The following is a 60,948-nucleotide window of genomic DNA, read 5'->3' as shown; positions in this document are numbered from 1 at the left end:
TGCAGGTGCCATCCTTGGTCAGGGCACATACAGGAAGCAACTAACGGATGCATAAATAAGTGTAACAGTAAATCGATGTTTCTCTCTCAAAAAAAAAGTTAATAAAAAATAAATAAAATTGCTGGTTTTAGTAGTGGGGCAGGGAAAATATAAGATGAGCCTACAGCATCTTCTAGAGCCAGAAAGTAAGGGAGTATACATTAAAACAAATAAACAAAAACCCCATAATGATGGGGATAAACGTGACAGAGGAACAAACTGAAAGTGCTATCAATGGCAACAAAATAAACTAGTATTAGTTTATAACCTAAAAGTCATGATATAAATGATTGAATAAATGAATAATGGGGCAAATGGGAAGAGACAAATCTCTCATGAAAAATAATTCCAAATAGTTTATGTTTGTCTTCAATTAGATGAAATACAACTTACCACTCCTTAAGTGTGGGCTGCTCTTAGTTTTTCCCAAAGAGAACAGTATGAAAAGGGGAGGAAATAGTAATTTTACAGTGGAGAAACCTGACAAACACTACCTCAAATACGTGGTCAAGGTTAACAATTAACCTTCCCCATGTGGTAAGGCCACCCTTCCCTCCACACCCCAACTCTTATTAGGAATTTCTGGACCTAAGGGTAGGTAGGACGATGACCATGTCCAGCTTGAAGCAGCTAGAGGAGCATGAGACCTTCACCCATTGTCCTTTATAAGATTATAAAGGGTCTTAAGTCTGAGAGGAGGGAATTTTTATTTTTATTGTTATTAATTAATTATTTTTTTCAAAAAGAATAATGTTGAAAAGGGTGAAGCCAAAAAACTTATATGCATGACCCACGGACATGAACTAAGTGGGGTGGGATTGCTGGGGGAAGGGGGTTGTTGCAGGAACACAGATTTCTGGTTAGGGGCATTCCCATGCCCCTCTGCCCAGGTGTCCTGTGACTCAGGATATGATGAGCTAATCTTGTCTCTGCCTGCAGCTTTAGGCTGTTCAGGCCACTGGGTCATGGAATCCTGAGGACAAAGAGGTCTGTTGAGTACTCCATCTGCCTCCTTGAAGATAAAGTCTTAAATTGGGGCTGGCCTTGATGATTAGTGGATCTGCTTTGCATCCCTGATAGGTGTTATCTAAACCAGAAGTTACCCTGGCTCTATTTTACATATTAATGATACTTTATAAGAATTCTTTCACTTGTAAAAATTCTTTTATTGTTGGCTGGAAAGTCACACCCCCTGTTCTAGTAACTTTTGAAATCCTGATAAAAGGATGGAGTGACCTCTCGTTCTTTGGCTGATGGTCTGAGCGAGCCACAGTCCTCCATACGTACTGGCCATTCATCCTGCTTGCTGGCATTATCTCAGCGTCCCCGACCGTATTCAACACTTCAGGGGTTGTTACTGGGCAGAGGGGAGCAAAGGGGGAAAAAATGGGAATTATTGTAACAATATAATCAATAAAATATATTTAAAAAAACAATTAACAGTGATAAGTAATATTGATGTCATGTACTTTTGATGTGATATGATGAGAATGGCACTTCACCTCTATGATCTTCCTCCCCAAAACCCATAACCTCAGTCTAATCATGGGAAAAAATCAGACAAATCCCAGTTGAGGGACAGGCTATCAAATACTTGACCATTACTCCTCAAAACTGTCAAGGTTACCAAAAACAAGGAAAGAGGTCTGAGAAACTGTCACAGAGTAATGTGCTATCCTGGAACAGAAAAACATCCGTGGGTAAAAGCTAAGGAAATCTCAATAAAGTATGGACTTTAGTTAATAATAATGTATCAGTATAATTTCATTAATTGTAACAAATGTACCATAAATAATATAAAAGGGGAAAATGTATATGAAGTATATAAAAACTCAATCTATCTTTGCAATTTTTCCATAAACCTAAAACTATTCTAAAATTAAAAGCTTATTATTTAAAAAAAAAGAGAGAGAAAGAGAGAGAGAGAGAGAAAACTCACAGACTGAGAGAATATATTCAAGAATACATATATCTGGCAAAGGATTTGTGCCCAGAATAGATAAAACTCCTACAAATGAGTGCTAAAAACACAACCAAAATTAAAAACAAAATTTTCAAAACAGAGACAAAAGACTTGAGCAGACATTTCATAAAACAAGATACAAAAATATTGATAAGCATGTGAAAAGTTGCTCACTATCATTGGTCATTGGGGAACTACAATATTAATATTAGGGATCATTTCAAATCTACTAGAGGAGTTAAAATTAAAGAGTGATAACTCGAAATGTTGGCAAGCATGTGGAACCCTGGAACTCTTGCACATGGCTAATGGGAGTGTTAAATGTTACAACCACTTTGGAAAACTGCTTGGGAATTTCTCATAAAGTTAAGCATATACAGAACGACCCAGAAAATTCCACACCTCCCAAAAGAAATAAAACATGCCCACAAAAAGACTTGTACAGAATATTTATAGTGCCCTAGCCAGATAGTTCATGTGGGTATCTCCATTGGTTAGAGCATGTCCCGTACACCAAGGTTGCAGGTTTGATACCCAGTCAGGGGCACATACAAGCGTCAACCAATGAATGCATAAGTGGAACAACAAATCAGTGTTTTTCTCTCTGAAAATCAGTAAAATAAAAAAACTTTAAAAAAACAGCCTCCATCACCAAATATGAGTGGGCCACATAATATATTCTCCATAGCTCTATATTCTATTATTTTAAACAAAACAATATTCATAGCAACTTATTCATAACAGCTAAAAACTGGAACAATACAAATGTCCATGAACAGGTGAATTGATCAAGTATTCAATGGAATACTTTTCATCAGGAAGAACAAGTAATAGCTGTTTCACACAGAGAACAAAGGCAGACACTAATGAGTATGTACCACCTTTATTTTTGAAATGATAGGAATCAGAGGAATGGTTACCTAAGGAAGTCTGGTAAGGGGCTTAAGGGAACTCTTGGGTAATAGAAATATTCTGGTAGTTACACAGCTGTTGACATTTAGGAAAACTAATCAAATCGTCCATTAAAAAACTATGCTTTTCACTGTATTAAAATTTTACCTCGGTAAAAAAAAAAAAGAATGGACAGGAAAAAAAAAAAAAAAAAAAGACTGTCGGCAGAAAAAAAAAAAAAGTAAAGACTGCCGGCATTGAAAAGTAACACCGATGTAAGGAGAAATTTGGTGTGGGAATCCCTTTTTTAAAAACCGTTAAATTAATTAACATTCCAATAAGCTCGGCCGGATTTATGTAAGCAAATAAGGACATTAAGAAGCCCTGCAAACTTGGGAGTCCCTCCTCCGACTGAGTTTCTTCGTTCTTCCTCGGATATGCGAAGGACCCTGGGAGGTCCCGGACGGACTCAGGCTCAACGAGACCACACCTTCCCCCGCTTCCTTCCGAAGGTCAATCACCACCCCCACCTCGCTCCGTCCGCGTCGCGGGCAGGTGGAAAATATCACTCCGCGAACTAGCCTATTGATTTCACTCACACCCATCTGAATCGTCAGTTGCCCTTTCAATCAATTCAAATATTGCAAGGAGCAAACCAATTGCGAACCTCGTCGAAGTGAAGAGGCGGGCACGTTTCCCGGAAGTGTTAGTTAAAATTTCTCCAATGAGAGGTTCGGTGTGGGAAATTTGAATTTAGCCTAGGTTCGGGTTGTAGGCGGTCCCGTTTTAGAGGCAGCGTTGGTCGTCCAGACCGAGAGAGTTCATTTGCTTTTCGTGTGGTTGAGGTTTCACGCCAGAAGCTGCCTCAGGTAGGTGGGTGCTGGGGAGCTGGAGGGAGGGTGCTGGCCCGCTCACTTCTTGAAGGCCTAGGAGGATCTGAGGACCAGCAGCTGCAAGCTGGCTGCTTCCCAGGGAGGCTCCGCTAGGACCGTGTTACCCGTCCTTCGAGAAGCCGATAACACAGTTTTCCGGAAGATCAAATATTTGTTGGCTTGACGTTTGTTAACAGTCAGCGTTTCACCACCGGGGCGTAATTGGCCTTTGGAGTTTGTTGATACTTAGCATCCTTGGCCCTGACATTAATTTCAGTAGCTCCTCCCAGATCCTGTGCCACTTGTAAACGTCCGGGTTGAGAACCTGTAGGCAAGCAAGAACAAAACATGCTCGACTTTCAAGCTGGAAGGAACGCCGGGCAGCCAAAAAAGAGAACCTAGATATATGTGAAGAGCCAGGATGCCTGGCTTGGAATCCCAGCTGCAGCACTTTTTCCCTGTGCTCACATGGGCATTTAATTTACCTCATTTGTTTAATGGCGATAATATTACTTAACTACCCTTTAGGGTTTAGGTGATAATTAAATATACCTTTAATATTAGTTCTCTTTCTCCCTCTCTCTGTTTCTGCTGTGTATAGTGGTATGCCGTATTTCAAAATAATACATAAATTTTATTTTTTTCTTTTAATAACAAATTAATACTTGTGGGAGGTGGCAAATCAAATAGAGGAGAGGTCTTGATGAAAAGCACGGTTCTTTGTCACTTCCCCATGGCCCTTAAAGGAGAATGTTATTAGCATCCATGTCAAATGAATTCTCATTTTTTATTACATGTTGATGCTTTAAAATAATGTAACATTTAATTTGCAGCGTTTCTTGTGCAGATTTTTCTATTTGAAGTGTTTTTTTCATGATTTTTTAAATTGTTTTTCTATTACAGTTGTCCAATTTTTCCCCCCCTTGCACCCCCCACCCAGCCCACCCCTTCTCCCACAGTCATTCCCTACCCCGTTGTCCATGTCCATGGGTTATTTATACTAGTCCCTTTACTAAACCCTTCTCCTACTTACCCCTGTTCTCTCCCTCCCCCCGATAACTGTTATTCTGCCCCTTGTTCAATTTTGTTTATTTGTTTGTGTTGTTCATTAGTCTCCTGTATCGGGTGATATCATGTGGTATTTTTCTTTCATTGCCTGGCTTATTTTGCTGAGCATAGTTCTCTCTAGTTCCATCTATGTTGTCACAAATGGCAGGAGTTCCTTCTTTCTGCTACATAGTACTCCGTTGTGTAAATGTACCACCGTTTTTTAATCCACTCATCTACAGATGGGCACGTAAGCTGTTTCCAGCACTTAGCTATTGTAAACAGCGCTGCTATGAACATAGAGGTGCATAGGTTCTTTTGAATTGGTGTTTCAGGATTTTTCGGGTATAATCCTAGCAGTGGAATCGCTGGTTCAAAAGGCAGTTCCAGTTTTAGTTTTTTGAGGTAGTTCCATACTGTTTTCCATAGTGGCTGCACCAGTCTGCATTGCCACCAACAGGGCTCTAGGGTTCCCGTTTCTCCACATCCTCGCCAGCACTTGTTGTTAGTTTATTTGTTGATGATGGCCATTCTGACTGGTGTAAAGTGGTATCTCATTTTGGTTTTTATTTGCATCTCTCTGATGGTGAGTGATGTTGAGCATTCTTTCATATGCCTATGGGCCTCTGTATGTCCTTTTGGGAGAAGTGTTTATTCAGGTCCTTCGGCCATTTTTTAATTGGACTGTTTGTCTTCTTGGTGTTGAGATGTGTAAGTTCTTTATATATTTTGGAGATCAGTCCCCCGTCTGAGGTATCATTGGCAAATATGTTTTCCCATATGGTTGGTTCCCTTTATATCATGCTGATGTTTTCCTTTGCTGAACAGAAACTCTTTAGTTTGATGTAGTCCCATTTGTTTATTCTTTCCTTCATTTCCCTTGCCTTAGGAAATGTATCAGTGAAAATATTGCTACGCGGGATATCTGAAATTTTCTTGCCTATGTTTTCCTCTAGGACTTTTATGGTGTCACGGCTTACATTTAAGTCTTTGATCCATCTTGAGTTTATTCTCGTGTGTGGTGTAAGTTGGTGGTCTAGTTTCACTTTTTTGCACGTCCCTGTCCAGTTCTCCCAGCACCATTTGAAGAGGCTCTTATCACTCCATTTTATGTTCCTTCCCCTTTTGCCAAATATTAGTTGACCATATAGATCTATTTGAAGTTTTTAAATGGACTTTCTTAGTTATTCCTGTTGAGGAATATTATGTGCTTATAACTTTTTAAACTTCCTAATGCAGACACTCCTCCCCCTCTCCTCCGCTCCTTTTTCCTTTTAAGCTTGCAAGAATTTTCTCTGGAAAACCAGTCCTTTTTCTTCAATTTGGCTGGGTGGTTCTCTATACCTGATACATAGGTAACCAACCACCTTAGACTTCCCATTTTCCTTTACTCTTTCCATTATTTCGAGCCCTGGTTTCTTGGAACCCATGACATCCTCTTGTCCTCCCTTGTGTTGCTTGAAGACATTCTCAGGGGTCTTTCCATGAAAAGGCTATGTGCTGAGTAAATTATATAATTTATCACATGGCTGAAAATAGTTTTATTCTGCCTTCCCAAGGACATCATGGTTTGTTTATCCTTCTATATCACCTTAGTAATTATTCTGAGAACCCTCTTTTTCTTAATCTGGTATATTTGATGCCTATTTATCATCCTTCCTTGTCTAATAGGCATCTCATGTGGTTTTTGTTTGTTTTGTTCTTTGGCTTGAGAAAAATATGTCAGGCTGCCTGCATTCATCACCAGGGGAAGGTTAGAAACTATTCTCTTTATTATGGAAAGTGGCTTCTTGAGCTTCATTTTATCTGTCAAGCAAAGTCCTATTTAGGATCCCAGAACAGGTTGTAGTATCATCTTTTGATGACCTCCTCACTCTTCAGTGTCGCATATTTATTCCATTTTTATTTCAATATTTTTATTTCAGAAAGTTCTGAGGTTGCGACAGGAGGTGAACTGGAATCTTAATTTTTTAAGTAGTAAAGTGAAAATCCATGTAAGCTGGTCTCTCTCTTCCCTGACAGGATGTCTTCATCACGTTTTGCCAGTCGACACAGAAAGGATATGAGTACTGATATGATTAGAACTAAAATTGCTCATAGGAAATCACTGTCTCAGAAAGAACACAGGCATAAGGAATATGAACGAAATAGACATTTTGGTTTGAAAGATGTCAACATTCCAACCTTAGAAGGTAGGCGACTTCTTGAATTAGACGAGACGTCTCAAGAACTTGTTCCAGAAAAGGCCAGTGTCAAGCCAAGTAAGTAAAGGTTTATTGTCATTTTAAGTGTTTTAAAGAGTGAAGAAAAGTTGGTTTAATAACTGACATTAAAAAAACAATAACTGGGCCCTAGCTGGTGTGACTCAGTGAATTGAGTGCTGGCCTGTGAGCCAAAGTGTTGCTGGTTTGATTCCCAGTCGGCGCACATGCCTGGGTTGCTGGCCAGGTCCCCAGTTGGGGGTATGGGAGAGGCAACCACACATTGGTGTTTCTTCCCTCTCTTTCTCACTTCCTTTCCGTATCTCTAAAAATAAAGAAATAAAATCTTTTTAAAAAATAAATAAATAGCTGGGTAGCTCAGTTGGTTGGAGCATCATCCCAGTATGCCAGGATTGCGGGTTTAGTCCTTATGGCACATACAAGGATCAACCAATGAATGCATAAATAAGTGGAACAATAAATAGATGCCTGTCTCTCTCTAAAAATCAATTTTAAAAAAATGAGCAGCAGAGTTTTGTAATACCGTTTTGAATAACTTGATGTTTTCTACTGTCTCTTTAAGGTAAAGGCTAGGCTAAAGCTATTTTAGCCAGGCTAGAGCCACTCACCTGTGGAATATTACAACACTTTATTTTCTGTGTTGCCGTATAGGAATCTAAAGTTCTTACTTCTGGATCTAGGGTAAGATAAGTGTTGACAAGATAAATTGATAAGGGACACAAAAATTGATTGAAGAATATATTAAATAAGAATACTTTGCCAATGAAAACATTTCTTAGGCGGGCAAGTAATTCTTCCTTGTAGTTTGTCCAAAAGGGTCATTAGGAAGGAAAAAGAAACAAATGATAAAGAAAGATATGATCTCAGCAAGAGATAAAGATAATAAAAATAGAGTGTCTTAGAAGGCAAGTGATGCTATAGAGAAGAACTGGGAAGTGACTTCTACATTTAACCAGAAGGAGTCACTGGAGCCCTATTTAGTAGTGTTAATGTATCATTAGGGACTAGATTGCAATGAAATAAAGCGAGGATAAATGATGAAGAGATGACAGAGATAAAGTCTTAGACATTTTATAGAGAAATAAATGAGATGTGAAGTTGTTTAAATGTTCACTGGCTTTAATTTTATCATTTTCCACAACCAGTGTAATATGTGGCACATGCAAGACATTCAATATAATTGAGCTTAATTGATTCTGTAAAAGAGGGAGTTGGGCTAAAATATTTCAGATTTCTTATTTTGTGATTCTAAAGAAAAGTGAGAAAAAGAATTTGATAAATGTTTTGTAGGGTTCTTTTTGTTTTTTGTTTGGTTGGGTTTTTTTAAAAGACTTTATTTTTAGAGAGGGGAAGGGAGGGAGAAAGACAGGAAGAAAAACGTCAATGTGCGAGAGATACGTACATCAATAGGTTGCCGCTCACACGCCCCCTACTGGGGACCTGGCCCACAACCCAGGCATGACCCTGACTGGGTATCGAACGTGTGACCCTTTGGTTTGCAGGCTGGCGCTCAATCCACTGAGCCACACCAGCCTGAGAGATAAGGTGATCTGTGCATATTTGAAGGTCGAAGGAAATGGTTGGTTGTTGAGGGGGGGAGAATAAAGAATAACATTTCTTTTTTCTTTTCTTTTTTTTTAAGAATAACATTTCTTAAGAGTTGGGAGGAAATAAAAATTGGGCCATAGAATGATATAGGGTGACCTTTAAAGGAAGAACTGGACATTTTTTGTCTGAGATGCGATGTTATTGCTTCACAAGTTGCCTCCTTGCTTCTACTCTTGCCCTTTCAATATCCCATTCCTTGACTAAAAACTGTCAAATGAAAGTCTAACCCTGTCAGTATGCTATTAAAATATCTTTTGTTTATTTGTCATTTGCAAATGCTAGGGGTGGGAGTGAGCCTGGTATGTTCCAGAGAAAGCAAATATGTGAGCATGGCCACAGGAGAAGGAACAGGGTGGGCTGGCTCCTGTAGAGCCCTATGGTCTACATCATTATGAGGACATAGGCTTTTACTCTGAGGGAAATGAGAAACCATTAAAAGATTAATGTGAATTTATGTACCTTGATTTATATTTTCAAAGTGTCACTTTGGCTGTTAAGACTAGTTTGTGAGTGACAAGCATGGCCTTGGAGAGACCAGTTAGGAGACTGTGGCAGTAATTTAGTTGATAGCTGATGGTTGATGGGAGTGGTAGCAGCAAAGGTAGGCAGCTGTATTCTGGGTATATTTTGAAGTTTGAACCAATAGAATTTCCTAATGGAGTGGATATAGGGTTAATAAAGAGGGGTCAGGATGATTCCAAGAATTTGGGCCTGAATGACTAAAAATATGGATTGGCCATTCATTAAATTGTAAAAGATTGAGGGAGGAACAATTTGTTTTGAGGGGGAGGGGAATGGTAAGATTAAGAGTTCAGTTTTGGATATATTGAATTTGAGATGCCAATGGAAGAAGACTTACTGAAAGGGTAGTTGGATATATGAGATGAATTCAGGGGAGAATTCTGAGTTGGAGATACAAATTCAGGAGTTATCAACTTATACAGGGTGTTTGAAGCTATAAGAATGGATGTGAACTAGTATAAATGGCCCGTGGACATGGACAACTAAATAGGGATTGACTGTGGGAGAGGGGGGGAAGGTGGGTGGATCAGGAGACAGCAATTGGGGGAAAAATGGGACAATTGTAATAAAAAAACAATAAAAAAAATATATATATATATAAATACACACACAAAAAATGGATGTGATTATCTAGAGTTTTGGTGTGGAAAAAGGGAAAAGAGGAGTTAGCATTCTAACATTTAGAGAGTGAGGACGTGAGGGGGAACTAGTGAAGAACTGAGGAGCAATGCAAGTCATGTAAGAGTTCAGCCAGAAGAGTGTAGTATCTTAGAAACCAAGGGAAACAAACATGTCAGAGGAAAGCCTGATTGATTATGTCAGTGCTTCTTGTTAGGCCAGGTAATATTAGAAATGAGAATTTGAGCTTCACTGTGGAGGTCACTGGTGATCTTGATAAATAGTTTTGGTAAGTGAAGTTCAGGAAGTGAAAGCCAGATTGGCAAGGGTTCACGTGATAATGGCAGCACCACCGAGGACATACTCTTCTTTTTCTTTTTCTTTTTTTTTTAAATTCTCACCTGAGGGTGTGTTTATTGATTTTAGAGAGAAAGAAAGGGAGAGAGAGAAAAACATCAATGTGAGAGAAATACTGATTGGTCGCCTCCTGCATGCGCCCCCTCTTGGGATCGAACCTGCAACCCTTTAGTGTCCCAGATGATGCTCCAACCAACCGAGCCGCCTGGCCAGGGTTACCTACGACAAATTCTTGCTTCAAAAATTGAACTTGGCTCTAATCAAACCCTTAGATATAATTTCCTGTTTATGGAAAACATATGAGAACTAAAGGAATGAGCAAAAAATAGGAGAAAGCGAACGACAAATGTAGAGTGTCTTTAATTTTAGAGGTGCATACTGACATGGATAAAACTTTGTGAGAAGAATTTGTTTTCAGCTACTTCAGAAATAAAGCAAGTGCAGCAAAATGTTCATAATTACTGAGAGGCTGGGTGGCAGGTATATTATTACAGTCTACTTGTGTGTATATTTGAAATTTTTTATAATTTTGAAAAAAGTGAGAGGAAGGGGAAGGAGAAGAATTGGAAATATGGATATAAGTAATTATCTTGAAGAAGTTTGCCTTAAACTGAAATAGAGAAATGAGGCAAGTAGCTAGGTGAGAATGTGGGTTGGGAGGAATTACTACATGTTTGTAACTTGATCAGGGCAGCAACCCAGTATAGAGAGAAAAATAGATGAGTGAGAGGGTAAGTTACTGGAAGCATGTCCTTGACTAGGTGATAGGGAACAGAGTCTAGAACTAGGTGGAGGGGTTGGCTTCCGAGGGGGGCATATTTAGCTCATCTAGAAAGGAAGATGGAGTGTGTCCGCTCAGATACCGGGGTGGGAGCTTTGAAGGCAGACGGGAGAGGAGCAGTTTCGGGTTTGAGAGAGGATAATGTGTGAAACAGTAATTCAGGAGAATGAGAGACTAATGAAATGGTCGTTGTAGGGTCCAGCTGAGGTTTAAAGTCTCAAATAGAAAGAGATGAGGTAGCATGCTTTTGTGTATTTTTCCAACCACATCCTGTTATGCATTGCCAGGTGGGAGGTAAGCAGAGAGTGACATTTAACTGGAGTTGGAATTTTGTCAGGGTGCAGCACAATGAGAGAGGGGCCAAAAACTTGAATAGTGATTATGATGATGAATCATGAAATCTAAATTGGATAAGAAGAAACTTGAGGACACAAGGGAGGCAAGAGATAGTAAAAAGATGATTGTGGAACAGTAGAGTGTAGGTCTTGGTGGGACCAAAAGATTGTTGGAAAGGTAAGATGGTAATCAGAGAGTGGATGCTTGAAATTGGGCTTATGAAGGAAGTACAGTTCGTCGTCGTCGGCGGCAGCCGTCCATCTCGAGAGACGATGGTGTAGCTTCTTAAGAGTCTATCTGCACCGCAGAGAATGGCTGTGCAGTCCGACTGGGGAGTGACACGGTATCTGTCTCCTCCCGTGTTGAATCGACATCTTGCGATGACGCTGGAGTGTCCTCTCCAGTGAAGCTGAAGCTACAGAGCCTGGGCAGGGTGATATGGAGGGTCTGCTGTTGCCCATGCAGCAGACCCCCCCTCTCTTCGCAGCTGAAGGGTCCAAGGGAAAGACGAGTCAATACAGCTTGGTTTCAGGTGCGCCGCAGGAGTTGCCGGTGTTGACTACAACGTCAAACCGCCTTAGGGACTCCGGCTCCGGATTTTCTGTTGGGGTTTACTCCCTTAGCCTTTCCCCTGAAGAGGTATGCCGCAAGGCAGCGGAGGTTTTTTGGAGTCAGAGTTTTCCTTCTCTGGGAAGTACAGTTATACATTGGTAATAATGAGGTCTCACGTGCCTGGTTGTCTCACAGATGCATACAGGTATGGCAAGATACTGGTCTTCTCAGCCCTCGAAGTTTCTGGCAGGGCCTGGTTTGGTCAGAGCTCGCTCTCTTTGGCTGGTTGCATTTGACCACAAGCAGCCTCTCTGTTTGCTCCAGTGTGCTGCGTAAATGTTATTTTTTATGTATGCTATCACTTGAAAAGTGTTGAAATACTGGTATGGATGTGACCATGGGAATGGGTAGCTAAGGTAGAAGCAAGATCCTAGGAGGAAAGGAAGCCTAAGAATGGAGAGGTCAGGGTGTTGGAGGGGTCATCAAGATTCGTACAAGAATAGTGGTAGAGACTGTGACAGTGAGCTAGGAGCTAAAGCCTTCGGGGAACAAGGGGAAACCTGGAGGCTCTATTGATGACTAATTGTGGTACTTGAGAGTATGATCTGATGACATCAAACGTGAAGCTGGGATCTTTTAGTGAAGAGGAAGAAATAGAGGGGAGCAGCAATGAGGCAACTACCCTCTAGGCCCAGTGATATTACCAGCGTGGGAGAAAAAAATAGTGAAACACTTGAGAGGACAGCGAGGGAAGCAGGGTCTTAGGGAGAGAGCCAGTCTTCAGTTAGATCAAGAGTTGAAGGGAACGATCTGAGAAGTTGAGGATATGGGGGTTTTATGGATGATTGGCCACTTCATCATTAAGCTTTTGCATGGTCTGTTCTCTTTTAAATATATGCTTTTTTTTTTTTTTTTAAAGTAAATTTACTGAGTTGTACAGCTTTTGGCTAGATTGTTTTGGTTTTTTTTTTTTTTGACCCTTACCCAGAGGGCAAACATACACTCATTCTTCAGAACCTTTCTCAAGTAGTGTCTCTTCTGAGAAACCTTTCCTGATCCCCCCAGACAGGTTTGTACTGATTCTCTATTGCGTGTGTATTCTCCTGCTATTTATTCCATGCCAAACCAAATTGAAACTGTGTTCATCTCCCCACAATACTGCCAGCCCTTCAAGGGCAGGAATGCTCTTATTCTTACTGCCTAAAAAGATCTCATACAAAATAGCTACTCATATTTTTCTAACGAGTTTAGAGAATAATAGGTGGGAACTAGAGAATCTGACAAGTTGCTTTAATATCAAAGAAAAAATTGTATTAGTTACCCCAGAATTTAGTGGCTTAAAACAACACCACACACACACACAAAAAGCCATTTATTATTTCACACAATTTTTGTAGGTCAGGAATTTAGGTGCAGCTCAGCCAGGTGCTTCTGGAGGTTGCAGTCAAGACGTCATTTGGTAATGCATCTGAAAGCTTGGCTAAGACTGGAGGATCTGCTTCTAAGATAACTCACTCACAGGACTGGCAAGTTGATGCTAGCTTCTGGCAGGTGGCCTTAGTTCTTTCTCTTTCAGGCTCTCCATGGTCACTGCTTTTTCCTAGAGCAAGTGATCCAAGAGAGAGCAGGGCAAAAGTTGGAATGTCTTTAATGACCTAGTCTTGGAAGTCACACTCCATATCCACAGTACATTTGATTACACAGGTCAGCCCTTTTCAGTGAGGGAGGGGCCAGCACAAGGGCATGACTACCAGGAGATGAGAATCACCTATCATAGAATTTAATTAATTGAAAAGGGTAGTAATACATATCTAGTACATAGCAAGCAGTTAAATATTTGAACAAATGAAGGCAAAGGAATAGAAATTTTAAAAGAATAGAGGTTGAAATAGCTTGTGGTTTGAGTGCTAAGGTATTAACAAGAAGTTTCTCAAAGCATTTCTTAGGAGCTGTTAGAGTTAGGCAAAATGATTTTTTAGACATTTGCATAACTTAATCTAAACTGCTTTATATACTGTGTGTGTGTGTGTTTGATTTTCCTACTTAGATTCGGTGAGAACTCTTCTGTGTCATCAACGGAAACAAATGCTTCAGAAATACAAGGAAGACAAGCAACTTCAAAAATTGAAAGAGCAGAGAGAGAAAGCTAAACGAGGAGTTTTTAAAGTGGGTCTTTATAGACCTGATAAGCCTTCATTTCTTTTTTCACACCAGAATACTATGAAAGCTGAGCCAATAAAGGTAAATTTAGTATCCTAACTAGATATAGAAGAACAGATTTTTTTAACACTTCCTTTTTCTTTAAGAGAGTACATTTGATTTTAGCCAAAAGGCTGAGAAACAATTCTTTTAAGAGTTTAAATGACTAAAATTACCCATTCACATTAGTTCCTTTATTCCCTTAGCTAATTTTTGGAAGTGGGAATGCATGTTCTCGTTTTCTCTAGCCACACCCCAAGATGAAATTCAGGTCTCTCAATGTAACTATAGGTGGACTGAAATAGGATAAAACAAGGAAAGCAAGTCGGGCCAGGCTGAGCAATGAGGCTATGCCAGAGGAGTTGGCATTTATCCTGTGGGATATGGAGAGTCAAGGGAGGCTTTTAAATGAAGTTGTACCATTATTAAGTTAATAATGCAGGAAGATTACCCTGCTTTGAAGATTATAGTCTGGAAAGGGAAGCATTTATAGATGGGAAGACCAGGTATAAGACTATTGTGAAAGAGTGAGACTGAGGAAGTGGACTGGGCAATGTGTTTAAAAGGAAGAAGTAGGTGTAAGACGCAAAGGCGTTTGACAAGTGACCAAGTAAATAGTGATGGATAAAGAAAATTTAAGTCAAAATAAGATGATTCTGTTTATATTGGTTTGAACAACCATATAAATTATGCTGCTGCTTTAAAATGAGGAAGAAAAGGACCTTGATTAAGTGGGTGCATTTCAGTACCTCATGCCCCCTTGTTTAAACCAGTTTGGGCCATCTAGATAACAGGCAGTGGTATAAAACTTGGAAATCAGGATGGACATCCATGCTAAGGTGTGGATTTAGGATGTAATATTGGCCGTATGGATGGGTGTTTAAGCTGTAGGACTGAAGGAGATCAATGTAATAAGGATATATAAAATTATGAAAGAGTGATGTGGAGAGAGCACTGTTGGGTGGACAGAAGTCAGGTGCCAGTCGTAGGTTGAGAAGGACTGGTCGGAGCGGGAGGAGCACTAAAGTGGAAGGTAGGAGGGGTCATCTAAGAGAAGAGAGTGGTCAGTGAGTCCGGAAGGATGAAGTTTGGACAGAGGAAGTTTGATTTGTAAACTAGGTAGTCACTGGTGATTTCCTATTTTAAAGGTATGTGTAAAAGATCTCATTTTAAATAATATATTTAAAAGATCTTATTGACTGTATACTCATTCCTGATTTAAATAAGAATTAAATAACATAAAGGCCCAAGATATTGCCTAGTTTTCTTTGCTTCATGAATCTGATTCATTTGAGAGACCTTTATTTACTGTGTGTATTACCTTAGGATAATGTGGAAGAGACCAAAGTTAATAGAATATAACTCAAGGTGAAAAGATAATAAATAATTATTCCATATATGCTAGAGGAGGGAGAGATTGTTTATGTTTGATGGAACATCTAAGAAGACCTCTTAGAAGGGGTTAGATTTAATCAGGTTTTGCAAGAATATATAGGATACCAATCATTGGTCTAAACCAGCAGTTCTCAACCTGTGGGTCGCGACCCCTTTGGGGGTCAAACGGCCCTTTTACAAGGGTCACCTAAAACCATCGGAAAACACATATATAATTGCATATTGTTTTTGTGATTAATCACTATGCTTTAGTTATGGTTGGGGGTCACCACAACATGAGGAACTGTATTAAAGTATGGCGGCATTAGGAAAGTTGAGAACCACTGGTCTAAACTGTAAACTGCTATTTACAAAGTATTACACGAGTATGTAGGGGGGAGAAAGAGATACATCATTGTGTTAAATAAGATTCACCAATGATTGTTTTTTATTTTATTTAGACAATAGCCATTGCTCTATTTCACTCACTTTACGTACTTTAGATAAAAGTCTAACTTTTTTTAGCATTAGGTTTTCACTGAGATTTGGTAAAGAAAATGGCTTCTCATCTGAAATGAAGTCTGATTATGCTTAAGGAATTTTACAGAGTTGATTAACCAGTTTTTAATCAGTCCTTCTCTTGCTAGATTTTTTTCCACATTTTGCTATCAGGTCTTCATTTGCTTATTGACAGTGGACAAGTGTATAGTCATGAGATTTGAAGGCAGATTGTCAAAGCTAGGAAAATAAGCTGTACAGTATCTTTTCATAAATAAAAAAACCAAAAAAATTCTCATACTCTAGCCTGTTCATCTACCCCCTGAATGTTAACAAGGATTCCTAATAATACCTGGGAATATGATTTGAAATTTATTCTCTTTCCTCACTGAGAAATATGAATAAGTTTGGAAGCTATTAACCTAAAGATAATTTAAATTAAACCAGAACCAGAAAAAAAATAGTAATTTAACAAGTATTTCTTTTTGCCATGAATGACTATAGATAAAGTTTAACTTTAAAATGGGAACTTTATTTCATCATGAGAAATGGAAGTAAATTTTGCAAGTTCATTTTTTAAAAAATTTTACCTTCTTTTGATTGTTTTAAAGGCTGTTCCATCTTTTGTACGGATGACAAGGTCAAAAGCCAAAGAACAAATGGAGCTGACTAAGGTATAGTTGCTAATAGATAATGTTACTAAAATGACAAATTATACTTCTTTTCTCAGAATAAGTAAATTTATTTTTAATCTGTCAGCTTCAAGTATAGCGATTATTTTACTAAGGTTGATAGTACCTAAATCACTGTGGCATAGAACAATTTTGGATAAATGCTAAGGCACTATTCACTTAAAATAATCTTTGCCAAGACATCCCTTATGAGATCTAGACCAGACTTTGTCTGTGTTTCATATGTTTTTTTGTTTGTTAGTTTACTGGTTTTCTATTATGTATCCCATAATAGAAAATGCAGATAGAAATATAAAGCACGTAAGGTGGGTGTTGTAAATTATGGGTTTTCAAAACACTGCTCCGGTAAAGTTATTAGGAGGATCACTAAAATAGAGTCAGGTGGGCAAGGGGGAAGTAGTATGCCTCTTTCTCAGGTGAGGAAGCTAAGTTTCATGTATCCAATAAATTTTGAATCACTTCCATGTTTCTCTAGGCTCTAGGATACAATAGGGAACAAAATAATTCCTTGTTTTTATGTGAGATAGGCAATAAAAAAATAAGTATATATTATGTCAGATGATCATAAGTATTATGGAGGGAGATTTAAAAAAGGGGGGGGGGAGATGGGGAATACTGAAGTAGGTGGACTTTTGATTGGGCCTCCCTGAGATGGTGGAATTTTGAATGAAGTCTTTAAGGAAATAAAAGCGTGAACTATGGCAAAGAGTTTTCTAACCAGGAGAAGAATATTCTAGATAACATTCAAAAGTTTGAAGTGAAAACATGCCTGGTGTCCTAACCCATGTGGCTTACTTAGTTGGTTGGGCACTGATCAGCAAAGTGAAAGGTCACCGGTTCCATCCCAAGTCAGGGCACATGCCTGGGTTGCAGATTCGGTCCCCCGTTGGGGCATGTATGAGAAGCAACCAATCGATGTTTCCCACATTGATGTTTCTCTCACTCTCTTTCTCCCTACATTCCCCTCTCTCTAAAATTAAATAAATAAAAATCTTAAAGAAAAGAAGAAAGAAAACATGCCTGTATGTTTAAGGATTCTTACATAATTATAGTCAGCTCCTTTGTTGTTTTTTAATTTTATTTTAAGATTTTGTTTATTTTAGAGAGAGTGGAAGGGAGGGAGAAAGAGATCGATAGAAACATCGACTGGTTGCCACTCACACGCCCCCAGCTGGGAACCTGGCCCATAACACAGGCATGTGCCCTGACTGGGAATTGAACCAGTGACCTTTCAGTTCACAGGCTGACACTCAATCCACAGGGCTGATCAGCTCTTTTTAATAGCTTTGGTTATTAACATTTTGTAAATTCTAGGATTCTAAAAAAGCTTGTAAGAAAATTTATATAATGGAAAACTATTTTCTTGATCCCATTTTGTTTGGGGTAGTGGATGTTTTTTTTGCTGGGTTATTTCCAATAGTCAGATTTCAGATGAGGGATCAATTTACAGATTAGAGATGTGGTGGTTTGATTCATTATGCAATTAAATCCCATAGCACCTAATCTTTTAAATAGGTTGCTAATGGAAATGATATTCGAGCAACTCGACCTGGTCAAAAACAAACTTCTGAAAAGAAAGTGTTGGACAAAGAGAAAAAAGGTAGGAATATTACCAGTTCTAATATTGTTACCACAACAATACTTTAATAATTTTAACAAAGCATTTGATTTGATTATTTTCCCCACAGCTGAGCAGCCCGAAATGCCCCCACCAGTGAGAGTGACTCGATCGGCTGCTCTAGCAGCGAAGCATATTGCCGGAACAGCCTCGTCTGCTACAGCAAGAGTGCCAGGGACAAGAGCCGCTGATGGTAAGGACAATTTCTTGATCAATGACTGAACTAGAATGTTTCGGTCCTTGACATTTTCGTCAAGTACTCCCTTGAGTAGGAGAGGAGGAAATGGAAGATTCCAGTTCCCTGAAGGTAGGTTCTATGGCCCTTCATCCACTTAGCACTGGGTGCTCAAACACTGGTGTAACTGCATTGGTGAACAGTACTTCAAAGTGGAAAATTGGTAGCCCCAATAAGTTGCAATCCATCCATTTGGAAAACAGTGTAACATTTTAAGAATAATTTGAAAAAAAAAACACATAATAACATGGTTTGTGATATATTAAGTAGGGAAAGAAGAACAGGTCAAAACCTGAATAGTATGAGCACAATTCTAAAATATGTATGTAAATATGTGAACATAGGAAAAATGTACCTTGAAGTGTCAACAGTGATTATTACTGAATAATGTAATCTTGAGTGATATTTTTATTATTATTTTTGTGCTTTTCTTTATTTTCCAAATTTCCATAATATATATTGGATAATCACAGGCAAAAGGTAATGTACCTTAGCACCTTTGTTTTGTTTTTGAAAACAGATAGCCTATATTTGGCAGGAAATTTAATCTGTTTTTATCTTATTTTATAATGAGACTTTTAATCATAAAATGTTTTAAGACACACATTTCTGCCCCAGCCAGTGTGGCTCGGTTGGTTGGGCGTGTCCCACAGACTGAAAGGTTGCCAGTTCGATGGGCCACTGCCTATTTCTCACATTGATGTTTCTCTCCCTCTCTTTCTCCCTCCCTTCCCCTCCCTCTCTAAAAAAAAAAAGACATACATTCACATTGTTGCCTTTATTTTTTCCTTTCCCAAATTACTTAGTGCTCTTAATGCAACATTTTCTCTCTAGTCAAAATGGATGACATATTTTATTTTATTTTTAGATAATGAAACAGAAGGAAAGAAAACAAATCAAGGAAGAAGACCTGCCCAAAACATAGAAACTAAACCTGACAAGGTAGTATATAAACATCTGTTTATTTCTAGAAATTTTGGAAATCTTATTGCTACTTTCAAAAAGTTGAAATTAAGCATATAGAACCATTCAAGAGCTTAACCTACATATGTGTGAAAAACTCTTGAATCATAAGTAAAAGGTGATTTACTGTTGTTTTTCAGGTGTGTTATCCTCAGAACATTATGGGTAGAGAAAACATAATTTGGTTAACAGGAGATAGAAAAAAATAATAAAACACAGCTGACGGAAACCCTCATATGAGAATTAGCTTTGATGGGGTAGGGTAAATGCCCTGACTTCGAATTTAATTAGGCCTGAGTTTGAATATTGTCTCTGTTTCCAATTAGTTATATAACCTTGGACAGTTATGAGTTTGTTTACCCATCTGTAACATATAATACCTACATAGACTAATATTAAGAATTAAATAACCTAATGTTTCTGGTAGCATCTAGCATAGAGCCTAGTAGAGTCTTCAAAAAAGAGCCACCATTTTGAAGACCCAATCCCTTGGTTTATAATCCATGCTCCAATTCCATAATCTTTAAAAAAAAAAAAAAAAAAAAAAAAAAGGTATGCCAAAGTGTAAGAAACCTGAGGAGATTCTTAATAAAAATCAAATAGATCCTTCAGGAAGGCAATATAGGGTGAATTCTCACAGACAAGCAGCTGTACCTCAGAGCTCCTGCCTTGAGATTGATTTTCCTCTTAAGGATTATCACTTGTGGTTTTTTTGTTTGTTTGTTTTAAATTAAATTTATTGGTTAATAAGATTATACAAGGTGGGGCAATAGTAAGTTTACAGTTCATATGGAAAATAATACAATAATGAATAAATAATAATACGAGAATAAATTCTTTTTTGCATACTCACAACTGTAAACCTACTTTTTCCATATTCTGTGTGGTAGGCAAAAGTAGGTTTACAATTGTGAGTAATATTCTTTGAGTTAATAAAGCTGTTGTAATGATTATAACCTGCATGTCTTTCTTTATATGAACAACTGTATACCTACTTTTGCCTACCCCTATATAGGTTTCAAGTGTACATTTCTATTATACATGGTCTGTATATCACTCATTTTACTTTCATTCCCATGCTGGCCTCAGGGACATTGTTACCCTTAAACTCTTGTCCAGGTTGAGATACTCTGGTTTCAGTTCAGATCTCATTAAAAATCAGAAACCTAGAAACCTCTAAAAATTATGTTTAAATGGTGACTGTTAATAGGTAAATGTGGTCAGAGGTACAAATTTCCAGTCATAAATGGGTCCTGGGGATATAATGTACAGCATGGTGACTATAGTTAATTATATTGCATTGTATATTTGAAAGTTATAAAGAGAGTAAATCTTAAAAATTCTTATCACAAGAAAAAAAATTGTAACTATGTGTGATTATTTTGCTATATATACAAACATCAAAACATTATGCTGTACACCTGAAACTAGTATAATATTATATGTCAATTATATCTCAGTTAAAAAAAAAGTAACAAATTGAATTGAAAAAGAAAATATATTTCACACTTTATATAGTTAATCTTACTGTGCCACATGAAAAATATTTTTGTTCATGTGATAAAGGATTTGGTTCTTGACGATAGTAGTCATCCAATAAAGTTTGGATTATGATTCTCAAACATTGTAATTATCAACATAATTTAAGTAAAAAGATAAGTGTTTGTTAGTTGAGTAAATTTTTCTACCTTAAACAACCCAATTAAAAAATGGGCAAGGGACCTGAACAAACACTTCTCCGAAGAGGACATATAGAAGGTCCATAGACACATGAAAAAATGCTCAACATCATTAGCCATCAGGGAGATGCAAATAAAAACCACAATGAGATACCATTTTACACCTGTCAGAATGGCCATCATCAACAAATCAACAAGCAACAAGTGCTGGCGAGGATGTGGAGAAACGGGAACCCTACTGCACTGTTGGTGGGAATGCAGACTGGTGCAGCCACTATGGAGAACAGTATGGAATTACCTCAAAAGATTAAAAATGGAACTGCCTTTTGAACCAGCGACTCCACTACTAGGATTATACCCAAAGAATCTTGAAACACCAATTCAAAAGAACTTATGCACCCCTATGTTCATTGCAGCACTGTTTACAATAGCTAAGTGCTGGAAACAACCTAAGTGCGCATCTGTAGATGAGTGGATCAAAAAACTGTGGTACATTTACACAACGGAGTACTATGCAGCAGAAAGAAAGAAGGAACTCCTGCCATTTGCAACAACATGGATGGAACTAGAGAGAATTATGCTTAGTGAAATAAGCCAGGCAAAGAAAGAAAAATACCATATGATATCACCTAATACAGGAAACTGAAGAACAACACAAAAAAGGGAACTAAATAGAACAAAGAGCAGAATAGCGGTCGATGGGGGGGAGGGGAGAGGGAGAGAGGGGGGATAAGTGAGGGAAGGGTTTAGTCAAAGAACCCGTATGAAGGACTCATGGACATGGACAACGGGGAGGGGTATGATTGCAGGAGGGGGGGTGGGTTGGGTGGGGGAGAGAAATTAGGGGAAAAGGGGACAACTGTAATTGAAAAACCAAAATAAAAAAAAAATTAAAAAAAAAAATTTTCCACCTTAGTTTTCATATATATTAATTTGTTGTAATATCTAAAACCTATCATGTATTTAGTTCTTTTAATAAGGATTGGTTCTCTCTTTCTGGAACATAGCAGTGGTTCAGTATAGCTGATCTGATTACATGTATACATTTATTTATTTATAAGCTATTTTATTTATTTATTTTTAGAGATAGGGGAAGAGGGAGAAAGAGAGGAGAGAAACACCAATGTGTGGTTGCCTCTTGCACACCCCCAACTGGGGACCTAGCCCGCAACCCAGTCATGTGCCTGATTGAAATTGAACCTGCGACCCTTTGGTTCACAGGCCAGCCCTCAATCCACTGAGCCACACCAGCCCATGTATACATTTAGATGTATTTGTTTTTGTCTCTTAAATTATGTACATGGCACATATATCTCAACTTTCATATTTTCAGGCTTGTAAAAATTGGTCAAGTATATTCCCAGAAGAGAAATTTTCACTCTATTTTGTTTACTCCTATTTAGGTCATTTCTTTTCAAGTTGGTAGTGAAGAAAATAATTTGGATCCACAAACCAGTGCAACAGATGATGGAGTTTTATCAAAAATGGAAAACTTACCTAAGACAAATACTGTAAAAACGAAAGGAAAGAATTCCTTCGCACCTAAAGATTTTATGTTTCAGCCGTTAGATGGTCTGAAGACCTATCAAGTTACACCTTTGACTCCTCGAAGTGCCGATGCTTTCTTGACACCCAGTTACACCTGGACTCCTATACAAACAGAAGTGTAAGAATGTAATATTAATAATGAATTCCTTGCTAAGGTGGATAACAAATGCCTTTCTTTGATTTGTCCTGTGCTTTTTAAAATTATTATTTAGTTAGTAAATGATGTTAATTATAAAACATGAAAATTTGGTCTTCTAAAATATTCTTTTTAGAAGGCTACAATAATATATTTGACAGCTTTGATATTTCCTATGTGGTGTTATTATCATTATTTTTATGGTAAAATATGTGGGGTGTTTTTTTGCTTTTAATAAGTGACTTTATTATAATACTTAGAAATAAATTTTTAGAAAGGAGAAATTGCTATAATACTATAGTTCAGACATGGTTTGATTTTTGTCATTCTTGTTGTTATTACTTTAGAAAAATAGTCTCCAAAGACAAAAATAATTAACATGCAAAGTAACATGCAAAGTAGAGGAGGGGAGAAAATCAGTTGGGATCTTTTAAAAGAAAGGACAAGGTTGTTTCGCAAAGACTGGCTGACAGCAATTTACTGGAAACTGCTCCAAGACTAGGTGCTTATGTTTTATTAAAAGATCTTCAGAATCTTTGGCTCTCATTATAGTTAGTAAAGATGGACATTCCCACAGTGGTGTTCAAAAATTTTCCCCTATAGAATAGACAGATTTTTTAAAAATAGAAATTAATTTGTTTTGTCCCAGGTTGTTAAAAAGCAACATAATTTTGAAATTCTTTAATCAGAGATATGGGGTTCATGTTTCATGAAGTCTATTTTTGCTGTTGTTTTTAGTGATAAGACCCAAGACACAACACAAGAAATTTTGGCACAAAAATGTAAAACTTACTCTGCCAAGACAGTACATCAAGACTCAAAATTACAATATCCTCTGGATTCCCTAACAGTTTGTAATAAAGGTACGGTATTTCCATAAAATTTCTACTTGCTTTTCTGGATTATGATTCATTAGAGAATTGTTCTAGAGCCCCCTTCACCATATAGTTCAAGGACGTGATCTCTCAGGGTCAGAAGAGATCGAAAAGCATGTGGAAAGGTGGGGGCGGGGGCAGTTAGCATGAGCAAAAGAGCAGGAGGCATGAACATAAATTCGAAGAGATGAAAATATTGAGAGACTCTTTAGAGGTGTGTTGAGTGAAATCATTGAAGCAGAAATAAAATTTTGAAATTCAACACCGAAAAAAATGGAAGGATTTAAAAAATTTTGTTTTGTTGTAGGAGATGTCATTTTAGGAATTGCTACTTTGAAATGTATATGTATGCATCTCCTATGTCACCATCACACACAGTGTTAGCTCTGGACTCCTGATGCAAATGTATGTGTCTGTATGTTACCAAGAGTGAATGTGTGTATATTTGGCCAAGTTAGTACCATGGTCATAGGCTGTGGAAATTCTTTGTCGCCTAATAAATGCTCTATTTAGTAAATGTCCCATGGGTGTTTGAAAATAATTTTTATGTTCTGTTGGGAAATTTATTTTTTATATATCTAATAAATTAAGCTTGTCAGTTGTGTATTCAAATCCTCCTTTTTTGTATGTTTTATTATATGTCAGTTTCTAAAGTTGTGTTAATGCTTCCCCTAATTATTTTGGGTCTGTCAATTTCTTATATTCATAACTACTTTTGCAGTATATCTCTTAAAGCTCTGTTTGTAAAGGAATTAAAAATATGGCTCACAAAAAATTTATATGTAATATTTTTTTTAATAGAAAATGTCTTATATAAAAGTGAAACTACTAAAAATTCAAGTGGCTTTCCAATAAAAGAAGTCTCATCACTTGAAATAAATGAAGATCAGATATCTCAGCCACAACATGACGTGCCATATTTCAGGTTTGTCCTTTTTTCCTAGTGTGAGAATTTTATGCCTAGACCTTTAAAATTAAAATTAAACTATTTTAACCTTAATATAGTAGATGAATTTGGGGAAAACTGACTTTGGGTAATTTCAAAAGGTAGGAAAAGGTACAAGTGACAAGTCTTCTTCCCAACTCTGCCTCCCAACTGCATAGTTCGAAGCTTCCATGGAAGCAAGTGTTACACATTTCTGAATATTTCCAGAGATAGATAATGGATATGTAGACCAACATAAACATATTTTTTCTTTTCCTATATATGCAATAGCATACTGTTCTGTTTTCATTTATTTTTCATGTAGGAGACATTCTAGTTTAGTACTTGAAGAACTTTCTCATGTTGCTGTTTTGTGCCTGTTTTTGTAATACAGGCCACACAGTATCCAATTATATGGATGCACCACAATTTAATAGATTGGTCCCTGTAAATGGTTATTTACATTTGATTCACTGTATTACTATTACAATGAAGGCTTCAAAGAACAAGCTGTATGCTTTTCAGTTTTTTCATGTGCAAATATGTAAAGATCCTAATTGACATTTTCTCCAGCAAGGTATGGCAGTTCCTATTTTCTCACCTTTTTCCCTCCTACAAAGAAACCAAGTTAATGTTTACTTTATAAAAGATGGATAGTGGGAGTGGGTAGGAGGCTCTTCAGTCCACCAAATCATGAGATAGGATTATGTTTCTCTAACTGTGAAGTGTGGAAATTAACATTCTGTTTGGGGAGCTTCAATCATGTCATCTAAATGTCTTGGGAACAAATCAGAGGGCTGCAATTGGAGAAAAACCCTGACAGTCCTCAGTGCATAGGAAGTGTTTGCATATTACTATTCTTGAGTGAATGTAGCAGGAAAATTTTAATACGCTTTCCAATGCAATATTAACAGCCTTTTTGAGCTTTGCCAATCAAGTAGATAGGAAAGATTATCTTGCTGTAGTTTTAATATTCATTTGCTGTATGATGAGTGCCTTTATATATTTAAGAACCATTTCAGTTGTTTTTAGAATGTAAGGTTTTAGATTTGTAAGGGATTTTAGAGATTATCTAGTCCATTGTGTTGATGAGCTGACACCATAAGCAGTACCTCTAGACATTGCCAACTAAATAGTGTCAGATCTAAGGCAGGCCTCCTTTCTCATTAAGGTGTTCTCTTTTATGCCACTAAATATCAACAGCTAAATTTTTCTTCTCAGTTTCTCCTGTTAGGATGCTTGTTATTAAAAAAACAACAACATTAATTTACCTTGGGGTACGGTTTCTCCACCTTGACACTACTGACATTTTAGGCTGGATAACTCTCGTTGGAGTGCAGGGCAGGCACCCCTCTGCACTGTAAGATGCTTTGTGGCATCCCTGGCCAGTAATACTCCTCTAGTTCAGGACAATAAAAAATGCCTCCAGATGTTGCCAAAGGTGGGGGGACCGGCGGACTGACTCCAGTTGAGAACCACTGCCTTTGGGCAGGTAAGGCCTAACAATTAGGTGTGGAAGGATGGACATATATAGGCTATCCACTTGTATTTCGGGGGTTTTAATATACCATGGTTGACAAAATAACTAAGTATCAACTCTGGGAAATTAATATTGTATAACTGTCATAATGCTAATACTTAGATATTAGTGTGAGACCCATTTGTAAAACTGAAATGTGTGTCATAATTTTAGAAATATTCTCCAGTCAGAAACTGAGAAATTAATTTCTCACTGCCTCAAGTGGGACAGGAAGCTTGAATTGGACATTCCAGATGATGGTAAGGGAACATTTATATATATGTATGTGTTTTTTTACGTTTTAGCTTTATCTTTTTTTTTTTTTTAATTTTAATATGGTTACACTGACCTGAAACTTAAAAATCTTGCCCAGCTTTATACTTTGTTATTCAAAATAGCAAGAATTCTTTCATATCTCAATATTTGTTCACTAACAACATCTCTGTGCTAAACTGATACATGACTTAATAGATGTAAATAATTAGAATATTGACTATCATTCCTGAGAGTTAGACATTTGCCTATTTTATTATTTGATTTTCTTCATGTGACTGTGAGTGATATCCATATCTGGTATTGTTTAATTATACAAAAATATTTTCTGAATGAAAATTACTTAAATCATTGTGCAACAGATTTTCTAAAAATTCCTCAATCTTACTTATTTGGGGAAGCTGTTTAGAAAAAATCATTTGTGTGCTGTCACTGTGAAGCCTTTCTTAACTACCAATGTGCAATGAGTTTTCTGAGGCTGAATTCTTATAAAATACAAGGAAAGGTACAGTGCTGTTTGCTATGTAACAATACTTAGGAGAATGAATATTGCTAATTTTTAGCAGTAATTGAAGCAGAGTAATACTCATTATTTGTATGACAACATTTTGTAGTGGAAATTTTTGTTCTGATAAGGTAAGGACTGATTCTGTAAGCCCTAGGTTATTTGAGGTGAGGTCTTCTTATCAGCTGGTTGGCTTGCAATAAAGGTTCTGTTTTGTCCTTTAACTTTTAAAAACTTCCTATTTCCTTTAGCTAAAGATCTTATTCGCACAGCAGTTGGTCAAACAAGACTCCTTATGAAAGAAAGGTTCAAACAGTTTGAAGGACTAGTGGATGATTGTGAATATAAACGAGGTAAAAAGGAGACTACCTGCACAGATCTGGATGGCTTTTGGGATATGATTAGTTTTCAGGTATGTGGTCAAGTATATTGAATGCTTTTAACTTTTGAGCCTGGTCTTTTTTTTTTTTCCTTCTTTAAAAGAGTTAACAGTGTTAAAATGGAGGTAATAGTAGCTGCTTAAGTACCTATAATAGTAAATGAGATTATTACATAGTACCTTTATAAACTGTAAAGCACTGTCCCCTCCTGCCCAATATAGGATAATTTCTATATGGGTTGGAAATTGAGGTTATAGTCAATGTTGAATAGCCTATGATTATACATGTGAGAAAATGAGTAAATCTAGTCTTTAGCAGTTCAGTTCATCTAGCCGTTACTGAGTTCCTATTGTGTACCAGGCATTGTACTAGGAGTTGAAGGCACATTCTTTGTCCCAGAGGAGTTTTATAGTTTTATTAGTGAGATAGACACAATTTATAATTACAGTCTAATGTAAAAAATGCTATGATAGAGGGAATTATTAGGAAGATCAGTTAAAGAGGTGGAGGAAATGATACTTTCTAGCTTTTTGAGCTAATTTCAGAAATAAGTGTATAACATTTTCATTTAAAAAAATTCTCTTTCAATAACTAGTAGCTAACAATCATTAGTCATAAAAATGTAACCATTACTTTATGACCAGTTTTAATATATTTACCAGTTTTCATAATGAGTTGGTTCAATAGCATCCTTTAATGATGACCATTTGATTTTTTTACTATCGTTATTTATGGATTTAAAGGTATTTGATGTGTTTGCATTGTTTATACTTACTATCTTTATTGATGCTCACTTCCCAGTGGGAACGTTTTCAATTTAGTTCCTGGGGCCTTTATGTATTTACTTATTTGCTTATTTATTCATTTATAAAGAGCTGCATTGAGGTATAATCTACATATCATAAAATTTGCCTATGCTAAGTGTACAATTCACTGATTTTTAGTAAAATTTACAATTGTGCAATCATCACCACAATCCAACTGTAGAACATTTCATCACCACAAAAAGATCCCTCCTGCCTGTTTGCACTGCCATTCCCAAGCAACCACTGATCTACTTACTATCTCTGTACATTTGCTTTTTCTGGACAGTTCATATTAAATAGAATGATACAATATGTGGTCTTTTGGGTCTGGCTTTCACTTCACATGATGTTTCTGTGGTTCCTCCATGTTGTAGCTTTATCTGTATGTTGCTGCTTTTTATTGCTGAGTAGTAGTAGTCACATGGGTATATCACTCTTCACTCACCAGCTGATGGACACTTAGGTTGTTTCCAGTATTTGGTAATTATGAATAATCTATGAATATTCACATACTAATCTTAGTGCATACTTATGTTTTCATTTATCTTGGGTAGATACCTAGAGTTTTTCTGGATCATATGGTAAATTTATATTTAACTTTTTATGAAATTGCCAAACTGTTTTCCAAAGTAATTAAACCATCTTACATTCCCACCAACAATGTATGAGTGTTCCTATCCCTCCACATCCTTACCAGTACTTGCTATTGTCTGTCTTTTTTAGTATAATCATCCTGTTAGGTGTGAAGTGTCTCATTGAGTTTTGATTTTCATTTCCCTAATGAGTAATGATGCTAAGCATCTTTTCATGTACTTATTAGCTATTCATATGTCTTCTTCAGTGAAATATTTATTCAAACCTTTTGTTCATTTTTAAAATTGGGTTTGTCTCTTTATTATTGAGTTATAAGTGTTCTTTATATATTCTGGATACAAGTCCTTTATTGGAAATATTATTTGCAAATATATTCTCCCCATTTGTGACTTGTGTTTTAATTTTCTTATATTTTAATTTTTAATGGTGTCTTTTGAAATGCAGAGATTTTTAATTTTGATGAAGTTCAATTTATCAGTTTTCTTTCCCCTTTTCTTGTGATATTGGCGTCATAGCTAAGAACTGTTTTGGCCTGACCACAGGTCAGAAAGATTTTCTCTTGTTTTCTTCTGAAAGTGTTATAGTTTTAGCCTTGGCTTGTGTGGCTCAGTGGATTGAGTGCCGATCTGCGAACCAAAAGGTTGCTGGTTCAACTCCCAGTCAGGGTACATACCTGGGTTGCCGGCCAGGTCCACAGTTGGGGATATGGGAGAGGGCTTAAGGGGAGAGGCAACTCCTGGAGCAACTCAAGGGCTGGTAGGAGCAAGTGGAAGGGGAATGGGGAATGGGGACTCCCAGTCCGGTCCTCCTCTTGGGCCTGTAGGAGTCCCACCCACACTTCTGCAGGCGCCTTTTTTATACCTGTCAAACACACATTTCTATGAGGGTGAGTTTGTTTATCAACATATTCAGTAGGTCATTTACATGTCATTGCTCTGACCCCACCCCTCCCCCCAACACCAGGTTAGTTAACATACTGGGCTAGGTCCATTAACATTTCCTCTGGGAATGGGCTAGGCCATTAACATATCCAAAGTCCAGGTGTGCATTCTGGCTATCTCCATGTTCTGACAGTTACCACTTTGGAGGAGACTAGAAATACCAGAAGAATAGGGATCATACATTCCCATCCTGCTAGTACCTTATTTGAATCTTTTTAAATGAGAAGAGAAACCACAGATTGGAAGAAAATATTTGCAGAAGACACATTTGATAAAGATGCTGTTCTCCAAAATATACAAAGACCTCTTAAAACTCAGCAATAAGAAAACAACTTGATTTAAAAACAGGTGAAAGAGCTGAACAGACACTTGAGAAAGAAGGTCAACATATGAAAAGTGAGATGCTTAACTTCATATCTTCATATATGTTATTAGGGAATTGCCAATTATAACTACAATGAGATGCCACTACATACCTATTAGAATCACAAAAATCTAAACCACTGATAGCACCAAATGCTGGTGAGGATGGGGACCAACAGGAATTCTTATTTGTTGCTGTGGGACTGCAAAATGGTATAGCCCCTTTGGAAGGCAGTTTGGCAGTTTCTTAAAAAACTAAACACACTCTTACCATAGGATTCAGCAATTCTTGGTATTCACTCAACAGAATTGAGAACATATGTTTACAAAAAACATATACAGAGGTGTGTATAACAGCTTTATTCTTAATTGCCAAAACTGGGAAGCAAACAACATATCCTTCAGTAGGAGAATAAACTTTTTAAAAATACAGAACTTATGCTCACATTGTGTAATTTAGTATCTCTCTCCTACCATTTTAGTGATCAAAAATAATTTAGGAGAGTTATTCATATATGACATCCTTTATGTAGATTTTGGAGGTTTATAAGACCAAAAGTAACAATTAACAATTTAACCATAAGAATTCTTGATTCGAATACTAAATTGAGAATGGTTTAGTCTAATTTTATCTTTTTCTTAGTTTTTAAAAAATATTTAGTTGAGAGGGGGGAAGGGAGGGAGAAAGAGGAGAGAGACCTCGATGTGAGAGAGAAACATCCATCGGTTGCCTCTTGCATGCGCCACAACTGAAGACTGAACCCGCAGCTGAGGCATGTGCCCTGATCCAGAATCCTTTCTGTTTGCAGGGCGATGCCCCACCAACTGAGCAGCGCTGGTCAGGGCAGTTCAGTCTAGTTTTATATGTCGCCAGTGCAAGTCACTCTCAATTTTTTTGGAAATCTCAGTTCATTAGTTTGTAATAGTATTATGGTTAGCATTAAACTGATAAACTTGTACTTTATTAACAGATAGAGGATGTAAACCAAAAATTCAAAAATCTGACCAAACTTGAGGAATCTGGGTGGCAAAAAACTGATGATAATACAAGCAAAAAGGTCTTTCGGGTAAGTTTTGATTTTCTATTATAGACTTTTCTACTTTAGTGATTTTTTATTTTTAACCTTTAAAAACTTTTAGCTTCACAGTTTCATCATTTTACAAAATAAGTTCCATATATTACTTACAATGTTCCGATTGTCTTTGAAGAAGGAATAAGGAAATGATTGACATAAAACTCAGAATGGTTATTTCTGGAGGGAGAAAAGGAGGAGCTAAGATTGAATGGAGGCACCCTGAGAGCTTCTAAAGTTGCTAAGTAGTGGATATGTGCTTATTTGTTTTATTCTTTAAACTATGCTTTTTTTTTTTTTACTACTACTAATAGTAGTAGTAGTAGATAATATACAAACTGAGTATGTACCAAATACTGTTCCTAGTACCTTACATGCATTAACCCGTTTTATCTTCACAACAATCGGATGAGGTAGGTGCTCTTACCCTCATTTCACAGTTGAGGAATCTGAGGCCCAGCAAGATTAAATCTCTTGTCCAAGGTGGAGCAGGGTTTCAGGCCACACTTTCTCATTCCAGAATCTATGTTCTTAACCAGTAGGCTATGCTGTCTCTGTTTTATATACTCTTGTGTGTGATATATTTCAAAATGAAAAGAATTTTTCAACAGAAGAGGAACAATGGCTCTTTAGAACATTGCCTTCTTCCGTATGCTTATAAAATTTCCTATTACTTTCTCAGTAAAATTGTCTTTGTTAACATGATAGATTCCATTCTTAATCTATTTGTAGTAATTTTTTTTTTAGTAATGTTTTAACTCAAAGTTTTTGGTTCAAATGGATACTTCTCAAACTACCCTGAGGCATTACCAGTTTTTCTTTTAGATTTTAGAAAAATATCTGTGGTTGTAAAATCAGGTTTTTAGGTTGGTTCTTTATTATGCTGTGTAATCCAAATAGAAACTATTTTGAATCTGTTAAAAATGTTAGAGTATTGAGAGAACCTTATTATAAAATTATTGTAGTAATGAAGTCTCATGACGAGGACCCTGAGGACAGTGATGGAATTGAATGAATTTTATATCTACTAAACAGTGAAGGATGTTTGAACATTTTGAAGCTACTGTGGGGATCTCTTATTGAGTATTGAGTATTGAGTCATGGAAACATTAATATCATTGATGTAGATCATGGCTGTATGAGTATAGCATTATATCAGTCTTGTAATTCTACCCCTTATCACCAGGTGTCTCTCCTAGTTCATTTTATAGGCCACTGTTAAGATTGTCAAATACAGGGATTGAAGGTGGGTAAGGAGGGGAAGGGTCTAGTCAAGGAACTAGTATAAATGACCCATGGACAGCGGGGATGGACTGTGGGAGAAGGGGTGGGTAGGATGGGGGTGGGGGGGAGCAATGGGGGAAAAAGAGGGACAACTGTAATAGAAAAACAATAAATAAACTTAAAAAAAAAAAACAAAAGATTGTCAAATACAATAAAAGTAATCTTTTATCTTTACTTTGATACCATTCCCTCCTACTTCTTATCATTGAGTTATTTCATCAGTTAGCCTTGTGAAAAAGCTATCAGTTTTTAGACATCTTTAGAATCTTATGTTGTGTTTCCATTAAAAAATACAAAGCAAAACTCTGATGTCCATAATTCCCTCTAGGTATCTGTAACCCGTTCCCATTTTTCTTCCTAATCATGGACAAGCTTCCTGAAAAAGTTGTCTGTACTCTGTCTTTATTTGGACTCCTACTTATTTCTTCAGCTCGCTACAATTCAGCTTTTCCCCTCTCTAAGCCTCTAGAACAGATACCACCAAGCTTACTGATTTTGTAGTTGATGAAGTTAGTAGACACTTAATTATAAAACAATCCCTCAGCAGTACTAAATGCAGCATACTTGACCCTTCTTAAATTGTATTCTACTGATTTTCTTCCTAGTCTGTGCCCATTCTTCAGTCATGTTTGCAAGTTTTTGCCTTTTCATGTATTCCTTTAAAGTTTGTCATATTCAGAATTCCTACCTCAACTCTCTTCTCTCCTTCCATAGTCTTCCTGTGTAATCCTACCCACGCTGTGATGATTCCCAAATCTGCATTTCAGACCACACTTACTGCTAAGTTCTATATATCCTGACTCAGTATACCTTAAAATCATTGTATCTCAAACTGAAATCATCCCCCACACACCGATGTGTCCTTGTCTCACCAGCTGTCCAAGGTAGAAACCTAGGTATGTTCTTTAGTTCTTTCTGTTTCACTATTTCCACTGCACACCCAGCTATGCGTTAAGTCCTCTCATTTGCGCCTGTTAAATATCTCTTCACTTTTTTCCATTTCTTCCTCTAAACTCCCATCATCTTCTCCCCTGTATCATTGGAGTAGTCTCCTTTATCACATAGCTTGTAACCCTCTGGCTATAGTCAGAGTGACCTTTCTAAAATACAAGTACAGTGATCTTAATCTTTTGATTAAAACTCACCAATAATCTCTGTTCCTTTGTTCTTGGTATAAATGTGGCTCCATGAAATGGTTACAGGTAAGGGATTTTATATTCTAGCTGTTGCTGATCTCTTGCCAACTCCTCCATGCTTTTTTTCACCTCTGCTTTTGCAAACATGCTGTCCTCTCTGTCTGGCTCTTTCCTAACCTCATTGTTCATTCTGGCCAACCATGACTTCAGCTTAGGTGCTATTTCCTGTAAGCCTTTCTAGATGCCTCTGAAGATTGGTTTAGGTGTTATCTTCATGTTCTCGTACAGTTCTCTGAATTTGTCTCTAACATGACATTTGTCCTTCTCCGTGTCCTTATCTAGCTCTTCACTGTGAAGTTATGAACTTGTTGGGAGCAGGAACTTTGTCCTTTACCTTTTGACTCCCAGCATTTTTAGCACATACTAGGACTGATAAGTGTATGATGAATGTGTGGAATATTTTATGTATGCTTTATTTTTCTTATAAGGTGGTAATATGTAGTTTTAATAAATGCTATCATTTCTTTTTGCAGAAAAAAGTTGTCCCAGGTGTAGCAAGTAAACCAAAACAGGACGATGGTGGGAGAATTGCAGCTAGAAATCGCCTAGCTGCCATAAAAAATGCAATGAGAGGGAGAATTAAGCAGGAAGAACGTGCTGAGGCAGCAGCCTCTGTGGTACCAAAGGAAATTGAGAAAATTGTGTTTGATGCTGGATTTTTCAGAGTTGAAAGTCCTGTTAAATCATTCTCAGGTTGGTTTATCTGCTGAGACCACTTAAGAGAAATACTTCGGTTGGGTGGGAGGTTGTATAGGAAGAGAAAAACAGCTTTCTGGAAAAAGACGACATGCTCACTCACAGACACAGGCAAATCGCATGTTTGCTGAGTGAGTTCACCCCTGTTATTACCCCTTAACCCCACAACCCTGTGAGGTAGTTACAGGATCCCAAGAGGTGAGGAACGTGATGAGAGCACGCGAAGTTAGGTGATTTTCAAAGTTGGATTAGAATTTAAGATGCAAAGGAAACTTCGTCATCAAACTAGCACACCTCTAGCTGTGCTTTAAAACGAAACTTATGGAGGGTGGTTTTGGTTTTAATTTCACTTGTATTAAAACTTTGATCTTTTGGAGACACTGTAAATACACTAATTTTCTAATTTTAAAACATTTCAGGAAATGATTCTTACAATTTTCTACCTGTGGATGTATTTTTCAATAGCAGTTTTTCATAGACTATGTTTATTAGATTGAATTTTATTAGCCATAGGGTGAGCGGTCACAGTTGAAGTAATCTGTGCCTTATATCTTGGTAGATACTTCTGTCAGTGCTTTAAGAGCTACCCGTTTTCAAGAAGAAAGGGGCAGAAACCTCCTTGAGTACTAATCAGCTGAGAGCTGTTTTCTCCCTTTTATTTAACTGTGTCCACTAGGAAGTTTTCTGAAAATAAAGCTTAGCTGCTCTCTAATGTTTACATGAAAATGTAAATTTATCACCTCAGTGTAGGAATTGCCTTGCTGTAATAACCTGGCTGCTTGCGACTTATTCCTCAAGGATCCTAGTGCTTTCCACTGCTGTGAGCTCATCATTGTCCTTTCATGGACCCAACTCTGCATGTATAACTAGGGAGATAAAGGTTTATGGCAAAAACTGATCTCTTTAAAATTGAATTTTAGTTATAGAGCACTTAGTTGTGGGTTGACTCTCATCTTCCCTGACTGGTTGCTTAGGATTTATTTTCTTGAGTATACTAAGTAAAACTGAACTCACTCATCTATATTACAGCTTCCAAAGTTTTCTGGTTATTGTCTCTTGTTTAGTTTCCTTGGTCTTTTTAGCATTCTACCTGTTAAGAATATCTCTTATTGCTTATAGTAAGTAGTGGAATGTCAAGAGGAAGCAGAGTGTAATGTGTGTGTTCAATACTATCTTTAACTGAAGGTTCTGGACATTTGACTTTAGCAAACATTATTTTACAGGAGAAAGAAGGTAGTTGGTAGGGGAATAGGAAGAGTTTGCACTGTCTTTCTAGTTATAGTGAAAAGTGAATGAAAGAACTTTTAATGTTGAGGTGATTTCTCCCATCTTCTAGGACTTTGTATCTCTTCTGAACGTCTTTCTCAAAGACTTTGGACACCTAAGTCTGTCAGCAAAGCTGTGTCTGACAGCAGGGCCGATTTGGGACTTCTAAGACAAACCACTCCAGCAGAGAATCCTGATCCTCAGAGTACCAGAAGGGAACATGCTGATGAGAAGACTTTGTTTTCAAATATTCCTGAAAACAGGTATTTTTTTCATGTGTTATTAAGGCTTTAATTAAATGCTGACATTAACTACTATTTCAGATTTTAACCTGGTAAAATATGCAAGACATGTTTTTAATTTAATTTCACAGTGACCCTGTAATGTATAGGCAGTACTTCTGTTTCATAAATGAGAAAACTAAGGCTTAGGATTTCAGATTGGTGAATGGTCATATCTAGGTGAGCAAAGAATACTGCAGAACTAAGGGAAAAAAAAAGAAATCATTATAGTGTCCTTTGGTGCTAAACAGCCTGCAGCTTTGGTGCCTGACAAGGTAATGTAACTTTGCTTCACCATCATCTACGAACAGCAGCGCTGATGCCTCCCAACAGGGTCATTGAGAGGGAGGCACTTGTACCAGCTTTTATAGAAAGCACCTTGAGATTGCTGTCTTGACAGGTGGCAGAGCTTAAGGGAAGGGGAAGCTAATGTGTACTGAACAATTATTAGGGGCTAGGCATGGTTCTAGGTTCTTAGCGTGTGTCATTCCATTTCATCTGCATAACAACGCTGGGAAGTCCTAGATCCGATTTTTCAAGTGAGAAAACTGGAAAAATTATGATGCACCCAAATTCAACTTAGAATCAGTGGAACTGAATGCTGGTTGCATTCTTTCTACTGCCTCTGCACAAATGGCATCAAAATGACTTATTTGGTCCTTGTTCATGAAACATAAATTTACCAGAAATCTGATAGGAAGAGTTACTTTTTCTTTTTTTTTTTTTAATTTAAAAAATTGGTGTTCTGTTACAGTTGTCCCATTTTTCCCCCATTGCTTGCCCCTGCCCTGCCCACAGTCAGTCCCCACCCTGTTGTCCATGCCCATGGGTCATTTATACATGTTCCTTGACTAGACCTTCCCTTTCTTACCCCTTTTCTCCCCCTTCCCCCTCCCCATCTGGACACTGTCAGTCTGTTCCTTGTTTGCATGCCTCTGGTTCTATTTTGTGCATTTGTTTTGTTCATTAGTTTCCTGTATTACGTGACATCATATGGTATTTGTCTTTCATTGCCTGGCTTATTTCACTACGCATAATACTCTCTAGTTCCATTGATAGGAAAAGGTACTTTAAAAAATTAAGTAGGAAACAAACTCATAGTCTGGAGCCAAGAGAGGACTATTGGATTTATAATTAATCTGGAGATGGGACAACATTGGATACTCAGTCACCGCAGCAAACAAAGCTGTCAAAAGTATAAAGACTGCCCTATGAATCGAAATAGGGAAACAAATGAAAGTTACTGTTCTTAAGTAGTTTGTGGAACAAGTTTTAGAATTTTTAATTTTTGGTATAAACTATAAGTATTATTGAGCCTTTGTGTGGACTAAAATATTTCAGGTGTTCTAGAAATATATGGATTATAAAATACCAATTTGTCATCATTTCTTAAATACAAGTTATTTTACTTTGTATATCCTTTAGTTTATTATCTTGTACTAAGAAGATCCATAATTGTATTTGAGTGATATTACAGGTACTCTTTAAAAAATTTTTACTTAATTCCCAAAAATAGTCTTGAAAGAGCATCTTACAAATAAGCATCATGCAATGAAGGCAAAGTTAAGCAGAAAACTAGAAAAATAGAGTATATTAAAAAACAAAAATAAAAACTACAACTTGCAAGAGGTTGAGACAGGTATTTTTAATAAAATACAACATAAGAACTTTAGGATTATGTGCTGTATACACTATAACTAACAAGTAAATGTAGCAAACGTCAGCTATACAATAATTGAGTTGTTGTTTGACCCCTTCTTCCCCCCAGAAGTCAGCTTTCTCCTAACCTCTAGTATGTAGTTCTGGACTTGGCTGAGGTTCAGAGACTTGCTGGTGAACTGACCAGCACGGAAAGAGGCTCGTGAGCTTTCTGGGGAAGAATGCCTTTAGTATGTAAGACCATCCTGTAGTAGCTATGGCCCCAGACTAATTATTTGAATCAGGCCTGATTTTGGACCAGCCTCCATTTTTTATCATACATGATAGCCTCTAACACAAAAGATAGCAATATGATTATCTGAGTACAGTGCTATTTTTTTTTCTTTTTTCAGGAACAACGTAGTAGAAGATGCTCAGTGTCCTAGATTACAAGATTTAATTGAAGTAAACCATGTAAGTCCTATTCTGGTGTACCAGATAGCCCAGCATATTATTTGTTTATATTATTGTATATAGTAAGTCCATAAACAACCCCCATAATTTCCACTGGAAATCTAAAATCAGTAATATAAAATGATAATTCTTGTTTCAAAGGCCTTGAGCTTGTCTAAGACCATAGTGCCATTTTGTATTTTCTCAAGATAAATTTTTAATTGTTTTTATTATAAAACAGCCACATTTATTTATGTACAAGGTCTGTCCAGAAAGTATCCATCCATGTACTATGAAAAAAAGAGACTTTTACTGCAGAAGGTACAAGAAACATTATACATAGGACAATGATGCCTCAGTCCCTCCCCTTCAAAGTAGGCCCCTTAGGATCTCACACAGTTCTCCCAATCGCCATCCGCTGCCCTGTCATATTTTCCTAAATCTCATTGGTGGTCTGAAATCTAGTCCCTTTCAAACGTGATTTTAGTTCTGGGAAAAGCCAGAAGTCACAGGGTGCCTAATCTGGGCTGTAGGGGAGCTAAGTCACCTGGGTGATTTGATGTTTTGCCCAAAAATTCTGCATGAGATGTGATGCATGAGTGGGCACATTGTTGTGATGAAGCTGCCAGTCACCAGTTGCCCATAGCTGTGGCCTGAATAGTTTCTGTGGAGGAATGTTCAAGCTTAATGCAAAATTTGGTGTGGATTTATTGCCGTACTCACTCAGTCATTTTGAATGCGATGGCCACACAGTATACACATGCTGAGTCAATGGTGTCTAATGCCCCCAACTGACTAGTACAGTGAAGTCATCATTGTTCACACATGCTCATTCCAGTCCACTCTCCTTAACTGCTGGGTTATGGCGATATCGTACACACTGTTCTTGTTATATTAACAATGACTGGACTTTTTCTGGACAGACCTTGTATGTATTATATCTGGTTGCTTCTGCAATAGAATAGAGATGAGTATTTGTGGCAGAGACTCTGGCTCAAAAAGCCTTAAAAAATGTGCTATCAGGCACTTCACAGAAAATGTTTAGAAACCTTCATTCAGTCATACTGTTGCCATAATAACTGACTTAATTATTTAAGAGGCAAGATAGAAGGATTAACAGTGTTCTTTAGCCTATGTTTAGAATGTTATCCTTCTGTTTTTTATCATTTTTAATAGCTATAAGACTTTTTCTATTTCTTCCAATGATTGGTGATTAAATATAATAATCATTTTTACTTCTAGGATGTAAGTGAGATAAATTTTGAGATGGATTGTTCACCCTGTGGAAGAATGAGTTTGCCTCTACCTGCTGGTGAAGTGACATATGATATTAATACTAACCAAAAGGTTGTAATAAATTCTTCAATTGCAACACAGGATGTTTTGATGAGTAGCCCTGAAAAAAGTGTACCAGCACCAAATAACATCTCACAGGAAGAAGAGACTAAAGTTTTCCAGTCAGGTGAGGTCCTTTTCATATACTTAATTTAGGCTTTATTAAATAAATGAAATTGCACTAATGTATAGGTTATTGTAAATTCTTCTGGGTACCAGTTTCTAAGAATGAAAGTTGAGAAACTGGGCAGTCACAGTAAGTATTTTATGAGAATTAGTTTGTGTTGTAGCACCCCATTCTCCACCCCAAAATCTTTTGACTTACTAAAATTCAACAGCAGATACTCGTCATGTTGGATACAAGTAGCATTTTACATTAGACCTTCATTGTTTGTGAAAACTCAGAATTAGAAAAACTCCCCAAAGTTCGTTTCCTTTTTAGTTCTCTTTTCAACACACATACATCCTCAAACCTTTCTTTAAAATGCCCTGTTTTTCTTCTCTAATGTTTATTCCTACCTACTTTGTTGTGATTGTTCTGCATCAGGAAATGGCTCTTTTATTTTTGTTATAATGTAATTGTCTGATAGTATCACCGACTAATTTCATCTGCTACTTTATGGTGCTGTTCTGGCTGGGGCCTAAGACAAAAAGGACATTATCTTGGCCAGATATTTAATGGACTCCAGCTATGTTCTTCATATAGCAGCTTTTGGGTACCTTTACTATGACAAGTATGATATTTGCTTATAAAAGACTCTTTTTATACTGAAACACTGCCTGTGAATACTTTCAACCATCCTTTGATCTGTTTATTGTGAAAGAGCTCTTTAGATGTTTCCCTAATACTTCTTTAAGGAAAAGCCTACCTTATCAACTTCTAAGATCTCATTCACTGGGACCTCTCTCCCCTGAGGCCAGTAAAGAATGGTTTGTGAAAACATTGTACTGTGTTTCTCAGCTGGAAATCCCTCCTGCGAATACTTGGGTGTTGCTAGCTTTCCTTCCCATCAGGTATCTAATATCATCATAGAATAGTTTCAGGGCTTTTTTTTCCTGTTTTTAAAGTATATTTTATTGATTATGTTGTTACAGTTGTCCCAATTTCTTTTCCCTTTACTCCCCTCTGCCCAGTAACTCCCTTCCCTCCAGGAATCCCACTCCCCCTTAGTTCATGTCCATGGGTTGTACATATAAGTCCTTTGGCTTCACCCTTTCCTATATTACTCTTAACTTCCTCCTGTCTATTTTGTACCTACCAATTATGCTTCTTAATCCCTGCACCATTTCCCCATTTCTTCCCCTACCCCCTCCCAGCTGATAACCCTCCAAATGATTCCCATACCTATGATATTGTTGCTGTTCTAGTTGTTTGCTTAGTTTGTTTTTGTTTTTATTTTTTTAGGTTCTGTTGTTGATAGTTGTGAGTTTGTTGTCATTTTGATGTTCACAGTTTTTATCTTCTTTTTCTTAAATGAGTCCCTTTAACATTTGTATAATAAGGGCTTTGTGATAATGAACTCCTTTAGCCTTACCTTGTCTGGGAAGCACTTTATCTACCCTTCCATTCTAAATGATAGTTTTGCTGGATAGAGTAATCTCGGTTTGTAGGTCTTTGCTTTCCATCACTTTGAATACTTCTTGCTGGTCCCAAAGTTTCTTTTGAGAAGTCAGCTGATAGTCTTATAGGAACCCCTTTGTAGGTAACTTTTTTCTTGCTGCTTTTACGATTCTTTATCTTTAAACTTTGGCATCTTAATTATGATGTGTCTTGCTGTGGTCCTCTTTGGGTCTAGCTTGTTTGGGACTCTCTGTGCTTCCTGGACTTGTATGTCTATTTCCTTCACCAAATTTGGGAAGATTTCCTTCATTATTTTTTCACATAAGTTTCAATTATTTGCTCTTCCTCTCCTTCTGGCACCCTATTGTTTGGATGTTGGTATGTTTAAAGTTGTCCTAGAGGTTCCTAAGCCACTCCTCATTTTTTTCAATTCTTGTTACTTCATTCTGTACTGGTTGACTGTTTTCCTCCTCATGTTCCAAATCATTGATCTGAACCCCAGATTTTTTGGTTTCATGTGGGTTTTCCTTCATTTCCCTTAGAATAGCCTTCATTTCTTCCCTTCTGCATTTGCCATATCAAGCATATCTGTCAAGTCTGTGAGCATCTTTATCACCAGTGTTTTGAAATCTACATCTGTTAGGTTGGCTATCTCCTTATCCATTAGCTTAGCTATCTTGTTGCTTAGTTCTTCCACTGGAACCTTGATCTGTTTCCTCTGTGGGGCCATACTTCTCTGTCTCCTCAACTTGACAAGCTCCTGTGTTTGCCTCTGTGTCTTAGGTAGATCTGTCACACCTCTTACATTGTAAGGGGCAGAACCTTAGGTATTCGTCAGCATGGGGCACCATCACAGCACATTGTCACACTGTATGTCAGGGAGGGGTCTGAAGGAACCATGCTGCTTGCTCAGCATACACCCCTTCTCCAGGCACTTCTCTCACTTCCCATATGGGACTGACACCCCTCTAGCTGCTGCCCTGGCTGTCGTTCCCAGAGTGGGTGGGTCTGCGGACATTTTAGGACCATGGGGGCCCTCTAAACAAACAGACTCTGCTGAGAGGTTGGCAGTTTCTTCCACTACCCCAACCCCTCACTGGTTTTCACAGTCAAAAGCAATGAGGCTTTATTTTCCCCAGCTCTGTAAGCATGAGCTGCACGGTCTGGTCTGGTGCTGGGAGTGCTCCCTAGTTGTCCCTCTGTACTATTTTTTAATGTGTGACTGCTCATTCTGGCAGCCTGCCACTGCCACACTGAGTCTTCTCCACCCTGGCTCTGCCCCTGCTACCTGTCTGGATGAGTATTTCTTCTTTATATATCTTTGTTGGACTTCAGTGAAGCTCCATTTTCTGGAACTTCTGGTTGTCTCCAGTTTTGAAGTACTGTAGTTGTATTCCTTCTTAGTTGTGGAGGGAGATGCAACATGTCTCTCTCACCTCCATCTTGGCCAGAAGTCCCTATACTGAAATTAAGGGTAAGAATTTTATTTAGAAATTCAAACACATTTTAAAAAATGTTATAAGATGACCTATATTTTTGTTTTAGCATGTGATAATATGGAACTTTTCATATATCTTAATGCTTTGTTTATTTCTAACAAGACTTGACTGCAAGAATAGTTTTTTAAAAGTTAAAAATATTTCTTTTTTGTTTTTCAGTATTATTTGATAAAAAACATATTGCTACTGAATGTCATCTTCTTGATTCAGTAAGTTTTTCAACTTAATTTGAAGTTTCTTTAAATAATAGATATGTTTTATAAAATGAGTATTTTTAATTTGTGTACAAAGTTTAAAATTTACATCTTTTTATTGTTTTCTTTACTGTGAAATCTATTTATTTTTATCAAAATGGGAACAAAATTTTATTTTTATATACTTTAAAGCATGATAAATTTTTTTAAAAAGATTTTATTCATTTTTAGAGAGAGGGGAAGGGAGGGAGAAAGAGAGGAAGAGAAACATCGATGTGTGGTTGCCTCTTACACGCCCCCAACCAGGGACCTGGCCCACAACCCAGGCATGTGCCCTGATTGGAAATCAAACCTGCAACCCTCTGGTTCTCAGGCTGGCACTCAATCCACTGAGCCACACCAGCCAGGGCTAAAATATGATAATTTTTATTATTATATTAGAATATTTATTTCCCTGTATGATTTATGTATCAAATTTTAGGACAAATTGATTGAATACTTGAATATCTAATACTTGGCTTGGATTATGTTAGGGACATCTAAGTGGTGTAAGACAAATATAAAGTTTCTGCCCATCTGAAGTATGCAGTTGGGTAGATAATCCCTGTCCTACCTTCAGTCATCATTGGTTATTTTTATTCTGTTTCTTCTAGATTACTATAATTTTTGGAGGCTGTTTTAATTGGAACCTCCCTTGGCTTTACTTTGGTGACCTGCTTATAAGTCTTTCTGTGAAGCCTTCCTGTAAAAGCTCTCATCTCTCCATGTTAGTTTATATATAGGCACAGGTGCACATAGACACACAGTAAATACAATGCACACATTTAATCTCTTATTAAGAGAATAATATTAATATATTATATTCTTAAAATATTATAATTTCAGGGATCTGTTTACCTTATTAATTGTAAATCCCTCTGTAGGCAGAGCTCTGATTTACAATCACTATCTCATAAATTAAAAAGTGCTCTGTTGCCTACTAAGTGTTTACAGCATTGGTTTGCAGCCCTGCACACAGATATTTTTATTTCAATGATCTGTAAGTAGGACCTTCATCAGATGTTTTAATGGGTAGCCAGGGTCAGCAACTCTGGTTTACCTTGAAATTTTCCAGGCCCCACTGCCAAATAAGTCAGGAACCTTAATGGAGCAGAGCTAAGCAACCTACCTGACAAAGAGTTCAAAGTAATTTGTCATAAAGATGCTCACCGAACTTGGGAGAGGAATCAGTGAATTCAGTTAGAACTTCCACAAGGAGAAAGAATGTTCCAAACAGAAGTTATAACTGAAATAAAAAATTTACAAGAAGGGTTCAACAGCAGACTGGATAAGAATGAAGCACAAACCAAAAATAAAAATTAAAAAAAATGAAACACAAACCAACAAGCTGAAAGACAAAGCAATGGGACACATGCAGACAGAGCAGCAAAATGAGAAAGAGTTTTTATAAGTAAAGGTACCTCTGTGACAACATCAAGCAGAATGTCATTTGCATTGTAATGGTCCCAGAAGGAGAAGAGAGAGGGGACTAGAAAAATTATTTGAAGAAATAATGGCTGTAAACTTCCCCAACCTGGTGAAGGAAATGGACATCCAGGTCCAGAAAGCTCAGAGTTCGAATTAAGATGAACCCAAAGAGACCCACATCAAGAGTCATTATAATTAAAATCACAAAAGTTAAGGATAAAGAGATAATCTTAAAAATAGCAAGAGAAAAATAGCTTATTACATACAAGGGAATTTAGCAGAAACTTTAAAACCAGAGGTGAGTGGCATGACATATTCAAAGTGCTGAAAGGAAAAAATTTCCAACCCAGAGTTCTCTACCCACCAGTTATTATTCAGAATTGAAGATGAGATTAAAAGTTTTTCAGATAAGCAAAAGCTAATGGCATTCATCACCACTAAACTGGCCAAATAGGAAATGTTAAGGGGACTTTTCTAAGCTGAAAAGAAAAGATGCTAATTAATTATAAGAAAACATATGAAAGTAAAAATCTCACTGGAAAATGTAAATATATAGTAATGGCAGTGGATCAATCATTTATAAAGCAAGCATGAAGATTAAGAGACAAAAGTAGTAAAATTAAAATTACTATAATTAGTTAAGGGAAGCAAAAAATGAGACGATGTCAAATGTGTTATCAAAAATAAAATCTGGGGTGAGGGAAAGCAACAATGTAAAGCTTTGGAATATCTTCAACTTTAACTTGCTATCAACTTAAAAGAGACTTATATACATAGGATGTTATGTACCACGTTATCCTCATTCCTCATGGTAACCATAAAGAAAAAACTTATAGTAAGCACACAAAAGAAAATGAGAAAGGAATCTAAACATAACACTAAAGAAAGCCATCAAATCACAAGATAGAGAGAAAGAGAAAACAGGAACAGAGAGGAACTACAAAAACAGCCAGAAAACAGTTAACAAAAGGACAATAGTATGTACTTATCAATAATAACTTTAAGTATAAGTGGACAAAATTTGCCAACCAAATGACAGAGTGGCTGAATCAATTTAAAGAGAAAAAAAAAAGCATAACAGATGATCCATCTATATGCTGCCTACAAGAAACTGAATGTGCAGGATGGAAAAAGATATTCTATGCAAATGGAAATGAAAGGAAAAGACTATAATAAAAGATAAAGAAGGGCTCTACATAATCATAAAGGGATCAACCTAGTGAGAAGGTATAACATTTATAAATATATGTGCAATATTAATGGACTTAAAAGGAGAAAGTGAAAACAATACAGTAAATGTAGGGGACATTAACACCCACTTATAGCAATGGATAGATCAGACAGAAAATCAATTAGGAAACGTTGGACTGCTCTTTCTGAAAGTAGACAGAGGTGACCTCTGAAAATGGTTTGCTGTTCACTTGATCCAGACAACCCCACAAAAGTCAAGCAAGTCAAGAAGTTAAAATCTTTGTGTTCACTTTAAGAACACTCATGAAACTGCCCAGGCCATCAAAGGTAAGCATATCCAAAAACCACCAAGAATCTAAAGGATGTCACTTTAGAGAAGTAATGTGTGCCATTCCATCATTGTCATGGAAGTTGGTAGGTCAGCCCAGGCCAAACAGTGGGGTTAGACACAGGGTCAGTGGCCCAAAAAGAGTGCTGAGTTTTTGCTACACGGGCTTAAAAATGCAGAGAATAATGATGAGCTTTTAGATGTAGATTCACTGGTCATTGAGCACATCCAGGTGAACAAAGCTCCCAATATGTGGTGCAGGATTTAGAGAGCTCATGGGTGGATTAACCTGTACATGAGCTCCCCCTGCCACACAGAGTGGGTGCTGAAAAAGAGCAGGTTATTCCTAAACCAGAAGAGGAGGTTGCACAGAAAAAAAAAGATATCCCAGTGGAAACTGAAGAAACAAAACTTACAGACTGGCAGTAAATTCAGATTAAAATAAATGCTAATAAAAGTAAAAGGTGGAAAAGAAACATCAGACTTAAATCATACATTAGAACAGATGTACTTAATAGAAATATGCAGAATATTCCATCCAAAAACGACAGAGTACACATTCTTCTCAAGTGCACATGGAATATTCTCCAGGATAGACCACATGTTAGTCCACAATCTTAATAAATTCCAGAAGATTGACATCATATCAAGCATATTTTCCAACCACAAGAGTATGAAAATAGAAGTTAATTACAAGAAGAAAACTGGAAAAACCACAAAAACATGAAGATTAAATAGTATGCTACTGAACAACCGATGGGTCACCAAAGAAATCAAGAACACCTAGACACATTTGAACAGAAATACAACAAACCAAAGTATGGGATGCAGCAAACGCAGTTCTAAGAGGGACAGTCAGAACAATATAGGCTTACCTCAAGAAATAAAATCTCAAAATGGGTCAGGAGATGGCCTTGATTTGCTAATCTTTGCTAATATCTCAAAATATAAAAATTCATTAAAGCAAGTGTAGGGTCAAGCAACAACTATTGCCTGGCTTCTTTAAGCCACTGATTCCTTAAGGACCTCTATATCTTTAGTTTCATTATCTTTCAAGGATGCCTTCTTTGCATTCAGGCTTCTGGACCGCCCTGTATCTCCAGAGCAGAATGAAGTGTGTTACTGTGACCCACACTCTGGTTGTACCCTTCAGACCTAGAGGGTCAGGGATTTAGCATAAGGCCACTTTATATACATCTGACTTAATTCTGTTCCCAGATCTGAACTCTGAATAACTGGTTCTTATAATAAATATTATAACTAAATCTAGAAATTAATCATATCATTCTGTTTTGATGTATTAGTAATATGATTAAAATGTCTTCACAATTATCTTATACATGATCTTCATGATAAATCTTAGTGCCTTCTAATTTAGTCTCTGTGAATTCTTTTCCGCTTCCATAAATATTAGAAATTATATTGAAAAAAATTTTATAGGTTCATCTGTCTATTTTAGACCAAAATATTACTTACTCTATAGCATCATTTGAACCCAAAGTGGGATTTGAGGGAAAACAAAAAGGATTCCATCAGGATCACATTCTAGTAAAAGGCCTATTAAGTGGTGTTATGTGATTAGAATAGTTTTGTGCAATCTGCATATGTGACTTATTCATCATGCATATGCTGCTGAAGTGCATTTACATATTACTAATCACCTTTTTAGGCATATATATATATATTTTTTTAATATGTTTTATTGATTATACTGTTACAGTTGTCCCAATTTCTTTTCCCTCTGCTCACCTCCACCCAGTGACCCCCCCTTTTAGTCCGTGTCCATTGGCATATATTTTTATTATACCTTTTCAGATAAAAACTATATATTTGAAATTAGATCTGCTGGAAAGTCGCTTAATAATTTTGTTATGTGGGGCAATGCTATTTATGTTATCATTTACTGTTAACTTGCAATAGTGAAGTCAGTTGGTGAAATTGATGGTTCCTTAAATGACTTCTCCAAACTTCCTCTCTAGCCAGGCCTCAACTGCAGTAATCCATTCACTCCTGCGGAGAGGAGACGGAGAGAACAGGCCAAACACATTTCCTTTGGTGGTAACCTGATTACCTTTTCACCTCTAAGGCCCCTCAGTGGAGAACAACCAGAAGAATTTTGAATTTAAAAATAATTCCAAACAGTTTTCTTCATATTATCAGTGCTGTGGTGTATCCTTAGAATGTCGAAAGGGTGAAGAGTTTGTATTTTTGTTCCTTTCCATTGATAGAGTGTCATGTAATGTTTTAATATTCAGTGTTTATCAGTGTGTTTTGGATATGGTACTGTTTCTCAAGGGAAGTGGGATGTTTTGTACAGTAGCCATGCAGAATAAAAAGTGTACCGTGCCTCGCCTTTCTTCTTTCAAATGTATAAGCTTAAAGCTAAGAACACTTAATCAGAGCTTATGAATACTCTTCAGCTTAATCAAAATATAGTACTAAACTTTGACAGAATACTTGTGTCCTTTCATACTTTTATTTTCAGTTTGAACTTTTCAGTTTGTCGATGTCAAACAGCTTTGCATATTTCATTTTCCAGGATATATTGAGTTTCTTTAGATGAGCTTTCTAGATTCTGATGTCAATTTACATGTTGCAATTTCAAATGGTTAAATAGGTGCCCATGAAGTTCTTGCCCTTTTCATTTTCCCCTTGACATGACTGACAGGCTCTGAAGAAAATGCCTTATTTGAAGAGAATTACGTCAGTCACTTAATGTGTTTGAAATATTTTCTGTTTTATAAAACTCTGACCTATAGGTTTGTAGAAGACAGGGCCATCAAAGTAACAGAGCACCAAGAAGATTCAGAGTAGGGCTCTCTCCATGCGGCTTGGTGAAGGGGGCTCTCTCCATGTGGTTTTGAGAAGCTAGGTTCTCCATGCAGTTTTGAGAAGGTTCTCCACGCTGTTTTGAGAGGGAAACACCATGCGGTTTTGAGAAGGCAGTTTACAAGGAGGCTGAGAATCCACGCGGTTTTGGGTTGAAAGCTGGCGGGCACCACAACACAGAAAGACCTCCCCAATCAGAATGAAATGATTGGCAGCTACCGGTAAAGCTGAACTGTGTCTAGGAAGTAGGGAAACATTATCTCTAACTTTTCTAAAACTAGCCTGGTTTAGTAGGGGGAGGTAGAACTATGTGTTTGTCGGTGTTTTAAAGAACATAAGACTTAACGATAAATATCCACAAATAATCTAAATCTACATAGCTATTAAATAAACAATTATGTTTCTTTTCACTAAAAAAAAAAAAAAAGAAGAAGAAGAAGAAGAAGATTCAGAGTAGCTGAAGCTTATAACCAAACCCAGGTCCGGTTACTTCTGCCTTCAAACAAGTAGACCAATGAACAGGAACTGTGTGGATAAACCCCCGTAAGATTAGGGGTTTTCCAAACAAGAAAACACACGTACTTTTGTTGTCAGAGGCAGGGGTGTTAGTCTTGTGGGAAGAGAGTATTTATTATACCCATTAGAGCATAAATTGCTTGTATTCATTAATGTGCAATTCAAAACATGCAGAACAAAGAAGCATATGTAAAAGTTAGGGTGTTCTCAGGTCCCAGGGCCATGAACATGTAAAAGAAGTTGGTACAAAGTAGCCCAAGACTTAGAATCTATGCAACATAATAAAATCACGTAGATCAGTATAAGACAATGTCAGCAAAGATGGTTTGGGGGGGGTAGGTTTAATAAGATGTATTTATGCATCATTTAGAACGTTTTGGGCTGTTATGTAATAGTACAATTAACTCAAACTGGCTTAGCAATAAGGAAATTTATTATTTCACAAGTCTTCAGGGTGAATCTAGGCACTTTACAATCAACAGCTCGATGATGGCCTCAAGGTCCAACGTTCTGTTCTAGTTCATTCTGTCATCCTTGGCACTTCTCTGAGGCTGGGTCCTTTTGGGGTCATAATATGGCTCCCAGTGGTAACCGATCAGAGCTTTGTCCTTCCCTGTGGTCTGGTTAGGCCAACTAATGCCACATGTCCATCCGCAGATCAGTAACAGTCGGCAGGGATTGGTTTAAACTAATGAATCCCTACTGATTCTGGGATCATACCTGAATAAAACCACAATTACTAGGACACCAGGAATGGATTTTGTGTGGGTAGCCATCGGTATCCCCTACAACTAGAATGGGTGTTCTTGGGCTATTGGACTCCAGAATTATGAGGCATTAGTACAATCTTTGAAGACAAAATGGTAGAACAAGACCCTTTCCAAAATCAAAACAGGGAATTTTCATGTATTGATGACCTACTAGATAACACCCCCTTTGCAAACCATGTTTGTTTAATGATCACAGTAACCCTACAGGAAGATCTATCATGCTACCTGTTTTACAAAAGGAACCAAGGCTCAGAGGGCTTAAGTAATTTTGTATAAACCTTGTTTCCTCTTTTCTCTGAAGCTTATGTTCTTCCATTTTATCATAGGAGTAGGACAGTCAAGACCAGAATGTTAAGGTGAAGGATTTAGATTTTGAAATATGCTGGGATGTGCTGCTCAAATCCCTCGAAGGGGCTGAAGGATTTACTCCTTCAGGTGCTGCAGGTGCAGACAGCCCTCAGTTACCATCCCATAGAAGCGCCTCAGGTGAAGAGAGCCACTTCACCCAAATTCATGCTGTTTCCCAGGTGGCCTGTATTCATTGACTGAAGTGAGGCTATAAGGACCTGTCCCCCTCTTGACTACTCAGAAGGGTCATCCCAGCTTCAGACGCCCTGTAGGGTGGGCGGAGGCATTCATGTTCCACTTCTCCCTCTGCCCATGTGTACCTTCTTGTCTCCACACGCGTTCCCTGATACTCTTGTATTCTAATCTCTGCTTCCTGGGGAAAAGTCTGTGACAGTTAACAATCTGAGAAGATGGTAGAATAGAAAAAATAATATTTTTGTCTTTTAAGAAGTAAAGTGGTGTGACTACATCCTAGTTTTGAAATGTTATTCTTTGTGTTTGCTAATAGGAAGGGCAGAAGGACATGGTTAAGAATGTTGATGATGGGAACTATTAAATTTTTGAAGCTGATTATATATCTAGTGGAGAAACTACTACCCTGCCCTCTACAAATCCAGAAGTTTTGTAAAAACCAAGAAAATCTATGGGGCAATAGGTTCACATTGGGATCCAAAACTTGACTTGAAAGCAGTGAAGTTGTTTAGAGAAAGTAGGATTTAAAAGGACTCAAATGAAATATACCAGAATGCTTACAGTAATTGTCACTCTTCCTACTTTTCTCACTTCCTGAATATGTTCTATTTTCTTAAGAAAACAGGAGAGTGGCCCTGGCTGATGTTGCTCAGTGGATTGAGAACTGGCCTAAAAACCAAAGGGTCACTGGTCTGATTCCCAGTCAGGGCACATTCCTGGGTTGCAGGCTGGGTCCCCAGTTGGCTGCGTGCCAGAGGCAACCACATATTAATGTTTTTCTCCCTTTCTCTAAAAATAAGTAAGTAAAATCTTAAAGAAAACAGAGTGATTTCCTTGTTTTTATGAAACTCAGGAAGAGCAACGTTAATGTTTGGGTAGTATTAACTTCTGTTTCCTTAAAAGTATTTTAATAAGTATAGAAAACTCTATCCCAATAATAACATTGCTACAGATTTTACCACTGAGTCCATTGTTCATGATCAAGAATAAACTGCCCCAATTAAATGACACATAAACAGGTAACTCTTAGAATGTTTTTATTAAATGGATGATTTACAAGAAGGATGTTGAATAAAGGTAAAACTTTTCACTTGTTTTAAACATGAAACTTTTAAATGGGTAAGGTTTATATTCAATTTCATTTTAAAAAAGGAGATCTGCCTCTTTAAAATTATACCATGGAATATGAAGCACTGGTGAGATCAATGTCACCAGAAATTTTCACTGCGCTGATTTCCTTGAGATTTGTCATCCGATGATTGTACTGCAGCAAGTGAGCATCGTTGACTGCAACCTTGAAGTGGTCAGGTTCAACCAGTATTAGTATCTGAAATGGCACATAAGCAGAACTGTGAGAAATGCCCACTGATTTCAAAACCAGTCTGTTCTGAGCTCAGGGTGTCCACGTTTCATCTTTATGACCATGATTAAAATCCAGAAAGTGTAACTTTACAGCAAAAAAAAACCCAAAAATAAAACAAAAACCCTCCAGATTATTCAAAGATTTCAACAAAACAAAAACAAGATGACAAAAATTTAGGTTATATAGTTGAAGCCAAAGAGGAAAAAATAATGTCTACTTAAATATGTGTGTCTATTTAAGTAATGTGTTTACATGAAAAATTTTTGTATGGTCTAAACCACCTAACAGTAAAAGTAAAAATAATTACTAACATCCTAATAGAGTAGCAAATGTTATGAAGATGGATAATAACCAGTTTTGACGACAGTAGAGGAAACAGTCTTCCAATAGTGGAGGTGGTAATTCTTACATGCTTTTGGAAGTAGCGCTTTGGCAATATCAAAGTTTTAAGTGTGTATAGCCTTTCAAATTATTATTCTAGAAAGCAAAGATTTATAAGAATAGTACAGTATTTTAGTAAAATACATAAAATCTTTCCAGGTTTTATTTGTAGTATTTCCAGATTTTCATCAGCAGGGTACTGGTTGAATTATCACATATCTAAACAATGAAATACTATTAAATGACAATGTTCTGATACTGAAAGGTGTCCACCAAATGTGAATTGTGTTCCCTTGAGGAGCTTATATTCTAGCTGCTTTATTGCCCACTCTATAGTCAATCCTAATGTGGCACTGTGAACCGAATGAATATTGGTGAGGCAGTGCTTAAAAATAAACAGTGCACTGTTTGTCAGAGAAAATACTGGAAAGAAATTCACCAAGTTGCAACCTTCGAGAGGTAAAGGATAGAGGACTTTTTAGTTAATTTAAAAATCTATACATATTTCTTTTCAAAAGCATGTATTTTAGAATTAAAAATTTTAACTATGCTGTACACCTGAAACTAATATAGTAAATGTCAACTGTAATTTCTCTTTTAATTAATTTTTTTAACTTAAAAAAATTTTAGTTTTGATTGCTAGACCAGTATGTTTTTTTAAGGAACTAAGTCAGTCCAACTGAGACTCTGCCTTTTTTATTAAAGATGTTGTTTTCCTCATTTCCAGAAAAGCTTAAACTCAGGGTGGTACCAGGGTAGAGCTGGGGAGCTTGCCATTCCTGGCCATGTTCCAACCTGCTGATACTGGTCCTCTGGGATGGGGAACAGCTGGTTAGGTGTCCCAGGACAACTGACAAAAATTCATTTCAATGCCCTGGCCAGGTAGCTCCTTTGGTTAGAGCATCGTCCTGATACACCAAGGTTGTGAGTTCATACAAGGAGCAACCAATGAATGCATAAATAAGTGGAACAGCAAATGGATGCTTCTCTTTCTCCCATCTTCCTCTCTCTCAAATCAATTTTTTTAAAAAGGAAGAAGATTCATTTCAAGTGCATCATGGTTTTAGAGTGATTTTCCCATGAGCAATAGGCATCATCAACATATAATAGCATTAACTTACTTTGAATGGTTTACCACTTTCAAATGGGAAAACCATCTGTCTTTCTTCCCGGCCCCAGTTACTATTCAGCATTGAATTGCAAACAATGACTCTCTTGTTGTCCTCATTGAAGCGTGGGTTAAAGTGGAAAGCGACGTCATTCCCTCTCTTGAAATCTAAAGCAAGTCTGTTCAAACCAAAAAACGGAGTTAGTAAAATGATTTAAGTTGTGTATTTGTATCAAGTAAAGAATATGACAGTCTAAAAGAGCAAATCATTTTGTAAAATACAGGAAATTTTTCTAAACAGAAAACAAACCAGAGAATGGGTTCAAACTGTATACTAGGCCAAGTATTCAAATATACTACTGGAGTGTCTAAAAGTAAGCAAGATCATATGTGCTTGAATTGCTTTGCCTCCTTGTCTTTAGCTACATCATTCTCTTCAGTTGTAATTCCCTCTTTACCCCCGCTACTCATGAAACCCTTCAGAAAGAATGAGTTAGAACTATACAAGTTGACTTAGAGAGATTTTCATTGTTAAAATAAAAACATAAGAAGTAAAAAAGAAAAGTAAACCCTTCAAGGTTTCCTTACAGAGGTTGATTTTTATTTACTTTTTTATTGTTTCTGTTATCACAGTTGTTTCATCTTTTTTTTCCTCTTTCCCTACCCTCTCCCCTCCCTCAGTCAGTCCCTTATTGTTGTCTGCATCCAAGGGTTGTGCAAAAATGTTCTTTGACTAATCCCTTCACCATCTTTTATCCCATCCCACCCCTCCCTCCAGCAGCTGTCAGTCTGTTCCATATCTGCTTCTGCTTTCCTTATAGAGGTTTGAGGCCACTTGAGGGCATGTAATTCTCTCCATTGCATATGACAATAGTTACCTCCTTCCTGCTCTGCCAGGTTGCTTTTAATATCTATTGATGGCAAGCCAGTCACATAAGTAAGAGATCAAATCCTGGCTTCCTCCTATTACCCAAAAACCTACTCTGAAAACATAAAAAAGTGAGATTACATAATCAATGTCTGGTATCTTGTTGCTAAGTTATAAAATCCTCGCAATAAATGTGTTGAACTTCCCATGATGTGAAGTGGAACTTTGACCTCTATTCCTTCTCCTTGGATGTTAATGCATACACAAGTCCTCTGACTGTTAAACTACTAATTCTATCCCTCAGTTTCTCAAATTGTGCTCCATAGAGCACTCACATCAGAATCAGCGGCTGTTTTTGTTTTAAAGCAAAATCTGCACTCCTGACCGACTAACAATGATTCTCTAGGAATTTGGATTGACCTGGTAACCAACCCAACCACAAATATATTCACGAGGAAAGGACCAAATGGTCAAATGGCAACAGAAATTGTATTTGACTAAACATCAAATGGCTGTATTTCCTCTTCAGGGAAAAGGAAAATATTGTCATTTCTCCCACCTTAAGCATTCTTTTTTCTTTTAATTCCTTACATAGAATCTGCAGGACCAAGCAACAGTGTTTTCAGTTTACTAGCACCTTAACCATTTCAACCAAAATTAGTTTTGATCTGCTACAGTCTCAGTCTACCTCTCTAGTGTAATTGGAGCTGAAATTTCCAGTACAATAATAATCCTAAAAAAGGTAAAGACACCAGTGTGGTTCTGAGTGACAGGGGCTGGAGGAGGGGAGCAGATATTAACAGATTGTGAATGCTGCATGCACAGGATAAGGTGTACTGGGTTCTATTTTATATTGGGAGGATAAGAACATAGGCAGGAGATATATATATACATTCTGCAATTTGCTGTGAGACAGGCTTTACTGTGCGGGGAAGTACTGTGTTTAGAGAAGCTATATAAGCTCTACGGAAGGACGAGTTGTCTTAGGATAGTGACTATGGAGTAGACCCCGAGGAGGTTGGCTAGAGGTTGGAGTGAATGGGCTATTTGAATGTAAAGAGATGAGATCAGAAGCCAGTGCATCTCCTGGTCATGGAGGAGGTAGCTCCTGTTGATTCACCAGGAGCAAGATGACATTCACAGAGGCTGTTTGTGGATCCTTCAATTAACCTGTGTACAAAGCTCGATTTTGTGTCTTTCGTATACTGTCTGTAAGACCCAGAGACACATTAAAGGCTTCAGGAGCTTTAGTGGTACCTCTAACCTCAGGGACAGGCATACTGGATGGCCTCAGGATATCCTTAGCCTGTTTGTATTGTATGTAAGTATTATATAACCAGTGGTGATAATCAGAGCCAGGTGTCCCAGGGCAGCCAATCAGCATGGAATTTCGTAGAGTAGCTCAGTCTTACCCCACCCTACCTCACCTCAATCAAATCAGTTCCAATGGCAAAGGTTGACTTATTTTGATGAAGTCTTCAATTTGTACAATATTTTCAAATCTTTTAAGTAAATAGTGACTACACAGAAGACTGGGGTTCCCCGTTCTGCCACTTATCATCTGTAGGCCAGGCCAACACGTGGGAACCTGTGACTCGGCAGTTGCACCCAGTGTGAAGACAGGCATGGCAGCCTAGCTGAGGAGCTCTGAGACCGCACTGTAACCTGCACAACTGCAGGGAGACTCGTGTGAGGACACTGTGGGGTCCCATTCAGGCTCTCAGATCCGTGCACCACTAAGTCCAGTGGGATCTTTTGGTTTGGATCCTCATTTCTGATGGGCACATCTAAACTAAAGTGCATTGCTTGGTTTTCCAGACACTACAGGGTTTAGAGGTGGAGGGATGACTAAACATGACATTACCAAGGCTCTACTTTCCTTTAACGCTAAGGTTTTCACTGCCAGGAAGAACTGATAGGACAGGTTTTTCTGATCTTCCTCTTTGTCCTCACAGTGTAGAACTCTGTTTTCTTCAGGTTCTGGGAGAACCTTGATGGGAACAAGTATTGATTTATGGGATAATCTCACACTATGGTAGAGCCAAGACACTAAATGTGTAGTTTTAAAAATTCTATTAAACTTCAAAATAGATCAGCCTTTATTCAAAAACCAATCAATAAATATGTTAAACTTTTGCATTTTGCTCTCTACCTGTTTGCTTTGGGCTTCACTGTGCCCATAATTGTGATCAGCATGCGAGGCATGACTCCTCCAGGGAAAGCCAGGTCATAAGGCACTGTCTGGGGATGAAAAAAGAGATATGTATCAATAGTCATGTTTTCTTGGAGAAAGAAAGAAAAATATGTTGCTGAAGTTCCGTCACTATTAATATGTGTGCATAACACATAACCCTAATTTGAGCCGTCTGTCCGGACTCTCTGGCCACCACGCCCCGGACCTGAAGAGACAAGATTCCCTAAACATTCAGCTAACAATTGAGAATAAATTCATCAGTTCATTGGAGCCAAAGGCAGAACACAGTCCTTTCTGGAGCATTGTAACAGTTATTACTAGGGCCATCTCAATCTATCATTTATGTACTTAGACTATATTTTCAAAGGGCTTAGCCTAGACCTTACAATCAACATTAACATTTTTGTGCCACTCTTAAGACTCTTGTCACATAACATAGTTCATCATGTCACATTCTTGGGCTTCTAGGTTCTCATATGTTCTACTCACAGCACCAGCTGAGTACTTAGTATGTGGCAGATCCTCAATATTTGAAATAAACACCTTCCAGTTAATACATTTTCTAGTTCATTCCTCAAATATTTATGTTTAAGGTACTGTATAAATTCTTAAAGCTCCATCACTGGCCTCTTTTTTCCCTCCATAATTTCCTCCCTGGGTTCAACTATCCTCCAAGTCTTGTATCTGTAGTCCTATCTGTCATAGTCCCATACTTCCTCCTTCTGGATTTGCTCAATGCTGCAAATTCAACAGGTATGAACTGGAATTGTTTCTCCTGCCCCCTCTCCCAATGGTCCCCTCCCTGAGTTCCTGGTTTGGGCTGACCTTGGCTGGGGAGGATCCATGTCTGAGTTGTGTCTGGAGCCCTACCTATTTAAGTTTTGCACTTTAAATTTATCTACTAAAATGTGTTTTAATATAAATGAAAATTCAATTCTTAGATTACAAAATTATCTTTAAAGGTTTTTCAAAACTAGATTACCTTGGCTCCCCTGCATGTTCTCTCTATGAATCTTGGGCAAGCTATATAACTCTATTGCCCCATTTCCTCATGTGCAAAATGGGGATAATAACAGTAACTTATAGGGTGGTTATGGGGTCAAATGAGAACATCCATGTAGAAGCATACTACTGGCACATTATTCATTCAATGTTTATTAATAGTAATAACAAAGTCTTTCCGCTATTACTATGCTCTTAACTTGATTTATAGTAAAGCTGCTTTACAGATGGCCTCAAAAGATGCATTAACTTCTCTTTATACCAACACTATACATTCTAAGCTCAATAACTATTTTTTCTATTGGACCAAGACACACTGTGTCTGGTCCTTGAAAAGTAGCTCTAAGCAGTAGGTTAAAGCTTCAGGTCCCTGAAGCCCTTTGCTGGTCAGTGCCCATAACAAGCTCCCAGCCAGAACACTGCAAAATGATGGTACCACAGCCCCAGGTAGTTGCTGTGTTCTTCCGTAGCTCTGTGCTGGTCACAATCAAGTACATGAAATGACTAATTCCATCTTACCAGTGCAGGGGCAGGAGTGGGGCTGACACCAGGGTAGGCCGCAGGCCCACTTGGTTGTCCAGGGTAGGCTCCTGGTGCAGTTGGTCCTGGGTAAGCAGGGGCTGTAGAACCAGGGTAGGCGCCAGGAGGTGCCTGTCCGGGGTAGGCGCCAGGAGGTGCCTGCCCGGGGTAGGCTCCAGGAGGTGCCTGTCCGGGGTAGGCTCCAGGAGGTGCCTGCCCGGGGTAGGCGCCAGGAGGTGCCTGTCCGGGGTAGGCCCCAGGGTAGGAAGCCCCTGGGTAGCCCCCTGCCCCAGCAGGCTGGTTTCCCCATGGACCAGGCCATCCTTGAGGGTTTGGGTTCCCAGATCCAGAGATGGCATCATTAAGCTGGAAAGAAAAATATAAACAATTCCTGGATGAAAAACATACACAAAAATGACATTTTCAGGAAAACAGGACTATGAGACCTAAGTGGAAGGATATGGGGAAAGTATGAAATTCGTATCAATAAAATTTTTCTACCTATTAAATAGTTTTGAGTTCCAAAGACTGAAGTTAGACTTTGGGATTATGTATGCTTTATCAGTGTATCTCCCATCATCTCATGTTGTGGAGGGTTGCATTTTCATAATTTGCTAAAATCACAGCTATCTATCCTCTATGCAAAAGCACATCTTTTCTAATTGACCTGAGAAAAACAATCACAAAAGTCAGGAGGCTCGGGCTGTCCCACATTTCCCATTGCTCAGCTTATTCTGAGCTCCTGGCCTACAGAATCCACCTGCTTCTGTCCCAGGCCTTTTGGTAAAGGGGTCGCTCTTAGAGAGTCCCAGGCCTCTTCTCTCTCTACCTGGCTTTCTCCCCACATCTGTTGCTAGGAAAACCAGAATCTGGCCAACAAGACATCACTGGACAAGTGACACCAGAGAAAGGCATGTGGTGTGAGAGAAGGGAAAGTTTGGTGTTAAAAACAAAACTCTCCACCTATGTGAACTTAGAATGTAAGGAAACAGACATAAAGCACTTACCGAAAAACTGTCCGCCATTTTCCTGAGGGGAGAAAAGAAAGATAGGTTGTGATTTAACCTGAAAAGATTTCATGAGTTTCCATTTAAATGTAACATCACAAATAGTTTGTTGTGTAGCTGTAGTCGATATATAGGCATTCTTCTAGTACAAGCCAATCTATTTCCAAAATAAGTTCAAATCAATAGTGTGGAACCACAAAAGTCTCTCATCAAAGGGGACAGATGCACACCAGCTAGATTACCAAACCCTATTTAACCCATAGCTTTAAACTCTAATACACTAGTCTGTGTTCTGAATCCTGGAAATAACAGGCCATTCAATGCAGGAGAGCGAAGACTGAAGAAAAAAATGTTCTGCCCCTTTCCTGGGTTACAAATGTACAAGTCCTGGTCTACCTTTGTTCCTCCTTCACCTCCTTCCTGTGCTCCTTTCCCACAACCTCTTACAAAGGGTTCTGCATGTTAATATCACCCACCACTCCCCACACTCCATTCTCTCTGACACCCATGGCCTCTTCTGCATTTTAGAAGGAAAGCAGAGTTTGTTGATTGTAACAGATCTGAAAGACAATGCCCCTCAGACATAGTTTTTGCTGATTATTTATTCCTTCATTTGCACACATTTGTGCCTGCTCTGCACAGGCACATTGCAGACTCCTGTCTGGGTGTGAAGATGGATAGGCCAAGATCTGTATGGCCGAAGGGTCCACAGGCCAGCTGTGAGCCAGACTGGGTGCTGTGGGAAGTCACAACCAGAGCAATTACTTCTAAGAGGGGAGGTGCAGTTGGAGCTAAGCCTCCAAGGAGAGGTGAGATTGGGATGTGGAGCAATGAAGAAGAAAGGCAGGCACAAAACACTTTTTAAAAAGATACTTGTTATTCCAAACGAAATCTTTGGCAGTATCACAAACCGAAGTTAAAAAAAAAAAAAGTTAGGCAATGTGGAGGAAAATATTTTGGGGTAGGGCAAAGAGGGATTGCCTTGCTGAAAGCTGCCTCAAGGGATGGCCTGGAGACAGTTCCTGCTTTCTCCTGCCCCGCCCCCTGACTGCCCTGGGTGGTTGATAGCTCCTCCCACAGCAGGCTCTCCAGCAGGGAGGGGAGGACAGCTTCCGACTGCTGAGGACTGGGTGAGTTTTCTTGGCTCAGGATTACCTGTGCTATGGCCAAAATTACCTGGACCTTAAACTATCAGAATCTTGTTTTCTTTGAGCTGCCCACTTGTGATATTTACTCAGTTGTTTTAAGAAATGACATTGCCCCAAGAAATCCAACCAATGGTGACTACTTGATAGGCCCTAAATAAGTCAAATACTAGATTTTTTGGTAAAAACTCAGACAGCTCACCCCTAGAACTTCTTGTGCACTTCATTCACACAGCAGATACATTTTTTTGTTTGTTTTTTGCACATCTCTTTTAATCTGGGCGTTCTCCAACATGTTTGGAAACGGGTTATCACCGTGCCCATCTTACAGCGTGGGAAAGTTGCAGGCAATTTGGGAAGTCACAGTGACTCTCCCAGGGCTTACATTCACTGTTTTTCCTATAGTAATTGACCTTTTAAAGCAAAAGTTGGATGCTCTTCTGCCTGTGCTTCCTTCCCCAAAAGGCTGCCACTGCCTAGCAGACAGTGCTGCTCCCGCAGGAGGAACTTGAGAGAAGAGTTGTTGCAGAAAAGGAAAAGAAAGGATATTTCTTTAGTCATTTTGGATACTAGAAGAAACTATCTTGAACTTCATGGTGGGCAGAGAACTTAGTTCTCTTGGTTACATAAACTCTTCTTCCTCTTCTGGGCAACATACCAAAGACCCAGAAGTAGATTTATGTGTTTTCACTTCTTTTAAATATTCTCATTGTGTACAGACCTATTCTCAACCTCAGCGCCATTGACATTTCAGGTTGGACACTTTGTTTTGGGGGGCTCACTTTTTTTTGCGGGCCTATATGTGCATTGTAGGATGTTTAGCAGCATCCCCGGCTTCAATGCACAGCCAGTAGCACTTCCCCCACCCCCATCAACTGTGACAAGCAAAAGTGTCTCCAAACATTGCCAAATGTCACTAGGGGAAGTGGGAAAAGGCAAAATCTCCATGGTTAAGAACCACGAGTCTAAGCATGTGTATCCTTACATACATGTACATACACATGTCAATAAAAAACAAAGGTCATTTCAATTGTTAAAACTAGCTAAATCTGTGCCATTGACCTAAAGCATCTTATATCGTAACTCCAATCAAACGAAGATGTGTCTAAAGGTCGATTACAACCAGAAACGCACATAAAGACGGCATTTCCAAAACTTACATTCATTCTTTCCAAAGTCTGCTCCGAAATATTCCGTTTACTTTCCAACACAACCAGAACAGTTTGAGACACCGCAGATTTCACTTTATTTCCATTGTGTTCCACACAACTCCTCGATGGCGGTTTGGATTGTGTGGAGACACATTAGACAAG

The 60,948-nt window shown here is 37.8% G+C and overlaps 2 protein-coding genes and 1 long non-coding RNA gene across 5 annotated transcripts; 1 reads left to right on the top strand and 2 right to left on the bottom strand.

The window, feature by feature from the left end:
* Positions 1-3,629: 3,629 nt before the first annotated feature.
* Positions 3,630-47,739, top strand: DLGAP5 (DLG associated protein 5). 3 transcript variants are annotated; one of them, XM_090272051.1, is made up of 19 exons: positions 3,630-3,762; positions 6,835-7,073; positions 13,856-14,049; positions 16,491-16,553; positions 18,087-18,171; positions 18,260-18,382; positions 19,293-19,366; positions 22,470-22,732; positions 23,489-23,613; positions 24,427-24,550; positions 26,244-26,329; positions 27,099-27,259; positions 30,903-30,998; positions 33,958-34,177; positions 35,517-35,709; positions 37,779-37,839; positions 39,061-39,280; positions 42,373-42,422; positions 47,373-47,739. In XM_090272051.1, exons 2-19 carry the CDS (start codon positions 6,836-6,838, stop codon positions 47,511-47,513), a joined length of 2,517 nt encoding a protein of 838 aa, XP_090128177.1. In that variant the 5' UTR covers positions 3,630-3,762; position 6,835; the 3' UTR covers positions 47,514-47,739. The 3 variants fall into 3 exon arrangements, with proteins under 3 accessions (XP_090128177.1, XP_090128179.1, XP_090128178.1); XM_090272053.1 differs by having other exon boundaries at positions 47,377-47,521; XM_090272052.1 differs by lacking the exon at positions 42,373-42,422 and having other exon boundaries at positions 47,377-47,739.
* LOC150016799 (uncharacterized) lies at positions 13,166-33,581 on the bottom strand. Its single transcript, XR_016509819.1, has 3 exons — positions 33,434-33,581; positions 22,564-22,716; positions 13,166-13,408 (listed from the first exon to the last, which is right to left on the bottom strand). It is a non-coding gene; the product is annotated as an uncharacterized LOC150016799 (long non-coding RNA).
* A 3,329-nt stretch (positions 47,740-51,068) lies between the features above and the next one.
* On the bottom strand, positions 51,069-58,508 carry LGALS3 (galectin 3). Its single transcript, XM_090268359.1, has 5 exons — positions 58,491-58,508; positions 57,484-57,903; positions 55,921-56,009; positions 52,914-53,079; positions 51,069-51,375 (listed from the first exon to the last, which is right to left on the bottom strand). Exons 1-5 carry the CDS (start codon positions 58,506-58,508, stop codon positions 51,220-51,222), a joined length of 849 nt encoding a protein of 282 aa, XP_090124485.1. The 3' UTR covers positions 51,069-51,219.
* Between the last annotated feature and the right edge of the window lie 2,440 nt (positions 58,509-60,948).

Source organism: Furipterus horrens, unplaced genomic scaffold (genome assembly GCF_987537825.1).
Source record: "Furipterus horrens unplaced genomic scaffold, mFurHor1.1.pri manual_scaffold_3, whole genome shotgun sequence".
In the NCBI taxonomy this organism is placed as follows: Eukaryota; Metazoa; Chordata; class Mammalia; order Chiroptera; family Furipteridae; genus Furipterus; species Furipterus horrens.
The sequence above is the reverse complement of the archived record's forward strand: the minus strand, read 5'-3'. Positions and strand labels throughout refer to the sequence as shown.

Bases quoted from the DNA above. Each gene is read 5' to 3' on its own strand.
- DLGAP5 (XM_090272051.1), top strand. From the start codon at position 6,836: ATGTCTTCATCACGTTTTGCCAGTCGACACAGAAAGGATATGAGTACT. The intron at 22,733-23,488 runs GTAAGAATGTAA...TGTTGTTTTTAG, and splicing joins ACTCCTATACAAACAGAAGT to TGATAAGACCCAAGACACAA. The intron at 23,614-24,426 runs GTACGGTATTTC...TTTTTTTAATAG, and splicing joins CCTAACAGTTTGTAATAAAG to AAAATGTCTTATATAAAAGT.
- LGALS3 (XM_090268359.1), bottom strand. The intron at 56,010-57,483 runs GTAAGATGGAAT...TTTCATCCCCAG, and splicing joins CCACTCCTGCCCCTGCACTG to ACAGTGCCTTATGACCTGGC. The intron at 53,080-55,920 runs GTAGAGAGCAAA...TGGTTTGAACAG, and splicing joins GTGAAGCCCAAAGCAAACAG to ACTTGCTTTAGATTTCAAGA.